We start from the raw sequence: 72,089 nt of genomic DNA on the forward strand, positions 1-72,089 counted from the left end.
GCATGGGAAATCCACATGAATCCCTGAGTGAACATCGAGGCTACAGATCAAGGAGGCAGCATTGTGCACTCCGGCGGGGCAGGCCCCCTGTCTCCACTCCCCCAGCTCTTCTGTAGAAGAAGCTCATAGTGGCACCAAGCAGCCCAGACAATTCTGGCTCGGGTGACATGCTGCCCAAGACCTCACATCACGGGAGGAGGCTTCAATAATCACAACACAAAACCCGGGGCTCCATGAATTTCATTTCTCACTGGTTATGGTTAGAAAATGCTCACCTTGCTTTTAAAATGCCCACATCATTAGATAAAGTACCCAGAAAGAGGGCAGTAAAAATTGAAGGAACAGAGTGACATGGAATTTACAGTTAATAAAGCTCTCCCATTACTCTCTCAGACTTGGTGTTAACGTACTTGAGATGTGAGGTAAGTCCTAAAGGGAATCAGAGCTGATGTCTTTTTCCCCTTTTTTAGGTTTTAACAGTTTTTAAAATTTTTAATTTAATTTTAGTTGAAGTATAGTTTATTTACAATGGTGTATTAGTTTCAAGTGTACAGCAAAGTGATTCAGATATATATATATAGATATATATACATACAACTTTTCTGAGGCTTTTGTCTTTTCATGCCCCTTATCATGAGTGACTTGTGTTTAATCATGGGTTCTTTTAAAACACAACCGTGTCTTACTGCCCATTTGTTATTATTCTCCCTAATTCAGTCTTCTTTGCTCCTTGAAGAAGTTGGTCTTTCACCAAAAGGGCTAAACCTAGAGGAAAGGGACCCCCAACTCTGACAAGGGGATATAAATGTGTGAGTGTGTAATTGTAGCTAAATAGAATTTATTTCCAAATAAACACATATAATTTCTTTCAATATTTCAAGATAATCCCATTACCCCTTTTCCTATCAGAATTAAACTGGAATTCATTAGATGACTAAAAAGAGAAACACTTAGAAGGGCTGGATCTGAGCATTTTCAGGAAATGTTTGTATTTCGCAGCCCAAGCTGACCCCTGCAGTGATTTGCATGAGAATAGTTACACTATAAGTACACATTTTTCTGTCACTATGGTACGGAGGGTTCATACCACAGCGAGCCTGAGGTGTCTGAGACTGTAAAAGGAGAGTTTGAAAACAGAGTCGTTTCTGAAGGTTTCATAAATGACGTATTTACATACTGTCCATATAAAACCAGAAGCTAATTTGGCAAGCCTTTACTTTACAGCCTCCTTTTCCTTTCACCGTTTTTCATCCTAAAGTAAGTTGTGGCTGGTCTTTTCGAGGGGCGGGAGCATTGCTTGCTGCTCAGCCCGCTCTCCCGCATTCACAGCAAGCAGGCTGAGCACAGTCGGGCCCCACAAACATCGCGCTACCTGGAAGTGAGGAGGGAGAGCGACAGGACTCCGCCAGCAGAGTGCTCGCACACCTGCGCCCCTGAGAGGACACCGGCTCCTGCTACTCTCTGATTGGCTGACAGTGATGTCACGGAGCCAACATGCCAGCGTTCCGGGCGAGCTCCGCTGCCGCACAGTGTCTACTGTGATACGCGCCTCATCAGTCTTCCAGAATCTACCCAGTACCAAGCTGACGTTAAGAATAGATGAAAGGGTTGTGCACAAAATGAGCAGCTATTAATCCCTTTGTTCTAGGACGCTCACCTGCAGGATGGTGGAGAAGCCCCATAGGTGCCTCAGCAGAGAGTACTTCCTCTGATTTGAAGGGACGTCTTTCACTCAGGTTTATCTGTCCCCATGGAAATCAGAGGTGACAGCGACCTCCTTCAGGCGTATTTAGCTGTGGTGTTTCCACCTTGTTTACATGGAGCTTGGCCGCATTGGTTCCATTAATAAGGGTTCAGAAATTTAGGGCTCTAGAACATTCAGTGGAGAGAATATTTGATTTTCTACTAGGAATTCATACAGCAATCACCAATACTCTAGCATCATCATTAAAACAGGGGTTAATTTGTTCCACATATAGTTGGAATTCGTGTTATCCAAATATGTCAAAGAAACCTATGAGGCTGTTTTCCTAACTTTTCCAGCACACATTTATCAACCACCTACTATACAGCAGACACTCTACCAGGTTATCAAAATATAAAAATGATTATGATAACAAGCCTAGGAATTAGACATCTGACAAAGGAAAGTTATGTCCTGAAACAAGACAGTCAGGGGCCAGAATCCATGTAGCACTGAAAATTTGTGAAGCAGTTCCTCCAAGCTTTATATATGTTACCTGTTTTCATACTCATGAAATCCTACATGGTGGTATATCAGTCAGAATTGGCTAGGTTTTGCTGCAGTAACAAATATCTAATAATCAGAGATTTACACAGCTGTTATTTACTTCCTGTTGGTGCAATGGTTTTTGGTGTCCTCAGGGCTTCTGAGGACAGCTCCCTCCATGCATTGGCCCAGCTGCAGGCTGATTAGTCTTTGGGCATCCTTCTGTTCACACATCCCTCCACGAAGTCAAGGGGAGGGGAAGATCAGGATGGAAAATAGAGCACAGGCTATTCAATGCTTCTCTCTGGAAGTGACCCAAGTCACTTTCATCCATATTTTATTGACCAAAGAAGTCACATAATCATGACTCCCTTCCAAGCGTTTGGGAAATGTGTCCTCCCTCTCCATGCCTGCAAGGATAGGAGAACTGCCTCTAGGACCCTGCAGCCATGCAGACCCCAGGGGTGAACTACTCACAATGCAGTTTTATCGAGGAATAAAATGCAGTACAGGCAGGTTACATGATCAGCAATGACTGTGCTGAGCTTGACCCAGGTAGCCCCTCTGTGGAACTGACCCTCTAACCACCATCGTAGTTGCTCCATTATAATGTGGCATTGTACCCAGAACCCAAGTGGTAGAGTAAAACACAGAGTGGTCACCTCAGGGAGCGGTGCCTAGAGTTTCCTCGGACTCCAGCCAGGTCTGGGAGCTGGAAAAGGGTGCCCTGCCAAGCAGCAGTGGCCATGGCCCTTCAGAGCCAGAGGAGGCAATGAGGGGATTCAGGAAGGCTGTGTCCAGCATGGGCAGTAAGGATAAGGATACGGGATGGAGATTGAATGTCAAGTGTTTGCATGACCAGGTCCAAACGAGCCCTAGGCCACAACTGTGTTTCATCTGCAGGAGGCCCTCATCTGGCCACTGGCCTCTGATTTACTGTTGAAGCTGCCTTGATGAACTGAAACAGGTGGATGCTTTTTACTCCTGTTTACAGCCATTGACTCCACAGCAAGGTGCGAGGCATGGCTGTGATCCATGGAAGGGGGTCACTTGTCAAGCTTGTTGATACTATCCCTGAGAGACCAGACAGCGTGTATAATTTTTTAATTGAAATATATTTGATAGATAATATTATGTAAGTTTCAGGCATACTATGTAGTGTTTTGACTTTTGTACATATTATGAAATGATCACCACAATAGTCTAGTAACCATCTGTCCCCATACAAGTTATTACGATATTATTGCCTATATCTCTTATGTAGTTTATTACATCCCCTTGGATTATTTATTTTATAACTGGAGGTTTGTACCTCTTAATCCCCTTCACCTGTTTCGCCCCCACCCCATGCCCCTCCCCTCTGGCAAGCACCATTTTGTTCTCTGTATCCATGAGTTTGTTTTTGTTTTGTTTCATTTGTTTGTTTGTTTTTTTGTGATTTCACATATAAGTGAGATAATATGATATTTGTCATTTGATATGTCTTTGTCTGTCTGACTTATTACACTTAGCATAATATCCTCTAGGTCCATCCACGTTGTTATAAATGGCAAGATTTCATTTTTATTATGGATAATATTCTATTATTTATAGATCTATATCTATATCTATATCACATCTTTATCCATTCAGCTATTGATGGGCACTTAGGTTGCTTCCATATCTTGGCTATTGAGAATAATTCCACAGTGAACATTGATGTGCATATATTTTTTTGAATTAGTGTTGTTGTTTTTTTTCTTCAGGTAAATACCCAGAAGTGGAATTGTTTGATCCTATGGTAGCTCTATTTTTAGTTTTTTGAGGAACCACCATACTGTTTTCCATAGTGGCTGCACCAATTTACATTCCTTCCAACAGTGTATGAGGATTCCTTTTTTTCCACATCTTTGCCAACATTTGATATTTCTTGTCTTTTTGATGATGGTTATTCTGATAGGTTGAGGTGATTGTCTCATTGTGGTTTTGATTTGTGTTTCCCTGATGATTAGTGATGCTGAGCATCCTTTGATGTGCCTGTTGAACATTTGTATGTCTTCTTTGGAAAAATGTCTGTAAGTGTCAAGAATGGGCATCTTTTTTTTTTACATGGATCATCATAGCATCTTTTTATTTTACATCTTTATTGGGGTATAATTGCTTTACAGTGGTGTGTTAGTTTCTGCTTTATAACAAAGTGAATCAGTTATACATATACATATGTTCCCATATCTTTTCCCTCTTGCGTCTCTGTCTTAATACTGACTTTAAAGGAAATGCTTTCTACTTTCCACTGTTGAGTATGATGTTGACTGTAGGTTTGTCATTTATGGCCTTAATATGTTGAGATATGTTCCCTCTATACCCACTTTGTTGAGAGCTTTTATCATAAATATTTGTTGAATTTTGTCAAAATATTTTTCTACATCTATTGAGATGATCGTATGGTTTTTATTCTTCAATTTGTTCATGTGGTGTGCCATATCAACTGATTTGTTGACATCGCACCATCTTTGGATCCCTGAGATAAATCCAATTTGATCATGATCCTTTTATAATACTGTTGAATTTGGTATGCTAACATTCTGTTGAGGATTTTTGCATCTATGTTATCAGTAATACTGTCCTGAAATTTTCTTTTATTTGTGGTGTCTTAGTTTGATTTTGCTATTAGCTCAATGATAGCCACATAGAATGAGTTTGGAAGCATTCCTTCTTCTTCAGTTTTTTTGTAGTTTGGGAAGGATAGATGTTAACTTTTTGTTTGGTAGAATTCACCTGTGAAACTATCTGGTCTGGAACAATTTTGTTTGATGAGAGGTTTTTTGTTTGTTTGTTTGTTTTTCCACTTATTCAATTTCATTACCTGTAATCAGTCTTCATATTTTCTGTTTCTTCCTGATTCAGTCTTGGGATGCTGTATATTTCCAGGAATTTTTCCATTTCTTCTAGGTTATCCATTTTATTGGTGTATAATTGTTCATAGTTGTCTCTTATGATCCTTTGTATTTCGTGAGGTTGGTTAAAACTTCTCTTCTTTCAGTTCTGATTTTATTTGGGGTGGGTGGTCCTCTTTCTCTTTTCTTGATGAGTCTGGCTAAAGTTTTATCAATTTCATTTATCTTTTCAAAAAACCAGATCTTGGTTTCCCTGATCAATTTTTTAGGCTCTATTTTATTTATTTCTACTTTGATCTTTATTATTTCCTTCCTCCTACTAACTTTGGGTTTTGTTTATTCTTTTTTCTAGGTCCCTTAGGTGTAAGGTTAGATTGTTTATTTGTGATTTTTCTTGTTTCCTGAGGTAAGCTTGTATTGCTATAAACTTGCATCTTAGAACTTCTTTTGCTGTGTCCCATAGATTTTGGAATACTGCATTTCCATTTTCATTTGTCCTTAGATATTGTTTTATTTCCTCTGATTTTCTTCAGTGACTCATTGATGGTTTAGCAGCATCTTGTTTGCACTCCAAACATTTGTGTTTTTTGCAGTTTTTGCTTCTTATAGTTCATTTCTAGTCTCATATCATTGTATGGGAAAAGATGCTAGGTAGGAAAAGATGCTTGATATGATTTCAATCTTCTTAAATTTATTGGGATGTGCTTTGTAGATTTGTTGTGATCTATCGTGGAGAATGTTCCATGTGCACTTGAAAGGAATATATATTCTGCTGCTATTGGATGGAATGCTTTCCATATATCTATTAAATCCATCTGATCTAATGTGGCATGTAAGGCCTGTGTTTCCTTGTTGATTTTATGTCTGAAAGATCCATCCATTGAGGTAAGTGTGGTGTTAAACTCCCCCACTATTATTGTGTTACCGTCAATTTCTATCATTATGTGTGTTAATATTTGCTTTATGTATTTAGGTGTTCCTATGTTGGGTGCGTATATATTTACAGTTGTTATATCTTCTTGTTGGACTGATCCCTTTTTCATTATGTAATGTCCTTCTTTGTATCTTGTAACGATCTTTGCTTTAAAGTCTGTCTTGTCTCATATGAGTATTGTGTATAATTTTTGTTAAGTAGAATTTTTTGACCGGACTAATACAATTTGCTTAGTTCCAATGATTATCTACAAATTTTTCTTTATTTGTTGCAGGGTTAAAAATAATAAAAATGCTTGAAATTGCAACATAAATGTGTTATCCATGTTTCTTGAATCTGAATAATTCTTAAACCCCTTCAAAATTCTTGCATGCTCCCATTGTTCACTTAATTTGACTTTTGTTATACTATTTCTTAAATATGTATAATTTGAAAGGCAGGTATAAGTGTCTATTCTTACATCAGCCATACAACTATAAAACTAAAACATATTTTAAATTAAATACAAACAAAATTTCAAATCCAATATAATTCCAATTGCCATATAAATTTAATGTGACAGATAAGATTGTTTTGTTGAAACACAATTGGAGAAGGGCAAAAGGTCAGCCCGCCTCATGATCTTGTATTACTTGTCCATAGTGCCTGTAATCACATATTAGAGAGTAATTCAACTAACATTCAAATATCCCAGGAGGGGTGATATGTTAACTCATGTTCATCAATCAACCTCTCTGCTCTGGAGTTCTGAGAAAATTCAACGTTCTCTGGTTCCACAAATGTTTGATCATGATTTCACCATAAGAAGAATGCTTTTAAACTCTAAGTTTAAAATAATACACAAGTCAATGCATTGCAAACCAAATGGAACCACTGGGGGTCCTGACATGTGATAAGTAGCTCTGGTCACCAGGCAGTTTCAGAATACAGCCTTTCCTTCAATCTGTGCCTACATCTAGACATGGCTGTTGGATGAGGAATTCTGTGGCTCTGTATGGTCACTTAAGAATAAAGCCTGTGTGTATCTGCTGATGTAAAAGCACATGGAATCTTGGCATCCTGAATAGTTGTGCAAAAATAAATTAACATATGGCACATCCCACATAGTAGAGCATATACTTATTACATTTTGGAAGTTTTAATAACTCTTAGCTGACCTTTAAAAAGGTGAATAACCTAATTGGACAACTCAGGGTCAAAATATTATAATGCTTAGACCTGGGCATCAGGTCAGGGAAGAGATGGAAATTTTAAGAAACAGACATAACTTCTGGTTGTTTTGAAACTTTGAGTAGATACCTGACTGAAGTCAACACTGAGGTGTGTGAGGTATTAAAGTTATGATACCATTTAAGTTACACTTGAAAAATACTTTATATGGAAGAATGAAGATCCAAACTGACTGTGGAAACATCCATCAGATTTATGGACTCCCTCTGATCACATGCTTAGAAAACACAAGATGTGGTTTGGTGCTAGTATGCATCCTCAGTGATTTAACTTCACAACTGCAATTTTCTTTTTTCTGTTCAAGCTGCTATATTGGTTCAATTGAAACACGACTTTGCAATTAGAAAGGTTGATTTTTCAATTTAAAAAGTTGCCACTAGCTGCAGTTTCTTATCTTTGTAAGTTGGAGGATATGTGATGCTGTATAAGTTGAATAAATTATCATAAAAATGAGAGATAAGGCAAATATGAGTATAGTTAAGAACCCTAATTAAAATTTTGTATTCATGAAAACATCTCAATTTTCGGATTGATGTTTGCTAAATGTTCATATAAACTTGAACATATCCAATTAATTTATATATGACTCAAATACTACTTTCCTCTTTTTTATATCCCAAGGCTTTAAAGGAAAAAAATAATTTTAAGAAATAGCTATGCTGTAAAAAAAAAAGTTATCAATGTGTTGAAAACACTTTTCCTTGAAAAGTAGAGACAGAAATATTGGAAATAAGGATTAATTTTTTTAAATGAAGTCATTTTGATTAAAGAAAGGAAAAATAAGCATAGAGTATTATAAAGAGAGAGTCTAGGAATAGGACACTGAGAACTTCCTTGGAACAACGTGTAAGCACTGGAGCCCTAGGTGGGAGTGAGGAAGGGAAACACAGTATCATTTAAATCTCACTCAACCCATTGTCCTGAGTACGTTGAGATGCCAATATCAACACATAGGCTACCACATATAAAGCTAGTTTGATACTGAAGTTTTCAAATTTTTCTATTACTTTTTCAATTCAAAGTTGATGAAATATAAATTTACTTATTCAGTTCTGGTGTTAACAATGCATTATTGAGAGCATATTAGATATGCAATACGTCATGATTAAATTGAGTTGATTTTACATATTCAGTAATGTTCAATGATAAGAAAACTATTAAAATAAGTCTTCACATCAACCAGTCAATAGGCAAAAACAGATAATTAGATGATAAAAATATTTTTAAAATATTAATTACTAACCAAGACTTCTCTTAGTGATCAAGAAATAGAAATTAAAATTTCTTAATACATTTTATAAAGATATCTACCACAAACAATTAGCTATGGTCAGATTTAGTGTTAAATCAAGAGAAGTTTATATTAAATTTAAGAACCAGAAATAATCTCATAGTCAATACTATCATTTTTTTCCCTATCAGTTCAAACCAATGCAATAAGGAAAGAAAAATATATGATTTATGAATAATGGAGAGGAGACAATATTGTCATATTTGCATAAGATAAAAATGTCTTCCTGGAAATTTAAGAGACTTAACTGAAGCACTCTTAGAACTGATAAGAGAGGTGGCTTGTTAGGATAAACACATACAAAATTTACTTGCTGATCAAATATCAGCAGATGCATAAACTATATGGAAAAATATATATAATTTATAGTGATGTGTAGAAGAAAAATACAGAGATATGTAAATATAATAATACAGCTTTAGTAAGGTGCATAGAAGGAGGATTTGAATAAGGGAGAAGGCACAAATAGGTTTGTGAATGGAACTCTCAGCGCTATTAATATGTCAAATTTTGTAAATTAACTTGTAAATTTAGTCCAGCATATATTTTTTTCTAAATTTACTTAGAATATTACTAATTCTTCTAAAGGTTATTTGGAAGAATAAATACATAGCAAATTGTCACTTTATGATGCCAAGCAGTAAAGCATCTTACAAAAGCATGATAATTAATACATTGTGAGTGGGCCAATGAGGTATGCTGGGAAGCCCAGACACAGGCCCAACTATGAGTAAGAACTCAATATAAGTCAGTATTTCCGATCATCAGAAAGGAGTCATTATTTAAAAAAAAAATGGTTTTGAGCTATTGCCTAATCATTTCTTAAAAAAATCACATAACACCAAAACAAATTTATGATGGCATATATATAATTATACATATATATTTATATAGGTGTAATGTAAATGTACATTATACACAAATAATATGTATGTGAAGGTATATGTATATGTACATAATATATATAATATGTGCATAGGTACACATCTAGATAATATGTGTATATAATTATAAATGTAAAGTAAAATATACCAGGAGAGTGCTGTACAATGGAAATATAATGTGAGTTACAGATACAATTTTAAATGTCCTAGTAGCCACATAGAAACAAAAGTATGGGAAATAGGTGAAATTAATTTTAATATATTTTATTTAATCTAATATATCATAATTATGCCATTTCAACATGTACTCAATATGAAAAATATTTTTAAGTACTTTTAGTTTTTTTTTTTCATGCTAAGACCTTGTAATCCAGTGTGTATTTTATATTTTAAGCACACCTCATTTACACTAGCCATGTTTTAGCTGGACTGGGCTATAGGGCCCCAGAAGATAAAACAGGTGAGCATCTACCATTATAATCTCCTATGAGAAAAGTCCTCCTAAGCATAACACCAAAGGCAAAAAACACAAAGTAAAAGATTAATGTTGTGTCCATATTTGTTTAAAATATTGCCTGTGTAAAAATAATTATTAAAATAACACAAATATCAAAGTAAAACTTGAAAATAAAAATGAGCAAAGATCATTCATCAGTTCATAAAAGTAAAACACAAGAAGTCAGTAAGTAAATAAAATGGAAAAGAACTTTAAAAGTCATGCAAATTCAAAGAGTGGACCCTTTAAAACAATCTCCCTCTGATCCTCTGTTGCTTCATTTGTAAAATTAGAACAAGAATGAGGTCTCCACCCTATGGCTATAGTGAGGATTAAATAAGAGAGTGAACATAGGACCTGCAATGCAGCAGACAAGCAATAAATCTTACCTCATTACCAGAGACAATTTTTTTGGATGATAAACATACATTGAGAAAACCAATTTGCACATTAGAATTATTTATACAATTATTTAGCCAATTAAAACCATCTTATTTTTAGCACACTGATCGTTTTCTGTAAGTAAGAGAAACATAATTTAATTTGACAAATAAATGTGCATTGCATCTTCTTATCTCTCTCTGGGTTCTTTTCAGTCATTACTTGTGAATAAATATAGTTTAGAGAAGGCCTAGAGAGTTCAACTTAACAATCGTTAACTCTTGCATTACTGGGCTGGGTTTCATCAAACCCACCAGCACCTGGGGACCCTCGGTACCTGCGAGCCCATCTATTGCCTAAAGACCAGTTATAGGGGGCTAACCCTGGGATGGAAGGACGATCAATATGAAGACTTCTTAAAGCGTGTTTACATTTGTATTTATATCCATTTCTGTGTTGTTTTCATTCCTATCCTCAGCTCTCCATGAATGATAATGCACTCAAGTTTTGAATTTCAGACACTGCAATTAACTGTAAAAAATGCCATTTAATTATTATGTTAACATCATATATTTTTAGCACTGGAAGACATTTAGAAAATATTTAGTCTAAAAGTATTTTAAGTAAATTTGGAAATGAAAGTTAGAAAAAAAAATTGGTGCAAGCCACGAGCCTAAAATCCAGAACCTCAGGCACCCAAGTCGTGATTTTTTTCATAGTGTCTCCTTGGGCGGAATTTTTTAAAGTTAAAAGATGTCTAACCTTCAGAATGGAGTTTAATTTTAATGTCTGTTTAATAAATTGTGCTTTTCTGATGGAAACAGTTGCCACGGGGGTGTTTGGTCTAAACACACAGGCACTAGCTAGCACACGCAGGCACACATACCCTCGTACACAATCCACACCGGCAGGGGCAGCCAAGCTTTTGAACCTTCAATGTCACAGAACTGCTAGATCCTGACAACAGCCAGAAACTGAAATCACTACCTTGCAGGTGTCCACATTTGGTTGAGTCTCCCAATTAACTGCTTCAAATAAAGACTTAATTTAGACTTAATAGGACAGCTAGTGCATGTTAATTAAAGACAAAATGATTCTTTAAAAGGCATTTGCTGAGGTTTAACAACTATGTGACAGAGCAGACCAGTCATATACTGTGCTTGCTAAACCTCCATAGCTGGGTTTTTATTAATCAATTGGGGTTTAATCATCAGGAAAGACCTTTCTCGATAAATCTCAATCACTTTATAGGGTAGAATTCGCTACTGCAGCTAAATGTCTGGGGCTTAATTGTTTGGAAGCACACCACCGGCATTCACAAGACACCTCTGCCGTAATTCACTGAGTCCTTTTACTTTGTTGTCCTTTTCCCTCGATGTAATATTGTTATGTTTTCTTATTTTAATTGATACCATTAAGACATTCTTATACTTCATATTGCTTTATATATTTGTATAGTTTATAGTGAAATATTAAAATTAAAATGAGATTTCAGTACTTTTCTATTTTTAGGGTAGAGATATTTTTATGCACTGCGCAAAAATCCATGTTGAAAAAAATGGAGGCCTCATTAGAAATACATTCAAATGACTAAAATTTTTTGATCCAGTGAAAATTATTGAGTCAATAAATCAGAACCCACTTATCTTAGCTCGGGCTCCAAAACAAATACCACAGATAGGGCAGCTTAAACAACAGACGTTTATTGCTCACAGTTTTGGAAGTTGGGAGCAGGGTCCAGCGGTGTCGGTTCCTGGTGAGAAGTCTCTGCCCGGTTTGCAGATGGCCACCGTCTCACTGTGACCTCCCATGGCCTTTGCACAGAGAGCATGTGTGGAGAGAGAGCTCTGGTGCCTCTTCCTCTTCTTATAAGGACACCAGTCCTATTGGATCAGAGGCAACTCCTTAACTACCTCCTTAGGGGTCCCATCTCCAAATACAGTCATGGGTGTTTGGGGTTCAGCATAGGGATGGGGATTCAGGTAACTGTGGAAAGACTAAAGGTATGTTTCCCGTTGAAAATAAGGGATCAAGGAAAGGATGTAAATATAGCACCATGATTTCCTAATCTTTACCAAATTCTTTTCTTGTAGCTAGTTTCCTAGAACATCAATAGAATGACCTTCCTCCCCGGTCCTGGGAATATAGGAAATACTGGACCAGCTCCAAGTCTGCAAAGGTATTTTAAGTAACAACCAATACATAGTTCATAATAGTTGTATCTGATATTCAGTTTTGTAAGGACAGAGCAATGACCAGCAAATATACCTGTTTCACTGCTTGGGTCCTCCTCAGCTTGGAGACTCCCAGGAACCAGGTCCATCCTTCCAATGGATGCCTTGGACCAAGGAATCCACTTCCTTCGGTTCTGCCTTCCAGGTAGCTGCAGGCAACTCTGGCTGCTCACCTGTGTAGCCTGGCTACACTGGGTGCTCAGCAAATAGCTAGAGAGTAAATGGCTTATCACAAACACTAGGGGATGCCTGAGACCCCAACACACTCTTCTCTCCACATGGAGCATGAACACACTTGGACAGAGTAGGTGAGCACCACGTGCTGGATGGGAACCACGGCAAGGCTCCTTCAACCTCATTTATAATCAGAGGAGACTTTCTCTTCGTATTCAACTTCCCAGAAGTTTGTGTTATCTGAGAGGTTCCTCTGTGTTGGGCTCACCCAGACACCGGGAGCTGAGCCCTGTCCTGAGACCACACTGCTCTGTACCTGGCATCACACATGACCTTGATTCTCTCTTCTTTATAAGTGATGATCTTCTCACCGTGGATGAGCTTTCAAATCCAGTGGCATGTCTTTTCCTCAACAGTAACAACAATATCAGAAAACCACCCTCTGGGACAGCTAACTCTGATCATAAAATTATTAAATTCTAATTATAACAGCATATTTAGACTGGATGTTTTTCAAAAAGAAAATCTTCGGAAGAAGCCTAATTGTTCATTTTTCTGAATGGTACATGCATCTGGGCAAACCTGCGTAAATGCAATTCTATACATATAATTTTAAAAGTAATTTTTCAAATGGCATTTAAATAATTTTTTAATAATTAAATAGGAATGTTAGTGGAGATTTGTTCTTTAGAAAGAATTATATCATTCTTCATCTTTTTTTCATTACTAATTTCACCTAACGAATCATGATAGGATGAGGGTGGAATTTTAATTTTAACTGTACACATCTCTGAGTGATGTATACTCTACTGAATGCTCCAAACTTCATCATAATTATGTCATGTATCATTGGGATTTTAATAATACAATGAGTTTGATGGCTGCTGGTAAAAGCAGATGTGGGTGCCAGGCACAGCCAAAGAGGTGAGCATTTAGTCTCTCTCAAATTCAATAAAGGGGCATGAGAATTTATAATAAAGCAATGATTTCAAAATCTTTCTACCTAGATAGTGAAAACATATGATTTATTATCCACACTGAAGTGAACCTGACATTATTACATGTACCAGGACAGCAGGCAGAAAACAGATGGCCCCAGGTAAGTTCAGCCACAGGGTCAGAATAATAATAATGAAGTTAACAACAATAACCACAACCAAGAAGACAGCACAGCCTCCGCGCCCGGTCTTGCCTGATCAGCTCACACAAGGTCACTCGTTTGCTTCTCACCGTGAACCCAAGTGGAAGGTTCCGTGAGGAGGACCCCAGTTCACAGATGCGGTTGTGGAGGCTCAGGGGGTCTGAGTAACTCACACAGGACTCAGAACCAGGATGTGGTGGCCCTAGGTCCAGACTCAGCTGCCAGCCAAGAACAACTGTCTCACTGCTTTACACAGGACTGCTTCTTCCACAGCCCATGTGAGCACACGCACACACACAGAATCCCAGACACCACATGCACTCATGGACCTTCACACACACGTCTGTGCACACGTACACATTCACACAGGCATGTTTATGCACCCATAGCCACGTGTGTCTGCATGTGCATACAGACACACTTGTGCACACACTCACACACCTCCCACTCAGGTGTGCACACGTGTATGTGACACAGAGACACAAAGGCACACATGGGCAAAATGCATGCACACAAGCAAGCACATATGAACACATATACAAAGCACGTGTGCACACATGAAGACAAAAGAACAGGTACTCACACAGGTGCAGGCACACACATACAAGTGTAGCCTCACAAGGCTACCCACAAACATGCATACCCACACATGCATGCTCACAGTGGCACTCACACACTCGTGTGCACATGAAAGCACATTTGGCACACTGCCACACATGCACACACACACCTAAATGTCACGTGCAGATGCATTTCCGCATATGTGCGTATGTGCACACATGAACCTCCATGTGTATGCTCACAGATGTGCACATGAACACGTACACTCACCGGCGTGTGATACCATGTACCTACGTGTAGTGTATGCACACCCAAGCACTCGTGCACACAGGGGTGCACATTCATGCAGGTACTTGTACACACACACACACTCGCATGCATTCACTTGTGGCTCACACACAAGTGTACACACAAACATGCATGCACATAGGCACTCATCCATACACGTGTGCACACACCCTACCTCCACGTGTGTGCACCCACTAACACACACAAATGTGCACACACACTTTTGCACATAAACACACATGTGCCCACACTCAGAGGCACATGCAAACGTTCACACTCATGCACACATAAGTACACACACATGCCCACACCCACAAGGCACTCACACAGCTGCATGCACACATATGCGGCCACTTGCACCCATGCACCAGTGCACACAGCCAGTCACCTCCACCCCACATACACAGGTCCACTGCCAGCATGAAGGTCAGCTCGGCTGGTGTGGCCGAGAGGGCTGGATGTGCAGTCTGGGAAGACCTGTGGTGTGACATCGCTTCATCTCTACCTGAATTCTTGGGGAGCAGTCACCGAGGAAGGCTTGAGCTCTCAGGCCAATCAGCTAATCACTGCCATCACTTACACGAGACACACATGCATAACAGACAACTGACTGTCCATACCAGCAGCTGCTGACCCCTCATCTCCCACAGCTGGCAAAGCACATCAGCTTGGAACAAATGCACTGACAGAGATGTCTTTGGGTGGGATCTTCCACTTTTGGCTGCTCTATCCCCCAACTGCTCCTGTGGCAGCTGAGCCTGCGATCCTGGGCACACCTGCTCCTCAGGACCCAAATCCCACCCAGAAACGCCCTGGGTGGATGGGCTTGTCTTGGGCACCTACTGTCGAGTCACATGTGTGCTCACCGCCCATGGTCCCTCCTGACACGAACATGTGTCCAGACCCCTGTCTGCACATCTGGACCGTGTGAGACAAGATTGCCCAACACTGACTGAGTACCCACTTTGCACCGACACGAGGCAGAGCTGTTATGAGCCAAGTCACAGGGCAAAGACCCACTGCCATTCCTGCATCTCACCTGCCTGCATTGTGGCCTGGGGGCTGCTGCCCTGTGTGCAGGAGAGCCCTGTGACCAGCTACCACACTGCTGCTTGCCTGGTCACTGCCCTCTTTCCAGGAGGTGTCTGGGTCTGGGCTTGGCATCCAGACTCCTCTCAGCCCTTCGGGGGCTGGAGCATCACACCATCACCGTTCTGGGACAACTCATGGTCGGCACCTGCAGCTCCCATGGGAGTGGGACAGCAACCCCCTCCCCCTCTCCCAGTTCAGGCTTTGAGGGGAGGGCTCTTTCCAAGAGCTGACCTCTCTCTGCCTGGGGCTCTCACTGCCCCACTGGGGTCTCCTTGTTTTCCACGATGCTGCTTCACCCCAAGCCGTGGACACACTCGCATCTTCCCAGAAGACGAGCATCTTTCCCCAAAGGCCCAGGCATAGCTGTTTCTGGGAGTGGCTGGCTTCTCCACAGCTGTCCATTGGGTACTGGTGTGTGTGCAGGGTTGGCAGCCTTGGTCACAGGGCAGGAGCAAGAATGACACTCAGCAAGACCCTGTTGAGTCTCTGTCTTGGCCAGGACAGCCCTAGACCTCATGCAGCAGCTTCTCCCTGTGCCCATGAGGCCTCTCCTTCCAGCCCCCGTCCTGCTCCAGTTCAGTCCCCAAGCGGGGAGGCCCCTCGCTGTTCTGGTGTCCCAGAGGCAGCTCTCCTGGGGGCAGGGTTCGCTCGCCTGTCTCAGCAGCTGCTTCTGAGGCGTCCTCTGGGCTGAAGCAGCTCTCCTGACCCCAGAGGCTGGTGCCCCTGGCTCCACACCCCCAGGTACATGCTCCGAGCACAGCCACGAGTGTAAGCCACACTTCTCGGAAACACCTCATTTTCGACTTAATTGGGTGTTCTTTTGAGTAGTTGATTGAACATGTGTGTGCCTACTTCTCAGCATCCTTGCCCCTCGCCTCCCAGATCAGGTCGGCACCTCACAGTTGACAATTTTTCCCACCCTGATAACTACCCGCTTAATAACCAGCAAACTGTCCCCAAACTTTAACCAGTCCATAACCAGTTCACAGGGGTTTGTTAACTCACTTGTCTCAGAATCTTTTGTAGCTTAATCCAATTATTTAAAAACCAAGTTGCATCCTATTTTGAGTCATGTAGTAAGCTTTCCTGCCTCTTAAAACTGTAATGTGCCAATTTTTAATAGACGTTTGAGGAGCTTAATACACGCACAGACAGCATGTGGTGATGCTTCCTGCTCTCCTCGTGGCAGCATCCTCCCCTCAGTCCCCCAGGCCCCAGGCCCTTACCCCCGGGGGCACACAGGGAGAGACTCTCAACGTGAAAACATGCTGTACCCGTTCATCCAAATCTGAGAGCTCCTGGAAGACTGAGACCTCTCGTCATGTCCGAAAGATCCAGCTTACTTCATTCTTAAATTCTGTTTAATGATCCCATGCTCTATCTTCATCCAATAGTGAGTACATTTTAAACAGAGGGAATTACATTTCATTGAGGAACAACCTTCAGAACTCAAAAATGTCATCTTTCTCCTTGTGCCTTATTACCTACGGTGCTGGGAAATGGTTTTCTGAGCATTATTCAGTGAGAAATGCGTAGCACTATGGGCGATTTAAGAAGAAACATTTGCCTTTGGGAAAGCCAGAACATCTGTTTCATTTGGGGCTTGGGAGGGAATTGATGCTGACCGTGGACATTCAGTGCTGGCAGACAGCTCATCGCCCTGTGAATGGACAAGACAGGGTCTAAACAGGAGAATTTGTCTTCAGAACCGGACCCACCAAATCATTTAAAAGAAAGGTTCCCCTGACAATTGCTGAAGTTAGAGCTAACTAGCAGCAATCTTCCTTGTTCCTTATTCATAATCTACCCTGAGGATTTACAGCCCATGCCTGTCTTTGTCTTCAGCATGGGTTTTCAGTTTTGTTTCCTTTTTATGCTTCAGAAGCTGAAGCTGTGAGAGGTGGTGGAGTGGCTTCCTGCTCCCATACTTGGGCTCTTGTGAAGGGAACTGGGGCGCACAGCTGGATCTCAGCATTAATCCCTCAATAATTAATAACTTGCCAATGAAACTTTAATGCAAGCTGATAAGTAATGGTGCGGCTGCCATGTCACTTGATTGTTCACAGAGCAAGTTGCCTGGAAATGTGCTGGATGTTCTGTCTGAGCCCAACATAATGGAGCTAAAGGAATAAAGCAGAAAGGGAGAGTTAAAGGAAATGCTGTGCCATCTTGTAGCCACTTAGAAGTGAGCCGAATATCATTTGGGAAAGTGAAAATTCATTAACACATTGGGTGACTGGCCACAGAAACTCAGCTTGGTGCCCACCATCCCAGCCCACCTTAGAAATAAGCATCATAGTGTCTTTAGACTAGTCACATATTTGGATAGTATTGAAAAAGAAGAAAAAAATGTATTATATAAATATATACATCTCAGTAGTTTCAAAGGGAACCAGGGCCAATGAGTGGGTGCTACGGGAAGGCAATGTGGTCTCATTATAAGGAAGACCTTACAGTAGAGTCGTCATGAAAGTATGAGAGGCCTCATGGCGGGGCGGGGGGCGGGTGAATACTCAGATGGAAAATGGAAAAATTAAATGTTGAGGGCATGAAATCAAATTATGCAGTTACTATGGAAACTGGCGAGGACCCTTTCCAAGCCACCCCGCTTGGTGTCTCCAGCAGATGAGAGGCTGGACCACTTGTTCCATGGCTGCCATTGCCACTGACTGCTGCACATGCCCTTCCAGCTGTGAAGCCTGGGATGCTTTCCTGAGAAGGTGCCAGGCTGGACGCAGCAGGAGACACTGACATCGTCTCCCAGAGCCAGCTTTCATCAGGTCTGACCTCGGGATCTTTGACATCGCCCCATTACCCAAGTAAGCACAATGGCAAGAAGAAGAAAAGGCAAGAAAGTTGGAGACGTTTGGGGCCAGCACTGACCTCCCCACTGAGCACAGTAGGCCCTGCCTGGGCAGACAGCACTTTTGGAGGCCCATGGAAATGTTTTAATTCCTTTTAAAATCAGAGGGAAAATAATTTTCAGGTCAAAGAAAACATTTTAATATGTAATGTGGATGTAGTTGTCTTTATACCAACACTGCTGCATAATATAACTTTTCTTTATGTGCTGAATATTTGTTCTAAGCAGGAAAGGACCCCTGCAGGGGCAGAAGGGTTGGAGCCCATGGAGTTCCCAGCGTCGTTCCACTCAGGGGACCTGAGGACATTCAGTAGCAGGGCCCAGGGAGGACTCTTGTGATAAAATTCTGCAAGATCTGAGCCCTGCAAACAGATGCAGGGCGTGGTGCACACAGGCCTGAGGGTCAGAGTGGAGTGGGGTCAGCCTGGAGGAAACGAGGAGCACAAGGGAGTGGTGAGTCTTACAAACAAATGCTGGGCATCTATTCATTTATTTTTTCACCACACCACACTGTCTTCATTACTGTGGCTTGACGGTAAGTCTGGGAGTAGGGTAGTGTTTGTCCTCCATCTTCGTTTTTGTCCTTCAATATTATGTTGGCTACTCTGGATCTTTTGAATTTCTACATAAACTCTAGAATCAGTTTGTCAGTACCCAAAAATCAACTCACTGGGATTCTCATTGGAATTTCACTGAATCTATAGATTGAGTTGGGAAGAACTGACATCTTGACAATATTAAATCTTCCTATCCATGAACATGGAATGTCTCTGCATTTATTTTGTGCTTTGATTTTATTCATCAGCGTTTTGTAGTTTTTCTTACATAGATATTGTATATGCTTTATTAGATCTATACTTAAGCATTTCGTTTTTGGTGGTGTTAATGCAGTGTTACTGAGTTTTTAATTTCAAGTCGAATTGTTCGCTGCTGGTATATAGGAAAGTGATTGAATTTTGTACATTAATTTTGTATTCTGCAAACTTTCTTTAATTGCTTATTAGTTCCCAGAGGTTTTCATCAATTATTTAGGATTTTCTACATAGATAATCATAATATCTGTGAACAAAGACAGTTTTTTCTCTTGTTGCCAGCTAGCTAGAATCTCCAGTATGATATTGAAAAGGAGTGGTGAGAGGGGACATTCTTGTCTTGTACCTGATATTAAAGCTTTGAGTTTCTCACCATTAAGTATTTTGTTAGCTACAGTTTTCTTTTGGTTATTTAATGAAAGATTCTTTAAATTCTATAGTGCTTTACAATTTTCAAAAGTTCACACTCATGATTACATATATTTGAATAATAACCCTGCCTTTCCCCCACCCTTATGTTACCCCTCTCCCCTTCCCTCTGCCCACTAGTAACAACTAGTTTGTTCTTTATATCTTAGAGTATACTTCTTTTTTGTTTTATTCACTGGTTTGTTTTTTATATTTTAGATTTCACATATAAGAGATATCATACAGTATTTGTCTTTCTCTTTCTGACTTATTTCACTAAGCATAATGCCATCCAAATCCACCTGTGTTGCTGCAAATGGCAAAATATCACTTTTTTAATGGCTGAGTAATATATATATATTCTTTATCCATTCATCTGTTGATGGATACTTAGGTTGCTTCCATACCTTGGCAATTGTAAATAATGCTGCTAAGAGCATTGGGGTGCATTCGAATTAGTGTTTTTGTTTTTTGATATATACTCAGGAGTGGAATTGCTGGGTCATGTGGTAATTATATCTTTAGTTTTTGAGAAACCTGCATGCTCTTTTCCACAGTGGCTGAACCAATTTACATTTCCACCAATAGTGTAGGAGGGTTCCCTTTTCTCCACATCCTCACCAACCTTTGTTATTTGTGTTCTTTTTGATGATAGCCATTCTGACAGGTGTGAGGTGATGTATCATTGTGGTTTTGATTTGCATTTCCCTGATGACTAGCAATGTTGAGCATCTTTTCATGTGCCTATTGGCCACCTGCATTTCCTCTTTGGAAAAATGTCAATTCATTTCTTCTGCCCATTTTTTAAATCAGTTTTTCTTCCTATGATGTTGAGTTGTATGAGCTATTTATACATGTTGGATATTAACCCCTTATCATTCATATCATTTGCAAATATCTTCTCCCATTCTTTTCATTTTGTTAATGGTTTCCTTTGCCATGTAAAAGCTTTTAAGTTTAATTAGGTCCCATTTGCTTATTTTTGCTTCTGTTTCCTTTGCTTTAGAAGAAGGATCCAAAAAAATTGTTTCTGCGATTTATGTCAAAGAGTGTTGTACCTATGTTTTCCTCTAGGTGTTTTACAGTATCCAGTCTTACATTTAGGTCTTTAATTCATTTTGAGTTTAATTTTGTATATGGTGGTAGAGAATGTTCTAATTTTATTCTGTTACATGTAGCTGTCCAGTTTTCCATACACCATTTATTGAAGAGGCTGTCTTTTCTTCATTGTACATTCTTGCCTCTTTTGTTGTAGATTATTTCTTGTAGTTTATTTCTGGGTTCTCTACCCTGTTCCATTGATCTATGTGTCTGTTTTTGTGCCAGTACCATACTGTTTTGATTACTGTAACTTTGTAGTACAGTCTGAAGTCAGGGAGCCTGATTCCTCCAGCTCTGTTCTTCAGTCAGTTGCCTCGTGACCAGCAGCCAGCAGCATCCACATAAGGCAGGGCCAAGCAACCAACTAGGCCAGAGGCCAACCAAGCCTACCATAGCACCCACATAATCAGCCCACCACAACAGAAGGACCAACACAGACCTCTTAGGGGGCATATAGCTTGGGTGATGAGAGGGGAGTGCACAGTAGAGACACATAGGACTTTTGGGGTTTTTTTGTTTGTTTCTGTTTTGTTTTGTTTTTTACAGATATTCTTTGTCAAGTTGAGGAAGTTCCCCTCTATTCTTAGTTTATTGAGATTTCTTATCATGAATGGAAGTTGAATTTTGTCAAAATCTTTTTCTACATCTATTGATAAGATCATGTGATTTTCCTTCTTTAGCCTGTTGATGTGTTGGTCCAGTGGTTAGGACTTTGCCTTTCAGTGCAGGGGGTGTGGGTTTGATCCCTGGTCAGGGAGCTGAGATCCCACATGCCTAATGGCCGAAAAACCAAAATGTAAAGCAGAAGCAATATTGTAATAAATTCAATAAAGACTTTAAAAATGGTCCACATCAAAAAAACAAAAACCTGATGTGTTAGATTACATTGATTTTTGAATGTTGAACAAGGCTTGCATTCATGAAATAAACCTGCTTCATCATGATGTATAATTTTCTTCCCATCAGTAGCTTCAATTTACTAGGAATTTTACATCTATATTCATAAGAGATATTGGTCTATAGTTTTGTTTTATTTTTTGTTTGTTTTCTTTTTGCTTGTTTTTGTAATGTCTCGGTGTGGGGTTGCTATTAGGATAGTGCTAGCTCCCTGGCCACTTTCTGCAGGTTTTCTGTCTCACCCCTTCCTGAAGGGCCAATGCTGGAGTTTGGTTCTGTCTCTCCAAAGTTACCCTCTCACAATTCATGTGGGGTCATCTCTCCTACCTGTTCCAGTTACAGCCTTGAGCAGGCACCTTCACCACACTCTGCCTCACTCACAACCTGAGCTCTTGGCTTTCTGTGAACATGAAACTACACATCCAAAATGGGCCTCTTTCCTACCATAAACCCTTATCTCTGTGAAGACTCTACCGTACTCCCAGTTCCTGTGACCAGACACCTGTGTCACCTCTGAAAACCTTTTCGCATTTCCTTCATGCATGTCCTCAGACTCAGTTCCCATGTTCTGGCTGAGTCCAGGTCTCCCCTTGGGCTGGGCTACACCAATGTTTTCTCTGTGGGTCTCCCTCTTTCCAACATCCAGCTCCTATCCCAGTGTTGGTCTCCTATTCATATTGCAAAGGGCTTTCCTGACGTGGAAATCTGACCCTGCCACACCAGTGGTTAAAATTCTCAGCACAGGGCAGAATCCACATCCACAGCAAGCCTGGTCTCCCTCACTCTGCTCTGGGCCTCAAATCTACCTTTTTGTGCACACCTGGCATCTAAGGGATTTGTGTGTCCTGGTTTGCTTTGATGAGAATGGCTTCTACCCCTGGCAGAGGAGTCCTGTCAGCTAAGGCAGGGAGAGTCTGTAAACTCACAGGCTGGGCCCAGAGTCTGGCAACTTTCCTGTTTGGCTAAGCATGAACTCTTATTTTTAAGAATTTCCTTTATCTTCTGGATAGCAGCTTTTTGTTGGAAAAAAAGATATTTAAGACATCTTACCTCATTCTACTCTTTATTATTCCACTTTCTTAAACTCACACACACATATACATATGCTATTTACTCTTGAACAACAGGGTGGGGGATTTAGGGAGGCACCTACCTCTGTGCAGTCATAAGTCTGTGTATAACTTCACAGTCTGCCCTCCGTTTCTGCACCCATGGCTTTGGCCAACTGCATTTGGTAGTTCTGTAGTACATATTTATTGAAAAAGTTTATGTGGACCCACACAGTTTAAACCCACGTTGTTCATTGCCAGTTTTCTCCTTTATTTTGTGGAAGTAGTGAAATGCATTGACTGACTTTCAAATGTTAAATTCAATCTGTTATTCTTGAAGTAAACTAAATATTATCATGGCATTTTATTATCTTTTATATATTAATGAATTTATAGGTATGGCTATTTGAGCTTAAAGTTTTTTTTTAATTTTAATCATGTATTTAATTTCATAGTAAATTCAGGGCTATTTCAATATCTACTTCTTCTTGTGTCAGTTTTAGAAAGCTGTGTTTTTCTAGTAACTTAACCATTTCATCTAAGTTTTCAAATTCATTGTCATAAATTATTCATAGTTTTTTTCTTTCCATGTCTGTGAGATCTCTAGAGATATCACCTTTTTCACTAGCATATTGATTTTGTGCCTTCTGCCTCTCTTCCTTGCAACCCTCCCACTTCCACCCTGGTGATCTCTCTTGCCAAGTCTTTATTAATTATATTACTTTATCTGAACCAATCTTTTAGCTTTGATAATTATCTTCACTATATTTTTCATGTTCACTTCATTAATTTTAGCTCATATTTTATTATGCTCAACTTTTTTGCTAATTTCTTGATGCATAAATTATGAAAAATACATTTAATACCATAATGTTTCTCAGACAAAATTTTGGAGGCATTATTCAAGTTTTTATATATTATTATAAGTTTTTATTTATATATTTTATAAATATATATTATACATATACAAATATATATAATATAAATATATATAAATATATATTTATATATTATCAAGTTTTATATATTTATATATATATATAAAATACATTTTAATTTTTCTATAGTTGAAACTATTTTCTAATTGGCATTGTGATATATTCCTTACATATTAGTCATTCAGAAGTGCATTGCTTCATTTTGAAAAATATGGATATTTTCTAGTTTCTTTCTCTTCTTTTTGATTTATGGCTTGCTTCCACTGTTGTCAGGGTGTGTACTGTGGATGATATCAGGTGTCTGAAATGTTTTGCACCTTATTTTATGCCTCAGCATATGGCCATCTTTCATAAATGTTCTATGAGTCTTCAAAAAATTTCATATTTTGTAGTAATTAGCTCCAATGTCTTGAGTATGTTAATTAGAACATACTTATTAGCATGTTGTTCAAATCTATATCTCTACTGGCATTTGCCTTTATACACTATAGATACAAATCCCTTATCAGGTATATGATTTATAAATATTTTCTCCTATTCTGTGTGTTAACTTTTTATTTTCTAGATATTGTCCTTTGAAGCACAAGTATTTTGTTTTGTTTTTTAATTTGATGAAGCCCAATGAAGTTTTTTTTGTTTGTTTGTTTTTTGCTTTATTTTTATTTTGGGGATTTTGTTTTGTTTTGTTTTATTTTGTTTTGTTTTTTTCTTTTGCTTGTGCTTTTGGCGTTATGACTAAGAAACCATTGCCTAATCTAAGGTCAGAAAGATTCACACTTATGTTTTATTCTAAGAATCTTATGGATTTAGTGCTTATATTTAGGTCTTTAGTCCATTTTGAGTAAAAATTTTTATATGGTGTGATGTAGAGGTCAAATTTCATTGTTTTCCATGTAGATATACTGTTGTCCCAGCATCTTTAGTTAAAAAGACTATTTTTCCCCCACAGAATGGTCATGACCCCTTGTTAAAAATCAACTGACCATGGATATATGAGTTTATTTCTAGACTCTCAATTCTATTCCATTGATCTCTATCTTTATGTCATTTTCACACAGTATTGATTACTGCATATGTATAGTAAAATTGAAATTATAAAGTATGAGTCTTCTAACTTTGTTCTTCTTTTTCAAGTTTGTTTCAATTATTTTGGATCACTTGCATTTTCATATGAATTTTAGCATCAGCTTTAGAATTTCTGCACACACACACACACACACACACACACACACACACATACACACACACAACTCCAGTTGGGAAATTGACAGATATTGTTTTAAATCTACAGATTAATTTGGGGAGTATTGCCATCTTGACAACATTAAGTCTTCCAATCCAGACACAGATGTATTTCCATTAATTTAAGTTTTATTTAACTTCTTTCAATTTAACTTCTTTCAATTTAACTTCTTTTTGAAGTGTTAAGTATACAAGTCTTATACTTTCTTTGTAAAATTTATTTCTATATGTATTAGATGCTATTCTAAATGGATTGTTTTCTTAAAATCATTTTCAGATTGTTCATTCTTAGAGTAAAGAAATACAACTGATATTTATGTATTCATCTTTTATTCTGAAACTTTGCTGAATTCAATTTATTAGTTTTAATATGTTGTTTTTTCTTCTGTGTGCATGTGCAAGCAAATATGTGAATTCCTTTGGATTTTCTATGCATAAGAGCATGTCATTTACAAACCAAAGTAGTCTCATTTTTATTTTGAAGACTGGATGCCCACCCCCCTTTTTTTTTCTTGTCTAATGGTCCTGGCTAGAATGTCCAGAACTATTTTGCATAGAAATGATAAACAGATTCCTTTGTCTTGTTCCTGATCTTAGAGGGAAAGTTTTCAGTCATTCACCATTGAGTATGATGTTAGCTATGTGTTTTATTATTTTTTTAATAAATTTCCTTTACTAGGTTGAGAACATCCCCTCCTATTCCTAGCTTGTTGTGTATTTTTATTGCACAAAAGTGTTAAATTTAGACAAATGATTTTTCCACATCAGTTGAGATTGTCAAGTGCTTTTCGTCCTTTATTCTACTAATACAGTATATTCATCCATTGATTTTCATATATGGAACATTTTTGCATTCCTAGGATAAATTCTACTTAGTCATGGTATATAATCCTTTTTATATATTGCTGGATTAGGTTTACTAGTATTTTATTGAAAATTTTTGTGTCTGTATTTATTGTTTTGTATTGTTTCTTTCTTTTTTTTCTTTAGTGATGTTTTTGTCTCATTTTGGTATCAGGGTAATGCTGGCATCGTAAAATGAGTTTAAAAATATTACCTCAGGGGCTTCCCTGGTGGTGCAGTGGTTGAGAATCTGCCTGCCAATGCAGAGGACATGGGTTCGAACCCTGGTCTGGGAAGATCCCACATACCGCGGAGCACCTGGACCCGTGAGCCACGACTGCTGAGCCTGCGCGTCTGGAGCCTGTGCTCTGCAACGGGGGAGGCCACGACAGTGAGAGGCCCGTGCACCGCAGTGAAGAGTGGCCCCCACTCGCCGCAACTAGAGAAAGCCCTCGCGCAGAAACGAGGACCCAACACAGCCAAAAATAAATAAATAAAAATTAAAAAAAAAAATGTTACCTCATATTCTGTTTTCTGGAAGTGTTTGTGACGGGTTGGTATCAATTTTTCTTTAAATGTTTAGTGGAATTCACCAATAAGGTCATCTTCTCCTGAGTGTTTCTCTGTGGAAAATTTTTAATTACTAATTCAATCTTTTTATTTGTTATAGGTTTATTCAATTTTTAATGTCTTTTAGTCAGTTTCAGTAGTTTGTGTCTTTCTGGGAATTTTTTCATTTCATCAAGTTTATCTAATTGTTGGCATACAGTTTTCCACAGTATTCTATCATGGTTGTTATTTCTTTAAGGACAGAAGTTATATCTCCTCTTTCATTCCCTTTTAATAATTTGAGTCTTCTTTTTCCCCTTAATCATTCTAGCTAATAGCTTGTCATTTTTTGTTGAACTTTACAAAGAACTAACTTTTCAATTCATTGATTTTCTCAATTTTTTAAATCTATTCAATTTACTATGCTCAATACTTATGATTCCCTTTCTTCCACTTGTTTTGGTTCTGTATGTTCTTCTTTTCTCTAGTTATTCAGATGGGCAATGGGGTTGAGATCTTTTTTTTTTTTTTTTTTTTTTTAGTGGTACGTGGGCCTCACTGCTGTGGCCTCTCCTGTTGTGGAGCACAGGCTCCAGACGCACAGGCTCAGCGGCTATGGCTCACGGGCCCAGCTGCTCTGTGGCATGTGGGATCTTCCCAGACCGGGGCATGAACCCGTGGCCCCTGCCTCGGCAGGCAGACTCTCAACCACTGCACCACCAGGGAAGCCCCTTTCTTCTTTAATACAGGCAATGTAGCTATGAATTTCCCTCTAGGCACTGCTTTACCTGAATGCCATAACATTTTGTATACTGTTTTTGTTTTCATTTATTTGAAAGTATTCCTATTTTACCTTGTGATTTCTTTTTGACCCAATTATTATTTTAAATTGTGTGGTTCAAATTGCCTATGTTTGTGAATTTCCCAAATTACTTCAGTTATGATTTCCGATTTTATTCTATTTTTGTCAGAGAACATACTTTGTAAGAGTTCAGTCATTTTAAAGGTATTGAGACTTTTTTTTTTACTGTCCTAACATATGACCTATTCTGCTAGTAACACATTTGTCCAGTTTTTGTTTGCTGTGGAATATCTTATTTTCTCCTTCATTTGTAAAGAATAGTTTTTCAGGATATACTTGCTTGGTTGACAGACTTTTGTCCTCTGGTCTCCCTGGTGTCTGATAAGAACACATTATTAATCTTACTGAGAAACCCATGTGGCTGCACTCTCTGGCCATCACTTCTTTAGAAACCTCCTGTGCTCCTTTGTGTTTCTCCTCTGTTCTCAATCCCACAATGTGTATGTTTGCACACTTGATGGTTTCCACAGGCCTCTGTTCACTTCTCTTCATTCTTTATTCTTCCTGTTCTTCCAACTGGATAATTTCAGTTGACCTTCCTTCAAATCCATGGAATTCTGCTCAAACCAGCTGTCAAGCCTCTTTAGTAAAATTTTCATTTCAGTCATTATACTTTTCAGATTCACAGTTCATATTTAGTTCTTTTTCCCCCTAATATATATATATATATATATATATATATATATATATAATTTTCTGTTTGGTGAGACATGATTCTCATACTTTGTTATTTTGACATGGTTCCCTTTATTTCTTTGAAAATACTTAAAATAGATTATTTAAATGTGTTGACTATTATGTCCAATGTCTGGGTTCCTAAAGGATAGTTTCTATTTACTGCTCTTTTTCCCCCTGTGTTTGGGCCATACATTCTTGTCCCTTTGCATGTTTCATACTTGCTTTTATTGTTGAAAATTACATTTTCAATCACATAACATGACAGTTCTAGAGGTCAGACCCTCCCCACCTGCACTGTTTTGTGTTGTTGCTCTTTCCTGTTGTCTGGATTTGTTTATTCACTTTTTAAACTAATTCTGTAAGTCCGTATTCTCTGTCATGTGTGTCCACTGATATCTCTGCTTAGGTAGCTTAGTGGCCAGCTAATGTCTGAACAGAGATGTCCACAAGCTTCTCAGTCTTTGCTGAGGGTCTCTGTGTGTGGTGGGGAACACCTTCAACAGACAGCAGGCAGGTTGCAACTCTGCCTCTTCCTTCCTGCTTTTGCAGAGCCTTGAGAGTAGGAAAGGTGAGAGTTTATGGCAACCTCAGCTCTTTCTGGAACACAGGACACATGTCTGTCCATATTTCAGGAACTATCTTGGAGTTTCTAAAGCTTCCATGGACATCTCATTCCCTAGCTTTCTGGGTTGGTCTAACAGTTTCACCAACTGTGATCTACTGCCTCAAACAAGCTCAGTGTTCAGCAATTGCCTGTAATTGTTTTCAGAATTCTCCACTGGGAAAAAGGCTGTCCTGCTGGGTGAGCTCCAAATCGAGTCAAACAAAGAAAACCTCATGAGTGAGTCTCCCAGGGAACTACCAGACAAGTCAAACGAGGCCAGTTCTTGGGAAAGGAGTTTGAAGAATCTTCCACATTCTCCCTGCTCCAGTCACCGCCAGGCTGCTGTTTACCACCATGAATATGAGCTATTTGTTTTAAAGCCAACTGTAGAACTTGGGGGTGGGGCGGGAAGAGGATGGAAATAGGGTAAATTAAAATGCCCACAGCTCACTCTTCCTAATGAGATTCAGATGTGTTTTGTTTTCTGCTTTTTCTTGAATAAACACTCTCTGGTTTGCTACAAGCCTTTGGTTAATTTCCAGAGTTTTGAAAAAGTTGACGCTTGTAAATTTTGTACAGTGCTTGCCTTGGTTTTATGGGTGAGACAATTTTCAGAGGTCCTTTCTCTGCTGCTTTCATTGACATTCTCTTTCCTGCCATGGTTTTTGAAGGTTTGTGTCACGTAGCATAGAGCTCTATTTTGGCAGTTGTTTTCCTTCTACATTGAAGATATTCATATATTATATTCTAGTTTCCATCATTTCCATTGAGAAGTCAGCCATCAGTCTTATTGTCTTAGTTTTGAAATTGGTATGACCTTTCTTTCTGACCCCTTCAAGATTTATTTATTGTTTGTTTGTATTTGGTGGTTCACTCTTCCGCTAGATATTTGAGGTGTGTGGGAGCACCTTTATTGTCACAATGACTGGGATCATTACTGGCATTTGTTGGCAAAAGTCAGGGATTATATTGATAAAATGTCTGTACTGCATAGGAGAGCTCCACAATGCCATAAAGAATTCCTGGCTAAAGTTCCAATGATTCCTCACTGAAAAATTATGGCAGATGTGAGTTCAATGACTGGAGAGAAATCTGTCCCACATTTGGACCTCCAGCCTGTGGCATTTGAAACCTCTGGACGCTCCACTTGTGGGACTGAGGTTCTTAATTCAAATTTCCAAGGACAACATGAGCTCAGGATCTGGGCAAATCTGGTCTCTAGAAGAAAGTCCTCAGAGGTTCCTACTGCTGTGTATCTTGGGAAACCACTTAGAGACAAACAGAGCAGGAATTAAAGTATACTTTCCCTCAGAAATTGGCAGTCAGATGGAGGGAGGGATAGAATCCTTGTCCCAGAGGAGACAAAAGATCATATTGAATCCCACAAGGCACTTCTGTTCTGAGATGCCTTGATGAACCTCACAGTGGAGATGTTGAGTGGTGGGACCCAGAATTCAGGAAAACACCTGACTTGGCCAGAGTAGATGGAGAACGATGTAATGATTCCACCTCTCACTACCAAGTAAAGGATAAAACTTAAAAAGCCCATCCACAGTTTTCCAACAACCAACTCTCTCAGTTTTATTTCCATGGAGGTGAAGATGTACATTCTTCATGTACAATACATTCTTCAGTTTGAGGAATTTGTAAGGGACAACATTCTGAAAGGGAAAGACCTCTCTAAAACCACCTCATGCCCCCTACAATTCCTAACTATTAACCTGAGGTCAATTCACTTCTCCCTTGTGAATTCTGAACTCAAGCTAAAGAGGAATATGAACGATGAGATATTTTCTGTGTGTCATGTTAGTGAGATGCTCATTTTCCTATGAATATTGTCCTTTCATTAAGGAAGTAGGGAATAGCTGAGATGCTCAAAATTTTCTCACTGATGTAATTCTTCAAGGGAAAAAAGCAAATACAAGTATTTCCTATGTGGTCAATAGTCAGTTTTCATATTACCACATCCTTGCTGAATGGATTTCTGTAGATAAATTCCTGGGGTTGTAAAAGTGCTTAGTGAATCATTTTAGACAGATAAGTGTATCGTTTTATGGCAGTCTCAGTGGCCACCCACGAACCTGGTGTCATCTCCAGAGAATTGTGTTCTCTGGTTTGTTCACCTTCTCAGCCCAGAGAGATATATTATCCGTGTTACATAAAGTCAGTCTCTTCCAGTGTCCTATGACCCTGTTCCTGAATACATGTATTTACTTCCGGCTGTCTGAACCAGTCCCCTGAAATCCCTCCCCCACATGGATGCTCACTGTCACCCCTGTGCCCTCAGTGTCTGGAGACTTGTATTCTTGCTGCTTTCTTAGGAGAATAAATGCCATATTCCATGTCCTGCAAGCCAGCCCACTAGGGGAAAGGGCAGCTTTTGTAACTCAGGAGTACTCCCAAAATTTGCATAGGTAATTAGATTTCATCGTGGCAAGAACAACAAGACCACTTAATGGGGAAGAAGAGGGTTTTGAATAATAGAAACTCCTATTAGGTGAATTTATGAAGAAACTGTGAAAAGTCATAACAATAATGTGTACCCTTCAGTACATCCTACTCAGTGAATAGATAAGTGGTCCTGAATCATTTATGCCAACATGCAGGAACCTGATAAATTTTGAACAAATTTAATTGAAATCCCCCCTGGAGTGAGTGTGAAAGGAGGATTGAATTTAATGGTCTCATGAGCGTCGCAGCACTAGATGGCTCCCTTCTGAAGACGCTCTTTTTTCCCCCCGAAATAAAAGATTCCAAACCTCAATCAGAACAGATGTGAGTTTAATCACATCTCAGAAATGAAAAGCATGTGACTTTGAAATGTAATGAGACTTAAAGAATATGTCTAACCAGACAAACCATACATTTAGCTTCATTTTAATATTGGGATACGCGAGAGGTGAGCCCTGGTAGGAAGATCACATCCCCTCTTGGGGGACTGTGCCCCCCACCCCCCCGCATCCTGTGAGCTCACACACGTCCTGAGCAGGTTAGGGGTGTCTGGGCTCCATGGCAGGACGCCCACAGCATCACCTGACCCCGTTGCGTGGCTTACTCAGAATTCACCATTTTTCAAACTTACAGGTTACAAATTCTTGATTGGCAGGTTAGCGGATTGCCCATCTCCATGGTCTGCAAAGGCAGCTGGCTCCTCCAGGATTCCCTGAAATCCCTGAAATCCAAACCACTCCGTCTGTTAGGGATCCTCGTGTGATCTTCCAGAAGGACCCAGAATCCATATCAGTGGCAGAGAGGGGGCATCCACTTCTGCAATGGTGGTCTGTACTCTGAATGACCAGCAGACTCAGGGTCTTCTGTCTCCCACACGGGGAAGTTTGCACATCCTGGGAGAGCGCAGTTCCACCCTCCCCCCACCCCCACCTCTGAGTGTGGTCGTGGGTGGCAAGCCGTCCTCTGTCTCACAGAGGTCCCTGGTGGTTGGGGGGTCTACCCCTCGCTGACTTAGAGCTGATGGCTCAGGGGCTGCTGGTTTCTTTTCTGAGCTTCAGTGGACGCTGACACGAGCAGGAAGGGGCTGGAGCTCGTTCTTTCAATCAGGCTGGTGCCCAACTCCAGTGGGACCTCCTGAGGGGGTGCTGAGAACCCACGCTTTCTCTCACTCAGGGGTCCTTTGACCCTCGGTCAGGAGCTGGTCTGTGGATGCTGGATTGTAACCCTGAGAAAACTATGTCTGTTAATGGAATGAGGGGTGTCGTGACCAGTGTCTTAGCCGATTGGGGCTCCTACAAAGGAAAGCCACGACAGGGCATCTTAAACAACAGACATTTCTTTCTTCCAGGTCTGGAGGCTGGACATCCACGATCAAGGCACCTGCAGATTCCGTGTCTGGTGAGGGCCTCCTGCTGGTTCACATATGCATCTCCTCTCTGTGTCCTCACGTGGAGGAGGGGCAGGGAGCTCTCTGTTATCAGGATACTAATCCCATCATGAGGGCTCCACCCTCGTGACCTCATCACCTCCCAAAGACCCCACCTCCTGACACCCACTCATTGGGGGTTAGGATTCAACTATGCGAATTCTGGGGGGACTCAGATATTCAGTCTCTAGCAACCAGGAAAAGGAAATGAGGTGATTAGAGCCCCAACCTTCATTTCAGCTGAGGTTTCTGTAAACAAAATGAATCATTTCTACAGGGAGCAGAATTTAAGAGAAAAACAAAAAATAGTTGCTGCTGATGTCAGGGAGAGACCCGGAGCTGTAGCTCTGGGAAGGAGTCCATGACGGCCTGGGCGCCTGTGGCGGGGTGGCGGGTGCTGGGGCCACGGTCAGGGGACTGGGGGGGCGTCCTGCTTGGCCCCCCAGGAGAGGTGGGAGGGAGGGGCTCTCCCCAAGGGACAGTGCCGACAGCACCACGCATGGGCTGCCTGTGGCTGCGTGGACCACATGGGGCCGGCCTCACCCGCCTTCACAAACAGGCGGTGGTGGCGTTAGTCATGAAGTAACACCCCTGAGGAAAAGAAATCGAATCACCACGAAGGAGCTGCGGACTCTCTCATTTCAAGTCTGGGTTTCCATGTGAATTCCAGTTCAACAGAAAATGAGACAGTTTTTTTAAAAGAATCCTTTCCACAGCCTCTGCAGTTTTTATTTTCCATTTTAATTTCCATTTTGCAGATACTGCCCAATAAAGTCTCTCTCCCTCTCCCTCTCTCTTCTTTCTGTCTCCCCCTGTCTCTCTCTTTTGTCTCCCCACCCCACCTCCCCATAAATATGTATTTGTCTCCCTTTGTGGAGTCCCTCCTCTGATATTCTGAAGCCAGCAGGGTCCAGCACCTCCACACAGCAGAGTATTTTCCATCATGAGGTGGCCTCTCCAGCCCTGCAACAGCACAGCCGTGTAGGAAACATGAGGTGTGAACAGCTTCCAGAATGTTCGCTGAAACGCCTGACGGCAAATTAAAGAGGACAGTTCTGGGTCCTCTTCTCCATGACCAAGCTGGGCTCAGCCCAGCCGAATTCACCAGTGTTCGTCCCAACTCCTGCATTTCAACTTCATTTCCAAATATAAAGTCTTCAGCTGCGTCAGGCACTTTGATTTCTCTGGATGTCAGGCTTGGTTTTCAAATGTAAATGTGCCCCAGGTTAGTCTCAGTAAGTTACCTGGCGTGGGACCAGGAGCACACCTGTCAGGTGCGGCCCTGTCCTGCTCCCTCCGTGTAATCCTTCATGTCTCGTATCAAAGACACCCTCCTGCCTGGAGTTGAAAGCAAAATTATTCTCAAAGGAATTTATGACAAATACAATAATTCCTTTTAATGCAGGGATGTTTTATCTACCAGCACATTAAGTACATATGCTACCAGGAAATAACCATTATGTCCATGATTCCCATATTATATTTAGAGAACACAATTAATCCATTAATTGGAGCGAGAAATATATGGATTCCTCTGCACAGCTCCTCTGATGCTCATCGGTGGAAAAACGTTGGTACCAGACCTTCATCTCAACCTACGACCCCTTTGACAATGCTGCAGTGGCATCTTTGGGGCAAGTCCATCTCCAGGGGGAAACTCCATGGTTGTTAATATCTTTAAGGGGCCTTGTGGATGGAAATGGCTTCACCAAGCCCCGGCCGAGGTCTCCTTCCTTCCTAAATTTCAGGTCACGACAGTTTGATTTTCCCCTTGGGAAGTTAGAAATCGCTCAGATTCAGTCTTTTACTAACAGAATGGTGGGGGGCTGGTGTCAACCTCCCCTTCCCCAGGCGCCTTAGGACCTCCTAGGGATTTCTATTCTCACCTGAAGCTTCACTGCTGTGTTTAAAGTCCCCAAACCAGGTGTTAAAACGAGCCTGGGAACTCACAGTTACTCATTCTTTTAAAGAAGAGACAGTAAGTCAGGCACAGCTTGACAGCAGACAGGCATTGTGTAACTTCCTTCTTCTCCCAAAAATGTGTTACAGTGTCTTTCCACATCACAGGCCTTCCTCAGAACCTCTCTGAGAGTCTGTGCTGTAGTCCCTGCACAATTCCCGCTTGCCTATCAGACTTTCAGATAGTTCCATTTTTCCTCATTATTATGAGAAATGGTCCAATGGGCATGCGACCTTCCTTTTCAGTTCATAATATATGGGAACATTTTTCCCGGCCATAAATTTTACATGAATGTATGATTTTAAATGTTCTGCTTATGAAATCAGCAATTTAGAAAATAATAAAGAATATATATATATTTTTAAAAAAAAGGTCTTCCCTGGTGGCGCAGTGGTTGAGAGTCCGCCTGCCGATGCAGGGGACGCAGGTTCGTTCCCTGGGCCGGGAAGATCCCACGTGCCGCGGAGCGGCTGGGCCCGTGAGCCATGGCCGCTGAGCCTGCGCGTCTGGAGCCTGTGCTCCGCAACTGGAGAGGCCACAACAGTGAGAGGCCCGCGTACCGCAAAAACAAAAAAAAATCTGTAATCTTACTTCCTAGGTCCATTTTAAACTCATCAGGGTAGCTTCATCCCCAGACCTTTTTATTCCACCATCCCTGCCACCCCCCCAAAAAGAATTATTTTAACATCCTGTTGCTCCACGGGGTACTTTCCAGTTGGGTGTCATGCGGCCACATTCTGTAACATCCTAGAGTGTGTATATGTCTCCCCAGACATTTTTATTTTTTCAACAGAAGGCTCTGCATATTATATTTCTTCAATTGATTTTTTAAAATTTAAGTGAAATATAGTTGATTGACAATGTTATGTTAGTTTCAGGTGTACAGCAAAGTGACAGGGAACTATCCCCAGACCTTTCTTAATATATATATAGATATTCAAGCTTTCCTCTTTTAAGTTTGGAACAATTATGTGGTTGCCTTTTTAAAAACATTCTACTGTTTGAATGTTCATGGTCTGAGACATTTTGCGTGCCATCGTGTGGGGTTTTACTACATGGACACACTGTACCATATCAATCCTTGCCCAATGGGTGAACTTCTAAGCTATTTCACGTTGCTGTTATGAATTGCATTGCAATGTACATGCATGTGCATAACTCCACTTGGCATTTCTAATTATTTTCATAGGCTGCAAGTCACAGGAGGTGATCCCTCAGTGTAACCAAACAACCTGGTATGGAGACACATTAGACAGGGGGCTCGTGTTCCATCCTCCGAGGAGAATGGGCTTCGGAGGGGCTGGTGCTCTGCTGGGACGTGGCTCCAGGGAGACTTCCTGCGGCTGAAGGGCCAATGCCTCTCATCCTCTCGCCCGGATGCTTTAAAACCAAAGTAAAATAAGCGGAATCTGATTATTCAGTAAAATAACCTGACCCAGGTAAACATTTCATCCTTCTCAGGAGGGCTGTGGGTCAAGTCAAACGAAACCAACCAACAAAAATGAAGACATCACTGTAGAACCCTCAGTTTAGGACTCTGTGAACTTTGTACATGAGGAGTGGTGGCCGGTGGACATTAGGAGGACAGAGAATCAGAAGTAAACCCAGAAGGGGTGCACGTGGTGCTTTGTCTGGGTCTTTATAAGAAAGTATCTGAATCGGGGTCACACTTTTTGGACAATTTCTATTGTGACTTATGTGTTTCCACATGGCCCTTCTAGATATTTTATGTTCAAGGCTTTGTCCTTTGGGACACTTACGATGACGAGAACTGTTGTAAATACAAGTGAGTCCACTCTCACTTTCATCTGCTGTTGGTGAAGAGAAATCAAGGATTAAGTGATAACTGGGACAGCCATTTGTTTACTCAACATTTTTAAAGATGACTTTCTTCAGAGCAGAACGAACTGGAGCTAGCCATTGGCCGCTGGCTTTGGACAAAGAGAGGCTTTTGCATGATGCAGGTGAGTGGGAAAGGTGTGCTTCTGCTCCTGGGAAAAAGTCCTGGGCGGTGGGGCGGGGGGTAGTTTCTCCTAGAAGCTACTTCCGGGGACTTAAAATAGTTGCAGGGGACACAAGGAGCTGTGATCCACAGATAAAAATCTACACTGTGAAAGGTTTGATAAATGTCTGTTGATCTTTCTGTGCCACTGCAAATTCAAGTCTGCATGAAAATAGAGTGTCTCTTTGAAGATGTTCAAAGGCATCCCTTCCATTTTCTGAAGCTGTTTATGAAAAGATGGCTATTAATGTGCTCTTATGGGAGTGGTATTTTACCGGGGCCTTTGTGTTAAAGAGTTCAAGTACATAGGAGACAGATCGTCTGAGAGTGCATTAGTTATTACACGAGCTTGAACTCTCCAAGGACCCTGCCCTGGAGTGAGAGTCTAAACTTCGTGGCACAGCGCAGTCCAGAGGGTTAGGAAGAGAAATATTAAGGGCTTTTATGATTTTTAGCACCGTCTGTGCTGTGTTCTTGACTGTAGCAGAATTGCTTCCACCCGTGAGTGTGTGTGGTGCTAATTCTTGCCTGTGATTTTACTTAAGGATTCTGTGGATATGACGCCACACGAAGGCAAGGCTGACACGTCTGTGCTATAGCAAAGTATGAGATTCCACGTGATTCCAGGATTCCGATCTTTTTCATTAACTGAGCTACGGCCAGATTAAAATAATGTTGCAGGGCTTCCCTGGTGGCGCAGTGGTTGAGAGTCCGCCTGCCGATGCAGGGGATGAGGGTTCGCGCCCCGGTGTGGGAAGATCCCACATGCCGTGGAGCGGCTGGGCCCGTGAGCTATGGCTGCTGAGCCTGCGCATCCGGAGCCTGTGCTCCGCAACGGGAGAGGCCACAACAGTGAGAGGCCCGCGTACCGCAAAAAAAAAAAAAATAAAAAAATAAAAATAAAAAAATAAAATAAAATAATGTTGCAAAAATAGGTTGTGTGGGTGGTACTTCCCCTGGCAAAGTAACAGGTCCCGAGGCGGAGCCATGACCAGGAAAGAAAGAAGCACTTAACTGAACACTAAAACAGAATGGTGCATTGTTTTGCAGAAGAGAAATGGAAGTCCTTTAGGGCTGGCTTTCTCTGCAAGTGTGTTGGCGTGCACGGTGTGTGACTTTGCCTGGAGTCGTTAGGAATGTGAACACAGTCTGATTTGGGAGCTTGTTCTCCTGGTCTCATTGCTTTTGACCTCAGAGTCCCAGCCAGCCCACGGATCACTCTGGGTCCACCTGACAAAGCACCCCGCCGTTTCTCCCCAAGCACCGAGCCCACACCTCCTATGTTTTATCCGAAAGCCACATTTTTCATAGAAGAAGAAAGTTCCTGTGCAAACATACTAACCACCTATGTCCTGAGTTTGCTTTGCTTGCTTTTGTTAACAGGAACCCACTGTTGGTGGGAGAAGGCCCTTGGGGGGGATGTTTGTTTATTTGTTATTTGGTGTATTTGTTTGCTTCCTTATTTAGTTTTATACCACATTACAGACACAACTGAAAGATCTTTCGAAAGTATTTTTTTTGCAGTTGCTAAACAAGGAGATCAGCAGGCTTGGAACGTTTCCTGTGTGTGTTTGTAAAAGTAGCGTTCAGCTGAGGCTGACAGCACCTCAGGTTCACCGCACCCCGGCACGGGCTGCGGCTTTACCTCTGTCGTCACATTTGCTCAGCCCAACAGCTCTCGCAGGTGGGAGCTCTGATCACGGCTCTATTTTGTGGGGGAGGAAACAGACGCTTCTGGAGGCTGGGCGATTGTTCCGGGGTACCACGAACCAGGGAAAAGTAAGACCCAGATCTTGGTGGGGTCCAGCTGTGGCCCAGCCTGCAGGTCCAGCTGAGGTGCCCCCAGCTTCCCTGAAACGTTGGGCCGGGCTGTTCCTGGCGGTGGGCTGGCCCTTGGCCCCTGTCAGGACGCTCGGTGGCATCACCAGCCTTGACTCACTAGTCCTGACACCAAGAGTGTGTCCAGTGCCAGATGTCCTCTGGTTGAGCGCCGGTGTCCTCCTCCCTCCTCTGTCTTCCTCCCAGCCCTGGGCTCCAGGCCCTGGACCGGCTGGCCCTGTGGCTGCGGTCCTTTGGCCTGTGTCTGTCCCTCGGTGCTGTGATGTCCTTCACCCCTCGGCTGTCCGGGAGCTGTATCCATGACAGCCGGGGTTGGGGAGCTCACGCATGTGGGGAGAGACCACACAGCACCCACCCCCTCAGGGGAGCTCTGGCCACCTGGTGATTCCCAGGTCTCTGTGTTCCATGGGCGAGTGCAGCCAGGACAACATGGACCCGAATCTCAGCAGAAATGCAACAGATCCAGGATGGCTAGTGCTTCCACAAGACGGGCCTGAGCAGCTCAACCCAGGGACCCCTCCCAGGAGGCAGCCTCCCCTGGACGACAGTGGAGGCCCTTCCCTCGGCCTGGCACCCACCCCAGGCATGTCTACACTTCCTGCCCGGTCCCCCTTGGGGAGATGCAGGAGCCTGGCCTCCTGGACTCTTCATGAAGATTCCACACAAAAGCCCAGGGACCCACAGTCTTCCGTTCAGGTACACGGAGCCTGGGATCCCAGCAGCAGCCCCATCCCAGCAGAACAGTTCACGTACCACGGCTGCCAAGGATGTCTGTGGTGGGAGACGGTGGACCAGCAAAAAGAGCAAGGCACTCACACATAGGCCAGAGACACAGTGAGGAGGGAGAAGCGGCAGAGGACCCGGACCTGGGCGGGGCCGGGAGGAGGGACACAGGGCAAGTGGAGGAGACCACGCGGGGTAGAGCAGGAGCCCCTCACCACAAGGCGAAGGCAGTGGTCAATGCTCTCGAGGATAAGAATAAAGAAAAAACATAATACAATTGTGCAATGGTTGTTCACGAGTTTACTTTTTCCTGTTTTATCCCCATACACCATGTTGAGAGGCCCAGCGGCCTTTGTTTTCACTTGCTGGTTCTGGCTTTTGCTACCTCTTCACTATTTACCAGTTACAGAGTAATGCATACACAGTGACCGCCATCAGGGCGGGCAGCCCCAGCCTTTCCCGCTGGGCCCTTTCCCGCGCGGGGACCGGCAGGTGGGCTTACGCAGGGCCGGTGCCGAGCCTGGGGCTCAGCCGCTGCTCTTCCCGCGATGCACTCTTTTCACAACACCCACCTGACTCAGTTATTTTTAAAACATACATTTCCATTTAGTGATTCATGCTGGGTCTAATTCACTAGCCATTTAATATTGCTTAGAATCATCCAGGGACTAAAACAGGCCCACAGAGAACAGAATTTAAAAGTATATTTTAAAGATAAAAATGGGCCTTTAATATTCTACAGGATTTCAAATCCCTGGACAAACAGTGTCCGCTTAAATTTAAAAGAAGCCCTCTCATACCTGTCTTTGATAAAAGAAACAGGCAGCCTGGGCCTTCGCTAAAGCAGAGGACTCACTTTTTCAAATTACAGTTTTCAGGTCTGATACAGCCAGACACTCAGCAGCAGCTCAAGTAAAATCATTATTTTGTCAGAGAGAGAAAAAGCATGTTCAAGGGGGAAATTAATGACAGCAGAGAAAGAACGCAGTTGAGCCCTAATCCAAAGACAGTTGCCAAGATGAAAGGAGTACAGATGCTTCACTTTGCTTCAGGTGCTACTCTAGACTCTTCTGAAAGGCGGCACCAAAGTCTTGCCTTGAAAGCAGGGATTGGAAAAGGCTTTCTGCAGAAATGAGAAACTTAACTCCCACCCACATCACAACGTTCAGGGAAATCTGTTTTACACAGGCTCTTCCCTCTTTTCATCCTAAATATCACAACATCGTTTTAGCTTAGGGGCCAAAGCAGGAGTAGAAATGATGGTGACCCCACACCAGCATGCCCTCCTGTGGAAAAAGAGAAGAAAGTTCATTCTTGGTGATTCAGAAGGACATTTAAAGGGACATCTAAACCTTTTGGATCTAAACTCAAAGTGCAAACTCTTGGAAGTCATGTGGCCATATCCCGGCCACCAGCTCTTCCTCTTAAAATCACCAGATTTCAAGTGGGGGACTGAGGTTTGGGAGGGAGGGGTGAGTCGTTCTTTTCCCGAAGTGCTGCATCCCTGGTGTCTTCCTACGGGACCCAAGAGCAGGATGGGTCTGGCCAGGGCTGGGAGGCCAGGGGCTCACTGTCCGGAGTGGCTTCTGAAGGACCAGAACCCTCCCCCTCCCAAAGGTCCCTCCTGCTTGGGTCTGGACACAGGTCTCGTCCCTGCAGCCACACTGGTCCCGTCGTGACCCTCGGGCTCCCATACAGGTGATGGAGCTGCAGTGATGGGACCGGCCACTGCCTGGAAGCCTGGGGCAGGTCGAGGGCTTTGAGGTCAGCACAGGAGGGCAGGAAGGACGAGGTTGGGAGCCACAGGCAAAGGAGGCCCCTGAGTGTCCGTGTCACTCAGAGACCCTAGGACGCCGTCCTGTCCTTCCGCAGGCTGACTCAGAACCTCATGGGGGGACTGTCCTCAGTCAGCTACTGGGCACCTTCTCTTCCTTTGTTTTCTGTTCTCTGGCAGGTATAAGGTGCTCAGAGGTGCAGAGCAGGGAAGGCAGGGACCTGGCCCAGTCACAGCTGACCTGTTCCTAACCCCCACTCCTTCCCTGTTTCAAGAAGCCCCTGGCCCGGTTGGGAACTCCTATAAGAGGATAATTTCGTGCCTTGCTAGTTATTGGGATCTGGGAGAAGGAGGGGTATCCGATATTAGGATCTGTTAGCGCACTTCGCTTGAATGGAATCCTAATAAAAATAGCAAGTTTAACAGTCTTGGCATGGCCGCCAGAACACGTGTGAATTGTGCCCCAGTTTTTCCTGATGCTGAGTGAGTTCACCTACATGAACAGCACCCAGGTCTCCCGAGGCTGGGCTGTTTGCATAGCCTACATTTCCAAACTTTTGACTTTGAATAATGTGGAAATATTTCTCATAAGCCATCTCTAGAGAGTTCTGTGTCTACGGGACTGAATTAGAATATGAGGAGTTCTGCTTCTTCAGCCCTCGAAAACCTGGTCATTCCATACATCAAGCCTCCACCAACTGATGTGGCAACAAGATGCACTCAGGGCAAGAATTTGGAGAAGATGAAAGTGTCAAAACAGCACACCTGTCTCAGTCCTGGGCACAATGTGTGCTTTGGCTGAGGGTCAGTTAGTGTCTCTGCTGGGGAAGGCCGATTTACACAATCCCACTAGAGAAACTTACTTCTGGTTCTCTTATGAAGGTTAATGTCTGCATTCAGAGTCTCACAATAACAACCAGTGTCTGAGGGCAATGGACCCAGCACTGGACACGGCACTGTTGTACGGGCCACACAGGCAGGAGGGCGCAGGCAGGAGGTGAAGCCAGCATTTCCCGGCCATGAGATGCCCGACGCTCAAGGAGCTGGGGAGGCCCGCGCCTGCATGTGGGGATCTGTTGCGGGTGCTGAGGAAGCCAGGGCCGCCCTGATGCCCCTACTGTTTCCCTTGTCCATAAGAACTAACACAGTTACAGGTATTTCACATCTTTTAAATTTCTTCTCAAAGAAAAAAAAAAGAAGCCTCAAGTTCAAAACGTGCCTGGAATCTAGTCCCCGCAACGTAGGCTTTATTCAAGTGCGAACAGAATAGCTGGACTTGGGCATCTGTCCAGGGACAGAACACAGGCTTGCTCTTGGGAAATTTTACTTCCCGTGAAAGATACTGCCTTTCTAAAGAGCAGAGAGAGAGAGAGCGCACACACGTCTTGCAAACAAGTAAGGAGCTTGAAATGGAGAGATCAAGGGTATCCAAACTAGAGCCAGCCATCCCGCCTGGACTCTGGGGCTGCCCTGCCTGGGACCTGGGGTGTTCACCTGGGACCTGCACTTCTCATATCTCTGGTCGTGGAGACAGCTTTTCTGACCTGCTGAGTCTGAAACTGGGAGTGCAGAGGCGCCCCTGGTTAATCACTCTCTCTGCTCTCGGAATTCCAAGTGAACGGAGTGAGTGGGGGGTGGGGGGTGGGCAAATGTGAATCCAGCAACACAGAAGTTGCCCCAAAGGGAAGAAGTGTCTGGTGAAGACGGCGCCCGTACCAGAAAGCGTCTGCTACATGTTTCCGCACAACCGGGAAGGGACTGCAGCTGAAGTGGCTGAGAACTACCCAGAACACAACCCAGCGTCAGGAGGGTATATGTGTCCAACCAGGAATGGCCTGGGCTCTGCAGGACCTGACGGACAGATTTATGCCTGATGTGTGTGGGGTTATATCTAAAGGCGCACATTGGTATATATAAAATGGATAACCGTCAAGGACCTCCTCTGTAGCACAGGGAACTCTGCTCAATATTACGTAACAACCTAAATGGGAAAAGGATTTGAAAAAGAATAGATGCATGTATATGTACAGCTAAATCACTTTGCTGTACACCTGAAATTAACACAACATTGTTAATCAATCATACTCCAATATAAAATAAAAAGTTAAAAAAAAAAGATGGACCTCAGCACAGGAGCCTCAGTTTTCCTTGGATCTTAGAAACATACGATGCTTAATTCGAAGCGGGCAACTTTGTACCAGGGAGCCTGTGAAGAGATGTTAGCTCAGAATGGCGTCGACCACGTCACTGTGTGCACCCGTGCTCTTAGGGGATGATTACGGGTGCTCAGGACACACGTTAGGGCTCATTCAATGAGGTTCCCTCAGCCTCCTGTGGGATATTTTTCTTGGAGCTCCTGTATAACCGAGCCCTAGGAGTGGTGTGGGTAGAACTCCCCTCTGCTTATGCAAAGAAGCCATGATCGTCACCAGTTCCGACTGAATGATAGATATGCTTAAGGCTCTTAGGCAGGCTTTGGCAGTGATGTTTACGTTTGGGGTGAGGGCAAACATTACAATACCGTCAGGATTATGAATGGAGCTTTTGTTAGGGTATTATGGGAATTACAGTATTTAAAGAGGACATCTCACTCAAAGATAACTTTGAATGCACTTAAAGTGCATTTCTTGACAGACTGTTATTGTAAGTTGATCTGGTTAAATCACCCATACTTTTAGGAATTCTGTATCACAAGAGGTGGCCCTGCCTTGTGACCCTACAGTAGGAGCACAGGAGACAGCGAGAAACACAGATGGAGAAGACTTACCCATCATCTGCCCAGCATTTTCCCATCCAGGACCAAGTTTTAAAATCGAGGCAGTTGCTTGAAAGCAACTGACTTTCTGACTTGCAAGTAGACCCATAACCAGGCACAACCAGAAAGGAGGTGCCGTCCTCCGGGTGACACAGTTATATTTATCCTATACGGTTATGGAAACTTGATACTGGTATAAAACATTTGATCTTTTTCCTTAAAAAAAAGTCAAAGGATGAGAGAGGAATGGAATTGCATCTCGGCGATCAGGGCTTCCTCTAGGAGAGGCATGCGGAAGGTCATTTCCGCTGTCACCATCAGAGACTCCCTCCCTCCGCCCAGCTCCTGTAGCATGGGTCAAGTTAATGAGGAAAGCTACAAGGTTTAAGTCTGAAATTAATGTACTGGTAGCCAGTCAAAGCAAAACAAGTCCTTATTCAAAGCAAAGAGCTTAAGACAAGAGAGCTCTTGGGTGCGGACAGGTGAAAACGACCAAATTAACAATTTGCCATAAAATGTACAAAATTCAGTTTGATTCCTAAGTAGAAAGGGTAATATAACCCCAACCGTGCAACAAAATAGTATTTAAGCATGTGCGAGGGCCAGCACAGGTGTACCAAATACACAGGAAATCAAAGCACGCGTCTGTGCACCGAGTTCAAGCTTGATGGGGACTAAAGCCTCGGTGGACTGCCTTGCCTGTCCTGCTCTGGACCCTGCTTTAGGGCAGTGAGTCTGGGTCCTACCGCGATCGTGACACCCTGAACAAAGCCCTGCACCCTACTCTAACCATCGGGTGGGAAAGCAAATCACAAGGAGATGAAAAAGTACATTTAGCACCTTCTGACCGTGGGCATCCTTAACTAGCCAACCAAACAGCTGGAATCTGGTAATCAGGACGAGAAATTCAAATGTTATATATAACCTGGAGGCTGTCAGGGCCACTTGTGCGGGGGAGACAAGTCAAGGGAGACCTCAGTAAGCACAGGTTTACATGCTCTTCCGTAAAGCACAGTCAGGACAGGGGTCTTGATCCCCCCATGGACACAGAGGCCAGGGCCGCTCCTGAACAGTGGAGAAGGCAGCTGAGGACAGCAGTCCGGCCAAGGGGCGAACACAGAGCCCATGGAGGCATGAGCTCAGTCCGGCCTGGACGAGGACCACATCCGGAAGCCACCTCTGGAAAAGGTCACGTCGCCCCAGCCCTCTGTGCACAGCAAAGGTGTTACCACATCTGGACTGCGGGACCCACCGGATGGGGATGAATCTAAGTAAACTCTCAGGTAAGAGATGGAGACTCAGACCCCTCAGGGCCTGAGAGGATGAGGCACAGAACGATTGGCTGAGAGCAGGGGGTGAAAACTGTTTTGCTTCTTCACTTTTCCCCTTTGTGACCCAGAGGAGCCTGGCAAAGGGAGGCTGGGTGGGAACGGTGTCCGAGCAGATGGGGCAGGGCTCTCTGGGGCCTGGACCAGCTGGGGCGGCCCTCAGCCCTCGTCCCACCGCAGGGTCCAGCCTTTCTCCACGGTGCGGTCCAAGCCCTAGGGGCGTGCATTGCGCTCTGGGCATGGACCTGTGGGCCCGGTCCGGCTGTGCTTTCGCCCCGGCAGTGATCACGGGCGGCCCTGGGCTGCAGACGCGGCCAGAGCATCGCCTGCGCAGCGTTCCAGGTGTGGCGGCCCGCCCGTCTCCAGGGCCCCCTCCTCCCAGCGCTGCTTCCTCTGCGTCAGGGAACTCTCCGCTCGCCACACCTCCTCCCATCTGACGGCCTCCATGCGCCACGGCTGAGTCTCACGTCCTGTGTAGCTACAGACACCTGCACCCCACACGCAGGGAGGGGCCTTCCCACGGGAGGAGGAGAAACACCGCCCGTACCTGGATCCCATCTTGACTCCTCCGGGCCCAGCATCCTTTGTTCCCCCACAGCGACGGCGCCAGCGTTCACCTGGGGACACAGGTATCCACTGCCTCAGCCGCTCCAGCGAACTGATGCTGACACAGGATGGCTGGCCTTCTCTGACGGAGTCCCCCTCCCCACGAGAGACCCCTTGCAAGACTGGGGGTGGGTCATATCCTTGTCACTGCGTACAAAGGTCAGGGCTGGGCGCATGGAGGCCAAGGAACTGCCGGGAACCCAGCCAGAGCGCAGCAGATCTGGAGTGCCCACTGGGTGTTACCCCAGCATCCATGTCCTTCACCCTGGCAGCCACTGTCAGGGTGCTCGGGTTCCCTCTGGAGCCGTGGGAAAGCAGACGATGCGGCGGGACTGGGACAACCAGAGGGAGGCACACACTCGGTGGACCGCATCCTGGGGCTGTGCTGACAAAGTAGCCAATACCAGGCAGCTTGAAACGACGGAAACTGATTCTCTCACAGTTCTGCAGATTAGAAGCCCAAAATCTAGGTGTCTAGGAGGCCGTGAATCCGTCCCAGGCCGCTCTCCATCTTCTGGGGGTGTGCTGGCCACCACCTGTGTTCCTTGGCTTCTTCCTTGTTCCTTGGTCCTTGGCGATGGTTCCTTCAAAGCATCGCCCCATCTCTGCCTTCACGTTCACAGGCATCTCCCTGTGTGTGTCTGTGTCCACACTTCCTCTCCTTTCCAAACCCCAGTCCTGTGGGGTTAGGGGTCCACTAATCCAGCTTGACCTCATCTTAACTAATTACATCTGCCGTGACCCTATTTCCATAGAAGGTCACATAGAAGTGGAGGTGGGGATACAATTCATCCCACAGCAGCTCAGGCACAACATTTAGTGGTGCCGGAAACCCAGTCGTGGAGATAAGTAGTATTATATTGAAGAGTATCAAAGTGAAGATTTGAAGAACTGAAGGAGAAGCAAATTCATGTAGCAAATCCACGGTGGACAAAATGCAGGCAGTTTGCATACACACAGGATCAGTACTGCTGACTTGTCCTCCTCCCTTGGGCTCAGAGCTGGCTCAGCTCGGCTCAGCCTTTATTTAAAAATGTGCTCTTTTCTTAAGATGGACTTTTGTTAGCATTCATGTTAATTTTCTGAAATAGCTCATTAAATAGTATTTATCTTGATGACTGAGGCCGTTGGTGCCCCTCAAGCATCACCCACCCAAGGCAGGCGCCTCCCCTTCCCCAGGCTTCCGGAGGGCTCAGTCCCAGAGGCCAAACCATTGGCCCAGCCAGTGAGGAAGCTGCCCCCTGGGGCTATCAGTACCCGTGGATGACGACGGTCCTCCCACGTGTGCCCTGAGATCTGAGTGTCAGGGGAGCCTTGCCCTTGTGTCAGGGCTGCCCCCACTGAGACCCTGATAGAGGCCAGGGAGGGAAGACAACTGGATTTCCTGAGACAGACCGGACCCCCGCCTATTGACTCCCCAACCACAGACTGTCCTTCCTGCGGTAGAGAGCAGGGCGGGTGTGCGTGCAGCAGGCATGGGCTCCATGCGTCATGGGGAAGCAGGAGGCCCACTGCCCCGAGTCTCCCTCAGGAGGGTCTTCTTCACCCTTCCAAGGGGGGGGCACTTGAAAGAGAAGGGGGAGCTGACTGGCGGTCGAGTGATGGTGGCCTGCCCCTGACCCCAGCCCTCCCCGGCCTCTGGGGAGTAACAGTAGCCTTCTCGCGGCACTGAGCTGACCCTCTGGTCAGTATCACTGCTTCCCAGTGACCCCGGGTCACCGATTTCCCCAGAACCACATGAGACCTGGCCTGGGAGAAAGTCTACCTGCCCCTTTTGTTTAACGGGACTCCTGGTAATAAAACTTGTACAATGATTAGAAGAACGATCGCATCTTCGGGGACCAGCCAGGCCCTCTTCATGCATTAGTAATGTGGTTTTTCAGTAAAGCTTCATCTGCTTTCTGCTGACAATTGTTTAACTTTTCCTAACATCGCACAGCTCCTGCTCTTTTAGCAGCAAGACAGAGCTGAGCGCCAGGGCTGGGAAACGCTTCCACTGGCACACGGTTTAATTATGGGTGTCCCGCCCAGGACATCTGTCCACAGGCTTCTTCCTTCTGAGGGAAGACTCAGAGGGTGTCCAGCATCAGCCAGCGATCACAGACAGGTGGGGAGAGGAGCCGTGTATTCACAGACCCAGCCCGAGCTGGTCTCACCCTATATCAATGATTTGCTGTCCTCCTGTCTCCTCATCAGACTCACTCAAAGATCCCATCACTGGCATCCCCACGGCCTGTGCTGAGCATCTCAGCAGATCTTTGCCCCCTAAGTGGCTGCAGTCCAGAGGCTAGAGCTGCACTCTGCTCTCTGAGCCCATCGAGCAAGGTTAGGGCCTCAGACAGGCTGGTGATGAGCTGCGGAGAATTCCTCCCGGCCTTTGCCCATCCTCCACGGGTCTTCAAGAGGCTAGAGCTTCTGGAAAGCAGTGATGTGTTCTGGACTTTCTGAGATCTTTCCTGCCTGCTTTAATCACGTGTTTCACTGATGCTAATCCAATGTGTTGCCCAGCACCAAGGATGCCAAATGGAACGAGGACACAGCCAACCTAAACCCTGCCATCGTTGGGAAGACATGGTTGGGTCGTTATTCGAAAGTCTTCAAGAGACGCCTGGCTAGACTGTCCTGCCCTCTGAGCCCAGCTTTGCCTTTCTGACAAAGACCGTGGTTTCAGTCTGATCCCTGAGATTGGCTGATGGTTGATTAGATTATGCACTTGGATCTTGATTTGGAATATTCCAGGTAAAACAGGCAAAATAGATTAGGGCCCATGATATTGGCCGTTTCTCTATTTTCTCTCACCTTGTGCTGGAGAGTCACCCACCCTCCTCGTTGGCATCGAAAGGCCGCTGAGTCTCCAGGGTCAGGGCTGGACCCGGGAAGTCTGCCCCTCACACCAGGTGAAGCGAGCTGTGGAGGTGAAGCAAGTGCGTGTTGATCCAATGGACTGAAGGTGTCGCCTTCTTCTCCTAAGCTGTGCCTGTCTCCCGTCCTGGAAGAGGCTCCCTATGACATGGTGCCTGAAGGGGCCCCGAGGGTCGGTCCAGTGCCAGCCCTGTTGCCCCAGCACACACGCGCACGTCCGCTCGCCCCCACACAAGCCTCTCGCTCCGCGGGGTTCTGGCCTGCGCTCATTGCCGCTGCGCCCCCAGGAGAGCCTGCGTCTAGTCCATCGCTGCTTAGATATTTGTTTCTCTGAAGAAGTGCTGCTGCGTGCTGCTGTGTAAGGCAAACACACGACTCTACATTTATATGTGTCTGAAGTTTTCAAACGAAAATATTCTTGCTAGTTCGAGATGCAAAACGATTCCCACACATCTTCCTTGATGTGTATTTTTTTAAGCGCTCAGAGGGATTTCTGGCCGGCCGTGTGAGTCCCCTTTGTTTCTAGAGTGTTTGGTTGATGTGTTTCAAAGTAGCGGTGAGAGCAACTGCGGGCAGGCTTCGGGTTTTTTTATGGTGGACTCTGAGACCCTAGGGCCACACGCCTGCTCCCGGAGCAGCAATTCGGTCCCTAACGCCGTGCCCTCCACGTTGAAAACATATCCCCCGCACAGCTGTACTAGCGCAAACAGTAAGCAGCTGGCTTCGTGTTTTTTGTGTTTTTATCATTTCCAGGTGCGTTTGAGGGAGAGGAGAGTTCTAACGGATCTCATTGGGCTGTGTGATCCAAACCCCAAAATTATACCAACGTACTTCAATGAGATATTGCTTTGGAGACTTGAAGGAAGAGAAAGTGTCCCCAAATCGTGCCTCCAGAATGGCATCACCATTCAACACATTTACAATAAATGCTTAAACACCGTTTTCTCTCCCAGCTATTCTTCTTTCGGGTACTATTTTCTGATTCCAAATTCTGGGAAGAGATGGCCCTGCTGCCGGCCAGGGGAACCTGTGGTACTAGGTTGTGTCTGTGCTCAAAGAGCTGAGGACTCAACATCCAATTTAAGAACAGAGGCCGGATGCCCGCTGTCACCTCCAGACCCCGGGGCTCTCCAGCTGGCTGGGCAACACCACAACTCAGACTCTCGGATGGCAATTCCACCTCCTACTCGGGCAAACAGGTTCTCTCCCTGTTTCAGAGAGAACGCTGTGTCCTAACTATGCTTTACAAGGTTGAAATCTGACAAGAAATTTATTTCTCATGAAAATGTTCACCAATTCAGGTCTGTCGAAGCAAAAGTGCGATTCATGTTTTGTTTTATTTCTTATTTATTTATTTATTTTTTGAGTAGGATTAATTTAGTACATCCAGGTGGGGAGCTTTAATTTTGGACCTGGGGTAGATTTCATCCACCACTCAAAGTTGTACATTTCACCTTGGGTTCTTCAGAGCATGACTTTAGGACAAAAGGTTAATTGAAGAGACCCAGGAAGCAGCCACCCGTCTGGTGACAAAGAGGGTATCCTCGCCGTATGCAGGCCCTGACCTGGACCCCCCAGGGCTCTCCGTGGGGCCCCCCAGGACCACCCGAGTTCCCTCCTCCCGAGGAGCCCTGACCGGTCATCACCTCCCCCTCGAAGTGCTTTCAAAAGCCCTGACCATTGAAAGTGCATATATCCCGGCCTCTAGAGCCCCCTCCCTGCCCTCCATTTACCAAGCGTGTTTCCCACTAGCCCCCATCACCGAGCCCCATTTCCTTAGGCCGTTATGGTGCCCTGTGTCCCCGTGTGTCGCCCCCAAGCTGCCTCCTGATCTGGGGCACCTGACTCGGTGACTGCATCCAGTCCAGACTCAGAGGCATGAGATCACACCCTGCCTTCACAAGTCTCCAGATAACAAGGTGTTCCCCACCCCACCCTTCCCTGCACCCCCTTCTGTGTCCCGTGTGGGCGCAGAGACTATCAGAGACCATTCGTGCCTTGTTGGTGCCCTAGCACCCAGTCAAAGTCTGGGATCACGCTCCTGCCTGGACACGCTTCTGCTTTAAATCCTCCTCTGGAACTGAGGACACCCCTGGGCCCAGCCCTCTGCGTCCAGTTCCCAGTCCCTGTCACTTTCCACGTGGCAAGGTCCCGGCAGTGAGGAGCAGGTGGCAGAGCTCTCAGGGCACCGGGGTGACGCCCAGTGTTTCCCTGACAGAGGGTGAGACGCCAGGACACCTGTTCACTGCCCGGGATGATGTGAGAACACTGGCTGGGGGGTAAGGCCTGGGCCAGTGACCCGGCCTGGGGGCTGACCCGGAAGGGGGCCAGGGGCCCGGTTCCTCTGCACATTTCCTGCCAATGCGTCCTTGGTAGCCATTTTAATAACTGCCTGCTATTGAAATCTGCCACTGTCCTCTGTTTACCAGAATCAGGGCCTCATGTCGATTGGGTCTCCCTTGCACACCTTCTCTGATGGTCAAGCATTCTCCCGAGCACGCCAAGGGCTCCTTGGTGGGATTTTGCATCTGTATCCATGTCTAGCTGAGAATTAACGTTGACACTCACGGGAAGCCTGGCCCAGTCCCCGTAGGTCACAGGCCAACAGCACTTGCACCCGGTCTCTACTGCAGCTCTTGGGGCCTTTACTCCTTTTGATAGACATTTTTAAAAAATTTATTACAAGAATATTTAATAAGTGTAAGCAACCTGCCGATGACTTTCATTAAAGAACCTTGTAAATGAACAAGCCTCTCTGGTTGGAAAATCATCCACGAGATGCTTCTTAGAGTTCAAGACACGTCATTAAAGGCACAAATCCTTATTCTTTTAAATTTCACCTGGTTGAGAGGAACAATCATTGCCTCTAAAGTACTTGAAAAGGACTGTGAGTGAAGAGGGGTGGAGATGAATGTGTCCATTTTAATGCATCCCACCGTTTCTGGCTGCAGAATTACTGATTTAATTTGTGAAATTGGATGAATTTAATGCAAGATAAATATTTATGTACAGACCCCTGAGATAGATGAGCTGTCTGTGAAAGAACAAAGGTAAAGGCCGTTGTTTTCAGAGAGAGCAGATCACTCGTGGACTGTGGCAGACAGGATGAGTTCTCTGTGTAGAAACCCCATGGTGGTCTGTCCACGCCGTGGCCCCCCAGAGCCAGCCCCATCTGGATGGCAAGATGCCCTCAGGACTCAGCACAGGCCAAGCCCTGCTCTCCTTTCTCTGAAATGCAGTGTATCTCACACCCACGAGAGCGTACACTCATGTACACAAATGCACGTGCACACACGCGGAGATATCCCCTCATCTGTACAAGAGTGTAGATGACACCTGACAACGTCTAGTACAGTGTCTTAAAGGGAGTGGCCGAGAGGGCCCAGGTTGGAGGAGGGAGGCCTCACCCAGCGGCCCTGGCAGTGGGGCTTGGGAGGCCCGGGTGGTCTGCGAGCAGTGGGGGGTGTTCTTTTGATGCTGTATATTTGCCACCCTGACCCTGGAATGTGAGGCATCCTTGTGCAGGATGAACACTCCCACCATTGAAAAGAAGCAGCTGCTTCAGAGACCTTCTGGATTTCCACGCATTCTTCCCAACACACCAACGGCTCCTTGGTGGAGTTTTGCAGCTGTGTCCACGTCTAGCTGAGAATTAGCCTTGACACTCATGAGAAGCCTGGCTCTGTCCCTTTAGGTCACAGGTCAATAGCACTTTGCACCTGGTCTTTATTGTAGCTCTTGGGGCCTTGTATTCCTTTGTACACACACTTTCTTTTGTTTTTGTTAAATCACAGAATGTGAACGCAACAGCAATGTCATGATCAGGTGTTAATTTATTCTATAGAACAATGTTTTAATCAATACTGTAAGCAAACGCCTCATTTTTCTGCACCGAGCTGGGAGAATGTTGTACAATGGAGGAAGATAGCCCCTCCAAACTCCTGGTGAAGGGACCAGGCTGCTGTCTGGGGGTCAGAAAATCTGTACTTTGAACCTTGCATGACCCCCTGCCCAGCAAGCTGGTCCTTTTCTGCTCCCACCTGAGAGATGGGGAGCTCAGAGGCCACTAGGACAATAGCTCCCAGGCCTGTCAGAGCTCCTGGCAGGAGCCTCTGCTTCTGAGAACCACCCTGGACACTGCAGCAGTCAGCTTGACCTGCAATTGTGGAGGTAAGCACTGCCACTGTGGAGGTAAGCACTGCCCTCGGAACTTTTCACGTAAAAGGTAAACGGCAGGGGAGGGATATCGAACCCTGTTGCCGTGGGGTCCCTCTATCAGCCACTTGAGTGCTGTTGTTAGCCTAGACCTTATCAGGCCAATTGCAGAAGGACAGTCCCCATTATATCATAACTCTTCCTTCCGGCCCCATAATTTGGGGGATGGAGGCCCAGCAGGTTCTTCTGGGCGGGCTCAGAATGTGATGAAGGGTTTGGGCACCCATGTAAGTACCTACAGTCTGATTGCTGGTGTTCAAAAAGGCATGACAGACAGGCGGAATACAGCCTGCCTTGGAAAAAAGTGTTCTACAGCGATCATATGTCTTTTCATGGAGAGAGAAAAGTACTTTATGAATATAACTTCAAAAGGAAATTTTAAACCTGACTGGTGAAGGCATTTGCCAAAAGAAAGGATATTTGGAGAATGGTGCTGAGAAAATAATGCTGCTTGTGTTTCCAAGAGGTCATATTATCCGTGAGTTCAGTTCAGAGTGGAGCCCTGGGAAAACAAATGCTGAAGGTGTTCATGTGTATGAGGACGTGTGTGTGGTTTTTGTGTGATGTGCATGTGTCTGCTTTGCATGTGATGTGCATGGTGTGCTGTGTGTGTCATGTGCATGTGTGTGTGCGTGATGCGTGTGTGTGTATTTCTTTTCAGCCAGTCATGAACTTCCCTGCTTTCACTGCTCTGGTTCAGAGTTTTGTCTAAAATAAGCAGGTGTGTGATCTCTAGAAGGGCCCTCAGGTTTGCCTGAGTGTCTGCATCTACCCAGTGAGGTGTGAGGTGAGCCACGTGACTTGGGTCTCCGCTGAAGGCATCCACAGCCTTGCGATCTCCATCACTAGAGAGGGGGATCTGCCCAGAGGGGACCCCACTGTGACCCATTCAGTGCAGCCCAGAGACAGACGAGTGACCTGCTTGCCAGCTGGGCCACACCTCAGAATTCCATCTGGATAATGCACATCTGTTTTACTTCTTATCTGAATTTCTTATCAGATTAAAAAGAAAGAGATTCTATTTGACTGGATCTCTTGTCAATATGGAGATGGCAAGTTGGCCTCTTGCTGTCCTCACCTGTGAGTGAGAAAGTGTCTATTTGTGGAAAGACACTTTTTGATTCTGGGAAAGAACTCAAGGCTTTCCTCTGGTGGGTGCCCATCCACCAGAGGGGTGTCCACAGGAACCCCCCAGCCTCTCTTCTGCCCTCTATTCTATGGCTTCATCCACCTGGTAAATACTGTTGAGTGTACCCAGAAAATAATGGAAACCTCGCACAGCAGGTCGGGTTGTAAGGGAAATTCCACATTAGTCAGTAGAAGCTGGACTGGATCCCATGAAAATCAAATACTCAGTTGACACAGTGATCTCGTTAGGGGGTAGATCGAGCTACTCGATGATCCCTCATGGGGATTCCTAAAGAGATTATTCAAAAATAGTTAGTGTATTTTCTTTCTTGGAAAATTGAGTTAATCAAGTAGTGATAATATGTTTATTAGAAATGAGTATCAGTTATTACAAATATTCAACAAGAGTTTATTGAGCACGGATCATATGCCAGCCTGTCTGGGTCCCAGGACACAGCTGTGATGATCATAGCCCCAGGCCTCATCATCCTTACCTCCCACACTTTATTTCCCATTTAGAATAATTGATCTCCGTAACTCCTTTATTACTAGCTCTTTATTGTGTTCCTATGGTTATTATATTTTAACTAACAAAAAACAATAAGATGCAACCATACTCATTTGGAGTTGCTGCCGGATTGATGGTTTCTAGAGCCAATCTGTGTATTGGCAATAATTACAGAAATTTATCCTGCTCCTTAGCATATCCAGTGCTCTAAGAAAATCTCACTTAAATTTATAAAACTGTTAAGGAGTAAGATCTTTCTTGTTTTATCAACACATGGCATGTAGAATTTCTTTAAACAGCAATGCCATAGTCAGGATCAAATTATGATTCCATTTATATAAATCACTCCTCCAAATTCCACAGCAGAGACTATATCAGGGCCTGTGCCTTGTCTGATTGGCATCACAGTCTGGGTCTGTGCCACCATGGGAGAGCTTAGGAAATGGAAATACCTCGTTGGCACCAGATTTGCCAATGTCCGTGGCCTGGGCTGACCACACAACTTATCACTGAAGGCCTCTTGTGGCCTGGTCTCAGAAGCCCTGGGATGATCAACCATCTCTGGATGCTGGGGACAGAGTGGTTTCCTGGGATGCTGGTTTCAGTGCTAAACCTTGACGAGTCCAGGCAATTGGGACAGGCTGGTCACTCTACTCCCAGCACAGCCCACTGGTCAAGGAAGTCACTAAAGCAGCTCAGAGTCCAGAGGAAAGGATCGGGAGGGAGGAGAAGCAAAGATGCTGTGCCCATCTTTCCTCCACCACACAAGGGACAAACCGGCCAAGTGGAAAAAACACTTCCTGGAGGAAGACTCGTTATCGCAAAGATAACGTTCTCCCCAAATCCCAGGGGTGCTGCCCCTGCATCCATCATTTTTCTATTTCTTTTAGAAAGATGGCTAATAGGAGCAAACTACAGGATTTCAGATGGAAGTGTGTTGGGTATAACCTATTTTCTAGATTTTTCTCCAGACTTTTCATGAGCAGATGGTCCAGAGGAGGTTGTCCGGAGATGTGCCCCAGGAGCAAACAGTGGCGCCATAGCCTGTCCACTCAAAGGAAGATGACCTGCCACCTGTCACTGGGGGAAGCGGCCCCCAAAGTCTCCACCAGGCTTGATTTTGTTCGTTTATTTTAGCAGAGTGATTTTCAAAGGTCTTTCAAAGACAAGAAATGTACAGAAATAGGTAACTAAATAAAAGTGAGAATAACCTGGATTAAATAAATCAACTTCTAAAGTCCCTGGTGTGTTCCATTGGGAAGGGCAGTGAGTGCTTTAAAGGTGAACAAATCCACTTAGATTTTCCATCTACTTGCTGGTCATCTCCATCCTCAGTGGACTCATGTTGGTAGGAAGTGACTTGTCTTTCATCCACATCATAATGTAAATTTCACTTCTGGAAACATCCTTGCAATGGTAAGTGAGTAGGTCTCAGGTAACATGACAAATTTAGAGCAAAAGAACTTGGATGTCTTGGTTCTTACTTGTTGCAGGTTGGGTTTCCCAAATAATTGCCGGCTGAGACAGAGATTGGGGTTCTGGCTGTCCTTAGGGGGCGCCCTTGGGTTGGCAGCCTTGGAAGGTGGAGGAGAATGCAGGATTAAGCTGTCTCCATGGAGGTCGAGGCTGAGCCCTTGAACAGCTCTGAAGGGAGGTGCTTGGGGTGGTGACAGTTGCCACTGGAAGGAGCTGTGACTTGGGAAGGGACAGTTCTACGTCTGAGGGGATCCTTACAGACAGCTGACTGCTGAGGGCTGCCTGCTGGTCTCTTCCCAACAGCTGAGGAAATCATTTCTGCATCTGTCCACCCCTGAAGGGACATCTGGGTGACATCTCCAGTGTCACCCACACCAGACTCATTATATAAGGAAGGGAGCTCTGGGTTCATATAAAATCCTAAAGCACTTTACACTTTAAAACATGAGATTAATGACTCTCGGTGAAGCTTGAGTTACACAAAACCAACCCTCTTATAGTTCAGTCTATCTTCTAGCCGTTTTATTAGGGGTTCAATTTTGTTTTATTGAGTTTTATTGGGTAAGTTGTTGTTGGGAAGTAATTTCCATTATTAGAGAAGTTGTATGGAGTTCATATTTTCCTTCCTTGAGGGTCCATGTGATGCAATTGCACTCAGACCCATCCAGCTCCAGCGCCGTGTTCCGTGCATCACTGTGGCTGGGTGAGCTCCTCCAGCCTCACTCTTGACCCCCTTCCATCGCTGAGCCCAAATCTGGAGCAGTGATGTTCTCCCAAGTGCATACTCTCCTCTCTGGGCATCCAAAGCTCTAATCAGCACTGTGAAAAGATCCCAGGCTGGGAAAGGAGCAGCCTGGATTCAAATCTGTTCCTCCCTCTGACCTTGGCAGACTGGAGACCTTCTTAGCCTCTGAAGTGTTGGTTTTCTCACCAAATAATCTGGAGTTGACACTACTTTCTGCATAGAGCAGTTTTTAATAACAAAGTAGATTACATCTATTAAATGTCTGCTTAGATGTAAGTACTGAACTAATGCAAGTTTTTGTTTATCCCATTCCTTTGAGATGCTACTGGATTTTCCCACCTCATTTGAAATAACCAACTGCCCTTGTATCATTTACTAAATAACTCTTTCCCCAAATAGTTGGATATGTTTTCTTAAAAATTATAAATACTGGGGCTTCCCTGGTGGCGCAGTGGTTGGGAGTCCGCCTGCCGATGCAGGGGACATGGGTTCGTACCCGGGTCCAGGAGGATCCCACGTGCCACGGAGCGGCTGGGCCCGTGAGCCATGGCCGCTGGGCCTGTGCGTCCGGAGCCTGTGCTCCACAACGGGAGAGGCCACAGCAGTGAGAAGCCTGCGTACAGCACAAAAAAAAAAAAAAAAAAAAAAAAAATTATAAATACACGTACGAGAGGCAGATATCTACCCTGCTCTGATAACCTGCTTGCCCACATTGTGCCAGCACCACATCCCATCCATCAGCCCTTCTGGGCTCCATCGGGTTCTGAGACAAGTGGGGATCTAGATTTGGGGTTGGCCGATTCCACAGAGCCTTGACCTTGGACTCTGGTGTCCCGCACGCTCCCCTGTCCGCTCTGTGGACACCCAGATCTGCATGGCCCTGGCGTTTGTAGCTTGGTTCCCCTCCGGGCCCAGGGGTGTTTCTGGAGGCACCCCTGGAAGATTCCTGACGCTCCCACAACACGTCTCTCATATTCACAGATGTGGTCCACTCTCCCAGGATGGTCCCAACCTCTCCTTTCTCTGGACATTCTCCCCAAAATCTCCCTAAAATGTTGCCACTCCCATGGAGTTGCCCCCAGCCCAGCCCTTCAATGTGTGCCCTTTTTTTTTTTTTTTTTTAAACATCTTTATTGGGGTATAATTGCTTTACAATGGTGTGTTAGTTTCTGCTTTATAACAAAGTGAATCAGCTATACATATACATATGTTCCCATATGTCTTCCCTCTTGCGTCTCCCTCCCTCCCACTCTCCCTATCCCATCCTTCCAGGCTGTCACAAAGCACTGAGCTAATATCCCTGTGCCTTCCTTTATCAGGCAAATCGGGGTAGTTAGTCGTCCTCCACCAGGCAGGGTCCCTGCTGTTTCACTCGGGCAGCTCCCCTACACCTGCCTTGGCCCCCATCCCACCTCCTCTCGGGCAGCACCCCCGAGGCGCCCCTGCCTGTTCAGGACACCCTTCAGGATCCTTCCTGGGATGCTGGAAGCCAAGGTCTCTCCCTACACTCAATTCCATCCCGTGATGCTTCTCCCCCTAAAATCCTGAGTGGCTCTGCTGCCTTTGCCAACCCCCCGGCTTCTCTCCCCTCTCACGGTGAGCTTCTCAACGTGATGGACGATAAAACTGCTTCTTCATCAGCTTCTCCTTGATCTGTGACTCGGCGTCCCCTCCCTCCATTACCCTCGTTCTCTCCTCCCAAGGGCCCTCTGCAGCCTCGGGTCCACCATCCTGTCCACAGTCTGCTTTGTGCGTCGGTCCTGAGCGGTGGTTATGGTGCTAACCTACCCCTGGAGCAGACCTCTCCCCTCCCTCCTAGACTGGCTCCTGCTTCTGGCTCCTTCACCCTGGCTAATAGCACTCACCTGCTGCCGGCCCTTCCCCTTCCCAGTTCACTTAAATCTGCCATTGCTCCTCATGGGATTCTCGGCCTCACCTCTGCTTGTACCCCAACTCTGAATTATGTAAATGATCCTCTCACCCTCAGAGAATACCTTGAGATGATTATTCTTAGTTCTGTGTCTCCAGGCCCACCCTCGCTCCTGACTCCCAGCTCTTTATTCGCAATACGCCTTGAGCATTTCTATTCGGCTGCCTGAGCTTAACCTCGACGTATCATACACTGAACATATTTCCCCACCCATTTGTCTTCTCTGGGACCAGAATTCCTATTCCCTTTACCAGGAATAGCTCCCAGGGTGTGAACACGTGGCCTTAACTTCTAACCCCATCCTTTTCCTTCTTCTGATTTAACTCCCACCCCCACCCCCACCAACAGAGTACAGATTTCTAGAAACAAGAGATTATACTCCTTTTCCATTTGAAATGTATGTCAAGGGTTTTACACAAAGAAGCACCTCACATGTTTCAAGACATCTGTTGAATTAACCCAGTCACCTAAATTTGTGTCTTCTTCCAACTTCCATGGCCCCTGGACTAACACAGGAAATGTAGTGAAATGACCCCCTGTTGCTCTCCCCTCTAGCCTGGTCTCTTCCTACCTCACGGTGTCTGCGTGTTGTGTGTGCACTCACGTGTGTGTGAACTTTCCCATAAGTACTTTGTGTTTCTTTATGTCTATATAATTAATTTTCATCCATCACCCAGCCTATTGTTAACTGATTAGAACGTTCCTCTTAATAAATGCCCTTCGGCAGTCTGCCATCTGTCTGTGTGGGGTGGTACCTGTTCCCTCATTAAGGACACTGATTCAACTGTTGGACAATAAGAACCTAGGACAGGGTCTGAGGACATCGCTAGGTGTCCTCTTCCAGGCTGGTGTGGATCCACTGGACCCATCCTTGATGCTGTCAGATGATGCGCTGAAATTCATATCCTATAGGAAAAACAGGTGCCTTTTGCTGAAAGCTGATTAGGTGTGGACACTTCCAGATATTATGTTATTGAATTTTTACAGTTGATGGAGTGGCTGTTACTGTCCACTGCATATGGAGAAGGACCTCAAGGTTGGTCTCTGTGGCTCCATGGGCCACCCATCCCCCTTTGTCAAGCTCCTCTGCTGGAGTCATTCTCACCAATCAAATGTGCTTGTTCACAGTTTCCTAAAACCTCCACACTTGTCCACCCCCTATTTTTTTTTTTACTGAAGCATAGTTGATTTACAATGTTGTGTTAGTTTCAGGGGTACAACAAAGTGAATCAGTTATACATATATAGTTTTATATATAAATACTGTGTATATGTTAATCCCAAACTCCTAATTTATCCCTCCACCCTCCATTCCTCTTTGGTATCTATAAGTTGATTTTCTATGTCTGTGGGTCTATTTCTGTCGTGTAAATAAGTTCACTTGTATGGACAGACAAAAGAATAAAGAAGATATGGTACATATATACAATGCAATATTACTCAGCCATAAAAAGGAATGAAATAATGCCATTTGCAGCAACACGTATGGACCTAGAGATTGTCATTCTAAATGAAGCAAGTCAGACAGAGAAAGATAAATATCAAATGATATGGCTTATATGTGGAATCTTAAAAATAAAAAAACAACATAACCTCTTTTTTTTTTTTTTAACATCTTTATTGGAGTATAATTGCTTTACGGTGGTGTGTTAGTTTCTGCTTTGTAACAAAGTGAATCAGTTATACATATACATATGTTCCCATATCTCTTCCCTCTTGCATCTCCCTCCCTCCCACCCTCCCTATCCCACCCCTCTAGGTGGTAACAAAGCACCCAGCTGATCTCCCTGTGCTATGTAGCTGCTTACCACTAGCTATCTATTTTACGTTTGGTAGTGTATATATGTCCATGCCACTCTCTGACTTTGTCTCAGCTTACCCTTCCCCCTCCCCATATCCTCAAGTCCATTCTCTAGTAGGTCTGTGTCTTTATTCCTATCTTACCCCTAGGTTCTTCATGACATTTTTTTTCTTAAATTCCATATATATGTGTTAGCATACGGTATTTGTCTTTCTCTTTCTGACTTACTTCACTCTGTATGACAGACTCTAGGTCCATCCACCTCATTACAAATAGCTCAATTTCATTACTTTCTATGGCTGAGTAATATTCCATTGTATATATGTGCCATATCTTCTTTATCCATTCATCTGATGATGGACACTTAGGTTGTTTCCATCTCCTGGCTATTGTAAATAGAGCTGCAATGAACATTTTGATACATGACTCTTTTTGAATTATGGTTTTCTCAGGGTATATGCCCAGTAGTGGGATTGCTGGGTCATATGGTAGTTCTATTTTTAGTTTTTTAAGGAACCTCCATAATGTTCTCCATAGTGGTTGTACCAATTCCCATTCCCACCAGCAGTGCAAGAGTGTTCCCTTTTCTCCACACCCTCTCCAGCATTTATTGTTTCTAGATTTTTTGATGATGGCCATTCTGACTGGTGTGAGATGATATCTCATTGTAGTTTTGATTTGCATTTCTCTAGTGATTAATGATGTTGAGCATTCTTTCATGTGTTTGTTGGCAGTCTGTATATCTTCTTTGGAGAAATGTCTGTTTAGATCTTCTGCCCATTTTTGGATTGGGTTGTTTGTTTTTTTGTTATTGAGCTGCATGAGCTGCTTGTAAATTTTGGAGATTAATCCTTTGTCAGTTGCTTCATTTGCAAATATTTTCTCCCATTCTGAGGGTTGTCTTTTCGTCTTGTTTGTGGTTTCCCTTGCTGTGCAAAAGCTTTGAAGTTTCATTAGGTCCCATTTGTTTAGTTTTGTTTTTATTTCCATTTCTTTAGGAGGTGGCCAAAAAGGATCTTGCTGTGATTTATGTCATAGAGTGCTCTGCCTATGTTTTCCTCTAAGAGTTTGATAGTTTCTGGCCTTACATTTAGGTCTTTAATCCATTTTGAGCTTATTTTTGTGTGTGGTGTTATGGAGTGATCTAATCTCATACTTTTACATGTACCTGTCCAGTTTTCCCAGCAACACTTATTTTATTTTATTTTATTTATTTATTTTTTTTTGCGGTATGCAGGCCTCTCACTGTTGTGGCCTCTCCCGGTGCAGAGCACAGGCTCTGGGCACGCAGGCTCAGCAGCCATGGCTCACAGGCCCAGCTGCTCCGCGACATGTGGGATCTTCCAGGACCAGGGCAAGAACCCATGTCCCCTGCATCGGCAGGCACACTCTCAACCACTGTGCCACCAGAGAACCCCCTCAGCAACACTTATTGAAGAGGTTGTCCTTTCTCCACTGTACATTCCTGCTTCCTTTATCAAAGATAAGGTGACCATAAGTGCGTGTGTTTACCTCTGGGCTTTCTATCCTGTTCTATTGATCTATATTTCTGTTTTTGTGCCAGAACCATACTGTCTTGATTACTGTAGCTTTGTAGTAAAGTCTGAAGTCAGGGAGCCTGATTCCTCCAGCTCTGTTTTTTGTTCTCAAGATTGCTTTGGCTATTCGGAGTCTTTTGTGTTTCCATACAAATTGTGAATTTTTTTGATCTAGTTCTGTGAAAAATGCCATTGGTAGTTTGATAGGGATTGCATTGAATCTGTAGATTGCTTTGGGTAGTAGAGTCATTTTCACAATGTTGACTCTTCCACTCCAAGAACATGGTATACCTCTCCATCTATTTGTATCATCTTTAATTTCTTTCACCAGTGTCTTATAATTTTCTGCATACAGGTCTTTTGTCCCTTTAGGTAGGTTTATTCCTAGATATTTTATTATTTTTGTTGCAATGGTAAATGGGAGTGTTTTCTTGATTTCACTTTCAGATTTTTTTTTTTTTTTTTTTTTTTTTTTTGCGGTACGCTGGCCTCTCACTGCTGTGGCCTCTCCCATTGCGGAGCACAGGCTCCAGATGCACAGGCTCAGCGGCCATGGCTCACGGGCCTAGCTGCTCCACGGCATGTGGGATCTTCCCAGACCAGGGCACGAACCCGTGTCCCCTGCATCGGCAGGCAGACTCTCAACCACTGCGCCACCAGGGAAGCCCCACTTTCAGATTTTTCATCATTAGTGTATAGGAATGCCAGAGAGTTCTGTGCATTAATTTTGTATCCTGCTACTTTACCAAATCCATTGATTAGCTCTAGTAGTTTTCTGGTAGTGTCTTTAGGATTCTCTCTGTATAGTATCATGTCATCTGCAAACAGTGACAGCTTTACTTCTTCTTTTCTGATTTGTATTCCTTTTATTTCCTTTTCTTCTCTGATTGCTGTGGTTAAAACTTCCAAAACTATGTTTAATAAGAGTGGTGAGAGTGGACAACCTTGTCTTGTTCCTGATCTTAGTGGAAATGCTTTTAGTTTTTCACCATTGAGGACGATGTTGACTGTGGGTTTGTCATATATGGCCTTTATTATGTTGAGGAAAGTTCCCTCTATGTCTACTTTCTGCAGAGTTTTTATCATAAATGGGTGTTGAATTTTGTCGAAAGCTTTCTCTGCATCTATTGAGATGATCATACAGTTTTTCTCCTTCAATTTGTTAATATGGTTTATCACATTGATTGATTTGCGTATATTGAAAAATCCTTGCGTTCCTGGAATAAACCCCACTTGATCATGATGTATGATCCTTTTAATGTGCTGTTGGATTCTGTTTGCTAGTATTTTGTTGAGGATTTTTGAATCTATGTTCATCAGTGATATTGGCCTGCAGTTTTCTTTCCTTGTGGCATCCTTCTCTGGTTTTGGTATCAGGGTGATGGTGGCCTCGTAGAATGAGTTTGGGAGTGTTCCTCCCTCTGCTATATTTTGGAAGAGGTTGAGAAGGATAGGTGTTAGCTGTTTTCTAAATGTTTGATAGAATTGGCCTGTGAAGCCATCTGATTCCGGGCATTTGTTTGTTGGAAGATTTTTAATCACAGTCTCAATTTCAGTGCTTGTGATTGGTCTGTTCATATTTTCTATTTCTTCCTGATTCAGTCTTGGCAGGTTGTGCATTTCTAAGAATTTGTCCATTTCTTCCATGTTGTCCATTTTATTGGCATAGAGTTGCTTGTAGTAATCTCTCATGATCTTTTGTATTTCTGCAGTGTCAGTTGTTACTTCTCCTTTTTCATGTCTAATTCTATTGATTTGAGTCTTCTCTCTTTTTTTTCTTGATGAGTCTGGCTAATGGTTTATCAATTTTGTTTATCTTCTCAGAGAACCAGCTTTTAGTTTTATTGATCTTTGCTATCGTTTCCTTCATTTCTTTTTCATTTATTTCTGATATGATCTTTATGATTTCTTTCCTTCTGCTAGCTTTGGGGTGTTTTTGTTCTTCTTTCTCTAATTGCTTTAGGTGCAAGGTTAGGTTGTTTATTCGAGACGTTTCTTGTTTCTTAAGGTAAGATTGTATTGCTATAAACTTCCCTTTTAGAACTGCTTTTGCTGCATCCTATAGGTTTTGAGTCATCAAGGGATTGATCTAAGAAGAAGATATAACAATTTAAAATATTTATGCACCCAACATAGCAGCACCTCAATACATAAGGCAAATACTAACAGCCATAAAAGGGGAAATCGACAGTAACACAATCATAGTAGGGAACTTTAACACCCCACTTTCACCAATTGACAGATCATCCAAAATGAAAATAAATAAGGAAACACAAGCTTTAAATGATACATTAAACAAGATGGACTTAATTGATATTTATAGGACATTCCATACAAAAACAACAGAATACACATTTTTCTCAAGTGCTCATGGAACATTCTCCAGGATAGATCATATCCTGGGTCACAAATCAAGCCTTGGTAAATTTAAGAAAATTGAAATTGTATCAAGTATCATTTCCGACAACAATGCTATGAGACTAGATATCAATTACAGGAAAACATCTGTAAAAAATACAAACACATGGAGGCTAAACAATACACTACTTAATAATGAAGTGATCACTGAAGAAATCAAAGAGGAAATCAAAATATACCTAGGAACAAATGACAATAGAGACACGACGACCCTCTTTGTTTTTGTTTAATCCATTCAGCCTGCCTGGAACACCCCCTCCCGCCCCTCTGCCCGACCAGACTGCACGCATTGACTCTCTCCCTCCAGACATCGACCCCTCCCAGCCTTGCTGTGTGACTTCAAGTAAAATCCACGTCTGAACAGTCTCTTCTCTAAGGTCTGTAAAAGAGAGGTGTTAAGGTTGTATTCTAAGGTTGTTATGAGATGAAATGGAATAATGTATAGAAAGGATTTACATCATGCTAAAGCATTTATATCATGCTAAACATTTACAGTGCTGAAGTTAGCATTTAGGCCTTTCCCTACCTTTCTCCAAAGTGATATGACTACTGCCTATAAGGGTCATTGCTGATAAATCATCCATTTACTTGTAGCATTGCTTTCCTATTAATATGAATTCTCATGAAAGCATTTTATTTCTATGTCTATTTGTTTTCAAGTGCTTACTGCCTTACTAGATTAGAAGCTCCCTGGAAGCAAGAAGAAGTAAAAATATTTTATGTTCCCTGAGAGCACAGTGCTTTCATGGAGTTTCTCCAGAATTCCAGCCTTTATATACATAATGATACCAGTTTATAACATTACAGATGCTAACTACAATAAATGTATAATATAAATTCTGTAACATTTTAAAAATTATGGAAAAGTGTAGATAATAAAATACAAATTACTTATAATTCTATAACTGAGTACTTCTGATCAAGAAAGATATATATAATTTTATATATTTTATATAATATATATTATATATTTATACATCTGTATTATAATTACACCTAAGAGTATATTTATAAAATATGTAAAATTATATATCTATAATTGTTTAAATTTGACAGAAAAAACTGTTACTTTTATAATTATATGAGAGAATACATCTTATTAAATGGCACAGAAATGCATGAAATTCACTGATTTGATCTTTTAATTTCTTGTGTGTCAATTCTGTGTGTCAGAGCCCAGCTGTGTGATATGAGTGACTCTATCTACTAACAGATGAAAAGATGGAGACACAGGAGAGTAAAATGAAATGCCCCAGACATAGATTTTGATAAATAAATGTTGATTTGTGACAACACACACTGACAATGCCAAAAAGAAAAGAAAACACAGCGGCTTCTCTGCAGTCTGATACCGTGGCTCCCGTATCTGTCAGTGCTGTCGAGGTGTCCGGCAACACCCGATAGCTGGCCCGGCCCTGATCGGGAGAGAGATGGGTCATTAATCTTGGCTAGGGCTGGCTCTGCTGACACCGGGCCCTTCCCAGAGCACTTTGCCCGGTGGACACAGAGAGCCTCCTGATACCCAAAGAGAGGGTCCAGCAAGTAGATAATTTAAACCTTTAAAAGCAAACCTAAGGTTACCAAAGGGGAAACTTGGTGGGGAGGGGTAAATTAGGAGCTTGGGATTAACATGTACACACTACCATATATGAAACAGATAAAACCAACAAGAACCTACTGTACAGCACAGGGAGCTCTAGTCAATATTCTGTAATAACTTATATGGGAAAAGAATCTGTAAAAGAATGGGTACATGTATAGATATAACTGAACTACTTTGCTGTACCCCTGAAACTAACACATTCTGTACTACCATAAGATTTTTTAAAATCCCTAAAAAATTCTAAAACAAACGTATTTATTCATTTCCGCAAGGGAACAGGGTGAACGTTGTTTTTGAAGCCTTCATTCCTGAGCCCCAGGCTTCGCTACGACGAAGCTGAAGAGCTGCCCTGTGTCCTGACAAGGAGAGGAGGACGGGGGAGGAGATCAAGTCCACTGGAGCAGCCGGTGGGGTTCCTCTGAGAAAGCCCAGGCTTGGACCTACGGATGGGAAAGGAGGATGAGTGGGGGGAGGGCAGAGCGAGGGGGCCAAGGCCCGCAGGGGAACAGGACGCTTGTCCATCCCCAGGCGGCCGGAGCTGACCACGGCTGTCCGCATCAACCCTGGGAAAGAGGACCAATCCGTAAATCAGCAGCCTGTTTCAAGAATGACGTCTATGGGCTTCCCTGGTGGGGCAGTGGTTGAGAGTCTGCCTGCCGTTGCAGGGGACACGGGTTCGTGCCCCGGTCCGGGAGGATCCCGTGAGCCATGGCCGCTGAGCCTGCGCGTCCGGAGCCTGTGCTCCGCAATGGAAGAGGCCACAACAGCTAGAGGCCCGTGTACTGAAAAAAAAAAAAAAAAAAAAAATGACGTCAAACAGATGACCATTGATGAACAACAGAGCTTATTGCCTCAGCCATCAGTAGCTGACAAAACCCATCAGCAAAGAGCACAGACGACAAGTAACTTCTCTCGAGAAACATCCGCATGCCTTTAGGGGTTTTGCTTCAGTCATAAGTTGGGAGGTTTATTTTTAACCTTATGTATTTCATGAATGAATCTTAATAGAAAGGGAACAAAATGTGTTGTCCTTGCCTTTGTTACCCTTCAACCCATAAACTTTTGGAAGATGGAAGGCAGCCAGGCTCACGGCGATTGCACAAAGTATGAATCAAGTTGGAAATTTTTTCTGCTTCAACCAACAAGCACAAATGCACACGGGCATTATTCTTTACGCTCGGCTCTGTTCAAATGCAGGCATGGCCTCTTGTTCTAAATTTAGCTCCCTGGTCTCAGGGTAAGTTATCTGGGTTTTCCAAAAGTTGCCCAGTGTTAGTTCTGGTAAAAATGAGGTACTGATACCCACATTCTTGGGCTCCACTGTGAGGGCGCCCAGGGGGAAGAGTGGGAGGGGGCCCAGCTGGGCTAGACCTGGGACAGCCGGACCCCAAGTAGCGGCAAGGAGTCTGTTAGGAGGTGTGGCGTCATCAGTTCTAAATGCCCGCTGAGGGACTTCCTTGGCGGTCCAGTGATGAAGACTCCGAGCTTCCACTGCAGGGGTCGCAGGTTCGATCCCTGGTCCTGGTAGGGGAACTAATATCCCACATGCTTTGCAGTGCGGCCAAAATATAAAGCCTGCTGTTGCACCGAGGATGGCTTTCTTTTTCTATAAGGTAGAGCAGACTGAAGGGTGGCCAGGTAATAATAATGTTACACTCCCTGACTTGCATTCTAGAATGTTCTCTGGAATGCGAGAGAAAAAGCTGCGAGTGTAGCTGCTGGCTGTCCCCGGCCAGAGCAGGGGCTGCTTCCCCAGCTGCTGTGCTGTGCTGGTCTACCCACGGCTCCCATCCTGCTGCTGTCTGCAAAACCCTTGGCCACGAAGACGCGGGTGAGCAAGCCTGTGCTGGGCATGCAGCTGCCCGTGGCCAAAGCCTCCCCACCAGGACAGTGGGGGAAACGAGGCCCGTGTGTGGTGTCCCCGGAGCCATGTCTCTGTTCTGATCTCTGTTCTCACTGAGAATGAAGCTTTGCAAAGCAGCTCTGGACTTGCCCCGCTGACCAGAGGACAGGAGCTTCATAGGAACTCCTGGGCATTCATATTTTTAAAAAATAATTGCCAATTTTAATTGGCAAAAATGTTATTCCATTCCTTGCGTATGTACATATCAGATTCTTTGTGAGACTGAACGTATTTTCACACTTAAATATTCATGTATTTGCCTGTTTGTGAATTTCCATCTATTTCCTTCTCTGACTTTCCAGTTGAAGTGTTCATGGTTTGCATATGGATACCAGCCCTGCATCTCTCGACCTCCCCAGGGTCATCCGCCCCGCCGTCCCCGTAACCCCGGTGGCAGCTGTGGTGCCAACTGTGAGCCGGCCACGGAAGCCCTGGGATGTGCACTGCCCGCACCACCTCCCTAGCTTGGAAGACCCATGGCCACGCTCTGGGGCCTGGAACCCACCACACAGGTCCCCGGGCAGGTGTCAGCAAGGCCAGGTCTCAGGCACGGGGGTTAGTTCTCGCCTTTATGACATTGACGAGCCTTTGTGTACTTGACTTCAAACAGAGTGTCGCTCTAGCCTGCATTGACTCCAGTGTGGCCTTAGCCCTGTGCACGGCTCTCTTCAAAGCCGTGGGGTCCGGGGTGGGCATTTCTTCATTTGCAGAGACAAGAGCAGGGGCACCAAGGGGCAGGGTGCCCCGGGCCAGCCTCCTTTCTCTCCGCCGACCGGTGGCTCGCGCCTCCTGACCTGTGACACCCTCCAATTGTTATCTAATCAATCCAGCCGAAATTAAAAAGATGTGTTTGTGTTTGCCTGAACACTCACTCCGATGTTCGTGGTGGTGACCTTTCCGTATTGGATTCCACTGCTGAGAGTACGCGGCCTGCCAGATTGCTGGGCTAATAAATAATGAAGCACCTTGTGAGGAAGAAGCCAGCTGCGTGCAGGGCTGGGCGGGGGTCCTGCACCCACCCACCCCCGACTCCTCCCAGGGTCCCAGCTCTGAACCAAATGGCCAGCCTCTAAGGGCTGCTCCCGATCAACCATGCTGCTTTCGTTTGTTAGTTTTACTTTCAGTGTATTTGCTTGATTTGCAAGGGGATTGATTTTTAACGCTTTTTTATTGTAGCAAAATGTGCAGAACATAAAACTGACCAATTGAACCACTTCTAAGTGTACAGTTCAGTGGTATTATATTCACAGTGTGAAACCATCATCACTATTTCCAGAACTTTTTCACGTCCTGAACAACAACTTCGGACCCATTAAGTAATAACACCCCATCCCTTCCCTCCCCAATTCTGGAAAGCTCTGCTGCACTTCTATCTCCATGAACTGCCTATTCTAGATGTTTCATGTAAGTGGAATCTTGCCACATTTGTCCTTTTGTGTCTGGCTTCTTTCACTTAGCATAACGTTTCCAAGGTTCATCCATGTCTTAGCATGAATCAATACTTCATAAACAGGAGGTCAGTTTTTAGTATTTTCATTTCTTCGGCCACATACAAATAAGTTAGGAATTATCAAAGGAAAGATGGAATACATTTTAATATCAAACCAAAGCTCCCATAGAAAATGTACTTCTCTGAAAAGGAAGAGTCTCAGCTGCTTTGGAGTTCACAAAATTAAAAGGTTACTTGAAAGAAATTCCTGAAAACTAAGAGTGGGTTCACTCTAATGAATATTTCAAAGGCTAAAGAATTGACAATCTAGCTTTGGTATAGAACATAGATCAGGAAAATATCATGCGTGTATAATCATTATCATCATTTTTTGTGTTTTTTCAGTGCAGTGATTTCCATGCTAGAGCCATAGCTGTACAAAACTGGTTAACTTTATAAACGTGAGCCAACATTTAATTGAAGGCTGTAAGAAAATGTAAAATAAATTGTGATAATAATGAGGATGGAAAGTAGCCAATTTTTAAAATATATGTAATTTGGTATTTATTTTTAACTTTGAACTCAAGAATATACAGAAAAAAGTTAAAAGTAACCATGTGAGATTTCTCCTGTTGACCAGATACTCTATGTTTCTGACGTTTGGTTTTCTGAGTGTCTGTGTCCAAAGCAGCTGGGGCACCTGCAGCAGCGTCACATTCTAGCCCAATCTCTGACGTCCCAGAGGCTCTGAGAAAGACGTGGGGATGCAGAGCAACAGGGACATAGGCCAGACTGTCCTGCCCTGTCCCTCCTTTGGGCTGTAGGGTCATAAACACAGGACCTGGTGCTTGGCAGTTGAGGTATGAATAGTGAACACATTAAGAAGGAGAGTGACCAAGAGAGGACCGTCTCACGGAGCATTCTGGAATGTGTTCACCTTCCTATCAAAGCACCCAGAAGACACCCTGCAGCACAAGGGACACTTGGGCACAGTGACTCAAGGGCAGGTATCTCATGTGTCCCCTGAGACTGGCCACCTTCTGGGCCACATCCATCGACTCCTAGAGGCTGAATTTTGTGATCCTTAAGACTCCTTCAGTTTTAGAGCTCTAGTTTATCTCTATTTGAGGTACTTAAAGGACAATGATGGTGGTGGTGGTGGTGATGGTCATATTGATGATGACAGTAAAGGTGTGGCAATGATGGTGATGGTGGTAATGATGGTGATGGTGATGGTTACTATGGTGATATGATGGTGATGGTGGTTATAATGATTGTGATGATTATGATGGTAATAAGGATGTTGATAATGATAATGGTGTTGGTGGTGATGGTAATACAAAAAACTTCAATTCCTTGAATTCCTACTACACGCTGGGCATAACAGGAGTTCTCTGCATTCCTTACCTCAAAGTAGAAAAGTATAACTCTGTCCCTCTGCATGAGGACAGGTCAGCAAGAAGAAGCAGCTAGCTTGTTCAAGGTCACCCAGCTCAGAAGTGGCAGAACGAGTGGACAGGTCTTGTTTGCTGCCTCTGAAGCCTTTAATTTACAGTATTTGATGCTGGTTGCTAGAGAGACCTGACTGTGAGCTTCTTTTTTTTTTTTTTTTTTTTAACAATGACAACTAGTGTAAAAGGCACAGGTTTTGCAAACTTGAACTCTATGTTTGGGCTATCATGTAATGGGATTTCCCCCCTTTGCATGTAATTCTTTGGTTCTACAGTCTACTCTTTCCAGGTGCTGTTTAAACATGGGGGAAGCAGCCGCAAGGCACAGGGATATTAGCTCGGTGCTTTGTGACAGCCTGGAGTGGTGGGATGGGGAGAGTGGGAGGGAGGGAGACGCAAGAGGGAAGACATATGGGAACATATGTATATGTGTAGCTGATTCACTTTGTTATAAAGCAGAAACTAACACGCCATTGTAAAGCAATTATACCCCAATAAAGATGTTTAAAAAAAAAAAAAAACATGGATTACTTCCTACTGCCTTAGTCACCTCCCCTAACTTTCTTCTCTTATGTGCCTCCGTGCAATGTGCACCTGCCTTTCTTCCTCTGTGTTCTCACAGAGGGCTGGGAGCTGTCGAATTCAAGGGGAGAGACAGAGTTGCAGGGGGAAGTATAAATATTGTAGGTTATTAATATAGTTTGAAATAAAGGAAATTGTTCTTTCCTCATCTCACATTATTTTAAAGGTATGGATACACAGACTTCTCTATTTTAAAGCAATGCCTTTTGTATTTTTAGAAAATAATTGAAAAAATGGAATGTAAAGAAGCTTTGAAAAGGAGTTTAATGTTCATGTAAAGCTGATCCTTTGCTTTCATGCTTAATCAGAAACTCCGTTAAAGCAAATGAAATTTTAAAGGATTTTCAACATTTTGATTACATTATGAGAATGCCAATAGCTTAAGACTTTTTTTTTACTTGAATGTTACATGACACCCTATCACCACCTTACATATTCACATCATTTGTATGTAACAGAAAGAGGAAGATTATTATGTTGTTGTGAGACACTGAAATATTTCTATTATTACAGCAGAATATTTCATTCAAAATCACACAAAAATGAAGCTCTTTAATTATAATGTTAAATACTTTTTGAGGTGGAATAATGCTTTATTTTTGTTAAAAACCTGACAAATATATTTTTCTATGCATTTACTATATATATTAAATTGACTTTTTTCACTCTATGCCACTGACTTTTATGATAGCCTTAGATGACTTAAATAACCCAAGATGAATGTCTGAATTTCAATGGCTTAGCTGATTAGGTATAAGAAGTAAGTGCAAAAAACAAACATTGAAAAATACAGCTCGAGTTGATCCTGTGAGGAAGCAAACATAAAGGACCTGGAGAGTAGCATTGACATATATACACGACCATGTGTAAAAGAGATAGCTAGTGGGAAGCTGCTGTATAGCACAGGGAGATCAGCTTGGTGTTTTGTGATGACCTACAAGGGTGGGGTGGGGAGGGTGAGAGGGAGGGAGGCTGAAGA

This window comes from Phocoena sinus, chromosome 3, assembly GCF_008692025.1.
Source record: "Phocoena sinus isolate mPhoSin1 chromosome 3, mPhoSin1.pri, whole genome shotgun sequence".
Classification (NCBI taxonomy): Eukaryota; Metazoa; Chordata; class Mammalia; order Artiodactyla; family Phocoenidae; genus Phocoena; species Phocoena sinus.